At 40.1% G+C, this 72,089-nt stretch overlaps 1 protein-coding gene across 1 annotated transcript; it reads left to right on the top strand.

Annotated features, from left to right (window-relative positions):
* Positions 1-16,005: 16,005 nt before the first annotated feature.
* Positions 16,006-58,157, top strand: LOC307135652 (protein NLRC3-like; the record flags this gene model as incomplete). Its single annotated transcript, XM_079832225.1, is given in 12 exon segments — positions 16,006-16,103; positions 23,165-23,327; positions 23,423-23,545; positions 31,384-33,276; positions 41,231-41,404; positions 44,849-45,022; positions 52,762-52,935; positions 56,931-57,104; positions 57,194-57,240; positions 57,419-57,846; positions 57,849-57,962; positions 58,128-58,157. Coding segments are annotated over 11 exon segments (3,486 nt in total). The 5' UTR covers positions 16,006-16,103; positions 23,165-23,172.
* Between the last annotated feature and the right edge of the window lie 13,932 nt (positions 58,158-72,089).

The following is a 72,089-nucleotide window of genomic DNA, read 5'->3' as shown; positions in this document are numbered from 1 at the left end:
TCAAACCCGAAGACTTGAGACTGGTGAACTAATCAATTCTGTTTCCGGACACATGTATTACATGAGGCTGTCACGGCCCAGATCAGACATGATGACGGAACTAACGCCTCATACCCGAAGAGAGGTGAACTAAACTTTCCAGAGAACAGACGTGATTAAATGTGAAGTGACAAAGGAAAGCACGATTTTGGATGATTTCGGAGGTGAGGTGAACTAACAGACATAGACTGAAGCAATTTAAAGGTCCCATGGCATGAAATTTTCATTTTTTGAGGTTTTTCAACATTAATATGAGTTCCCCTAGCCTGAATATTGTCCCCAAGTGGATAGAAATGTTGATCGGTGTAAACCCGAGTTCTGGCTGTCTTTCTCTGCCTTTGAGAAAATGACAAGCCAGACGAGCCAATCCTGAAGTCTCCTGGTTTGACGTCCAAGCAGGAACGGTTACCTCCCTTTCCTCCGCCCAGAGAATCTGGCACGCCCATGCAAACGCTTGAGAGATCATGGGTTGTGAACGAGTGAATGCTGGCAGTTTCTCAGTGTTTGGATGTACAAATGAAAACAGAAGTCTTTTTTCAGTTCCTTTTGATCTGTGATCAGTGATTTCTGATGTGTAGCTAATTATTTATTATTCGTGCACACAATGCGGCTTCTCTCTCTCCAGACAGAACGGTGTTTTTGTGTTTTCTATCTTGTGAGTCAGTGTTTTTGTACGTCCTCGTCGCGTCTATCGGTTCTAAAATGAGCATACAGTCATGAGTTTCTGCTCAACATCGACCTCACACACGCCGAAGCTCGGGCTGCACTGGCCGGTGGCCTTCAACATCCCCGACCCCCAGTACTGCATCTGGCCCACAGCGGAGGCACCAAACGCGGCGCGAGATTAAGCAGAAGGGGGGTAAGCGTGAGCATATTCGGGCTAGCCAGCCTAGCCCCACAATAAACTGGATAACATTCGATTACTGCTGTTGTGTCTTTGTTTGCGCTGTGTACTCAACGCGCGTCACTGACGCTTTTATTTTATTTTAAAAATAATGCTATTATCAACACTTACTTTTAACTCGTTCATCTCGACAGCTGTAATGGCACTTTGCATGTGTTACAAAGTTGGTAATAATGATGAAGACGGACTCGGCGTGACTGGGACTCGTATTTATTCAGAACTCTCAGATACAAACACAATAAACTCGCGCTGACTGACAGCGCTCTCATTACTCAGTAGTTACTATAAATAAATTTGTTAGCAATCGCTGAGCTCCATCTCTGGCACATTAGTGATGTCCGGTTCGCGAACGATCTTTCTTTTGAACCAGTTCTTTTTAGTGAACCGAATCAGTTCACCAAATCGGACTGAATCGTTCTAAACGGTTCGCGTCTCCAGTCAGCGCTGATCCATAATTTACTAAAGTTACTAACTTTCTGACATGAGTGACAGTCCCTCCGACTAGAAATAGACTAATAACCTGAAGTATATGCTGTAACTACAACAGTTCAGACATGCTGAGAACTGATGTGAAGTGAACTCCGGTCCATCCGTCTCTCTGGCAGCAGCTCGTGCCTGCTCGTGCCTCGTAGACCAAGTTAAACCACGCCCCCTCCGCTCATTTAAAATGCAAAGATGTCAGCCAATCACAACAGTGGGCGTTTTTACTGAAGTCTCACAGCAGACACGCCTCTTGAAGCAGGGCATTCAGCCACAGGGCAAACAGCAGTATAGAAAAAATGCCTTTTATTTCTAAATTATGACATTTTATGATGTAAAAGTCATACTAACAATATAAGTACACCTCAGGAAACATTATAAAATAATAGAAAAATGCCATGCCATGGGACCTTTAAGCAATTCATTAATAATTTATTTCTCAAAGTTTGGCCATGGCTGCATTAGCTTATAGTTTATTTTTCATTTCAAAAGTACTAAATGTGTTGAAAAATGTAGCATGTAACGTTTTAAATAGATTCTGCTGAAATGAACGAAATGACTTGAAAAAAGATTCATTCATTTTGCTGAACGAGATTCAAAGATCCGAGTCAGTAAAATGATCCGAACTTCCCATCACTAGTGCTCAGTCCGTCTCTCTGGCAGGCTCGTAGACCTCTCTAAACCACGCCCCCTCCACCACAAGATCTAATACTCATTTGAAATGCAAAAATGTCAGCCAATCACAACAGTGGGCGTTTTCACTGAAGTCTCACAGCAGACACGCCCCTTGAAACAGGGCATTCAGCCACAGAAGGAAAAATGCCAGAGGGAAAATGCCTTTTATTTCTAAATTATGACATTTTATGATGAAAAAATCATACTAACAATATAAGTACACCTCAGAATACATTAAAAAATTAAATAAAAAAATCTGGCAAGTAATTAAAATAGTTTATCAAAATCTTGAAAAAATAAGCAGGATTATCTGCTCTCGGACGCTGGGGGCGTGTCCGCTGTCTGTGCAGAAACCCAAACAGTTTGACCTTTTAGACAAAGTCTATCAGTCTTTAGTAGTTTCCTAATATTTTCAGCACATCATTGGACAACATGTATTTAAATACGTATTTCACTAATACATGCAACTGTCATCTCTTTTATTATTTGTATATATTTAATAAAACTTACATTCTCTCATCCATGAACATGATTTCTGCCTGAGTTCATCTGATTCCTTTCCATCGGCTGTGGAGGTAAAGACAACACTCCCATGATTCCTGTTGCACCTGTCAGCTGCGGATGCCATTATATCCCAGCAGATGCAGCCTCGTCTCATTGTCACCAGAGACTCTGGCTATTTCTCAATGGCCCTGTCCCAAATGGCACCCTAAACCCTCATGGTCTTCCTCTGAGGCCACACTTTCACAACATAATGCCGCTTTGACTGCCGGGAAGAAGTCCGCAGTGTAACCCGCACCAGTGCGGGCGCGGCAGAAGTGCGCATCGAGGGCGCATATCGACCTCAAAGGGGGTGTTCATGAGCACCTTCTGAGACCTAAAAGGACAAATGGGACACCCTGTGGTCACGTGGACTTAATGAACATGCGCACGCAGCGGCGATTGTAAGTCCACAAGACCGAAAGAGCACATGAAGTGTGCCATTTGGGACAGGGCCATTATGCGTTCTGGTCTGTACTTGTGTTCTCTAGGACTTGTGAATCGTCATCAGTCGCTGCCCAAGAACTGTTCCAATTCAAAGTTCACATCAAGCCCAGTACAGTTCAAATCCCGGATGTGTTCTTGATCCGTCCCTTTTTTTCGCAACAGGGGGCGTGGCATCACGATGGTGGCGCTTCATTGTGATGTTGGTCAGCCACCAGATATCATCCATCGGCACAACCCTACTTGGATCACATACCTTTTGTAACACACTTGAAAGAGATGACAAGCGCGTGATTTGGTTGGGTTCGTTTATTCAGTCAGCACCATTTGCTACAGCTCCGTACCACACAGTACAATACAATACTATATACTGATCGTCTCGTAAAACCTCGCGTGAACAACAAAACTAACTCTTCTTCTTCTCTTTTAGGTCTACCCCGGGGTTCCACACCTGGCTACCGGCACCCATTGGACACCCTTCACATAGCTGTAAGTATACTACAAATTTACATGCATGTACTGAATAATTAACCAGCAATTATTAATAACAGAACGGAAATTATATAAACATCATAAAGATTAGGTGAGTCTAGCTTTCAATTCACAATTATATTAATCTATATATATATTCTAGATTTTCCCCACACTTTTATGCATTAGTTTACTCAGTTTCCAATCCATTATTTTTGTTGTATTTTGTTTATATAAATGTGTTAGTGCTGTAATGTGGCATGACTGGTGGAAGCTTAGTGCACAGAGGGCAGACCCGACTAATTGATGATGAGGATTGTTGTAGATTTTCATTATCAATTTTATTGACTAGTTACTGCAGCCCTACTATAGTGCTATAGTACATATTCTACCATTTGCAATTCTGGCACCTTCATCCTAATATATTGTATATTGTGACATTTACATCAGATATGAATGTAGTGTAGTTATTTGCAATAAGTTTTTTTTCCAACAGGAGCATTTCTGCATGTGTGTGAACATGTTCTTGTAACCTTGTGCCTCCACGACGCATGCGCGAGAATATGACGTAGATTCGGCGTTCGGACACATGACCCAGAAGCGATTTGTTTACGAGCAGAGGAAGAAGCTCGTGTCTAAGCTGTTGAATTCTACATTGATCGTGCTTTAGGTCTCGGCGTAGTGCTCAAAATGGGAGCAAGTTTGCATTTCATGGATTCCCGAACGTTGGCGCTACGTTATATTCTCGCGCATGCGTCGTGGAGGCACACACGGAAGACAAGAACAAGTTGGATAAAGGTGTTATTTAGATTTTTTTTTGCGCACAAAAACTATTGTCGTCGCATCGTAAAATTATTGTAGAGTCACTGTGGTGAGATGGACTTTGTAACAACGTTTTAAGTGCCTTTTATGCATCTTGGGAGTGTAAATGTACTGAATGCCAATGGAGGCCTTTCTCAGCCATCAGCTTTCAACAAAAATATCTTAATTTGTGTTCCGAATATGAACGGAGGTCTTACGGGTGTCGAACAACATGAGGGTGAGTAATTAATGACAGAATTTTCATTTGGGTGAACTAAATGCGTTTTTCTGAAATTTAAACTCGCGACTGACACCTGTGGCCAAAAAACAGAACTGCTCTTATTTTCTGCTCGCTCTCGCAGCGGTGGTGACGTCACATCCGCAGACAGCGCGGGAAAAATTCGACCCGACAGAAAATAGGAAAAATAGGATACAGGCTTATAGGTGCACCCACTGTGAGCGGACAAGGTGTCAGTATGCTCATCAGGAGATGTTTGAGTCATAAATGGTAAAATAAAAAGGCTATTGTTACGTTTATTTTGGGGAAAAAGTTGCATATAGCCCCTTTAACCATAAGATACGATTATATTATGTGCAGTAGTGCATAAAAGCTAATCCTCTGTTTAAAACAGAGGAATATCGAGTGCATTTGTTCAAATAACTAATATTCAGGTTTAAAACCTACTTTAAGCAGTTACAAGTGTTATTTTAATGTTTTTTGTCGTGTATTTGAGTTATGTGAAATGGCGGATGGTGACGCACATGTAATACGGGCAGACGAGGCCTAAGCGCGCCATTTGAAAAATGCTCTTAGCATGTGTATGCAATCTCAATGTGTTAATGTTAAAGGAACATGGAGTTAAATATGTTGAAATGTTGTTTATTCGCAGATTAGCTGCTGTGATGATGTACATCTTGAACGGAATTGTCTTGCTGTATTTTTGGCCTTGTCTTTGGCAAGGTTGGGGGGGGGGGGGGGTTCCCTTTGCTCCCCTTTGCTCCCCTTTTCCCGTTTCTTCTCTTCTATTCTTCTATTTTCCTTATCACTTCCTGAGTCGGATGCTGCACGTTTGATGGACACTGGACAAACTCTAACGAAGATTTTGAACCTGTATTGTCCCTGCTTCACTTCGAGAGTAATTCTTGCAAGCAGGAACTGGCGAGCCATGCCCTATGTAAGGATCAAGCTACGAGAACCAAGGAACTGAGTGGTATGATTGTGCACACGCTTTTCCTTGGCTTTTCTGACCTGAACTGTGTTGCTCAGAACTAAATTGCGGAAGAAGGATCTCATGTAAACAGCATCGAACGGGAGCTGAACTCCAGTGAAACCCTAATTCACATTGGGACTGTTATTGTGGGCAGTAAGATTGATTCATTGAGATTTTCTACTGATTTTCTATTTTCAATTCCACTGTTCTTTTGTTTCATTTATATATTTTGTTGCATTTTATTTTTTGTTGTTGTTTTTCTGAAGAGCTAGAGTGAAAGGGTATTTATTTCAAGCTAATTAGAAACATATTGAATAAATAGGTGAAAATAAGCCAGTTAATTTTATTATTAACTGAAAACTAAATAAAATTAACTAAAACTAAATAGAAATTTAAATATATAAGGATTATAAGAATACATTAATTCCTATATTTATTTTATTATCCATTACCCCTTTTTGGTCACTATTTCTCTTTTCTTTTCTCTTTTGTTTTTGATGTATTGAATCTTATGACTTTATCATTATTATTTTATTATTGCATTATTAACATTCTACTAATACAACTTACCTGTTTCTAATGCAGCCAGTGTTGTTGTCATTCCTTCTACCCTTGTTGCTGACACAGTCTCTTGAGCGAATCTGATTCTTCTGGTCGCTGGTCCAAATTTAGAAATAGTGTATTCCTTTTCCGCTCTTCTCTGTTATTCACTGTTTGGGAGGGAGGGTCGCACTTGCGCCGCGACGCGCGTTACAATAGCACTCCTGTTTTTTCACTGTACAATAGTTCCGGTATATCTGGAATATCCACAAAATTGTCATTTTTTTCATTACAGGGAGGAGACGGACATCACATTACCTGACATCCTATTGATCATAAAAGAGTCAGCCGGTTCAACATTTCAAAGGCTAATGTTTGGGATGGGGCAGGCAGAGGTTTCAAGTGTACAACATATTCTGAAACCTGTGACATGCTGGTCAAATTGACTGATAATACTACTGTTCTGGAAGAGGGAATTGACACTGGTGGTCCAAGACGAGAGTTTTTAACTCTACTAATGAAACACCTAAAAGGCCGGCCCATTTTTGATGGACCAGAAGGACATCGTTTCTTGGTCTACAATGCAAGCATGTGGTAAGCATATGGGTTAGATGTGTACTATAGGCTACTAATGGTTGGTTAATGATCATTGACCATATATATCACTTGACATATGCTTGTATATTACAGTATATAATGCATTGTTTGTTTTAATTTTGCATTATGAATTCATTCACAGCTGTTAGGGAGGATGAATACTACCTGGCAGGAAAGATGATTGCTGTGTCAGTTGTGCATGGAGGTCCAGGACCCCATTTCCTGTCGAAAGATATTGTACATTATCTTGCAGGCCAGCCTTCATTCAAAGCACCAATTAATGTAATAACTGATGAAGAAATAGGGAAAGCTTTGCAAGAGGTGAGAACAGTATAAGACTACGGTATGGTAGGGCTTTACATCGTTTCTGCAGTGTTTTGAGACAATGTTTACTTCCTACATTCAGTGCAGAATTTGTTTCATTAATTTATTAGTTGTTGATGGTGTAAGATTACACTATGCTGTGTATGTATCTCATATAAAAAAGGCAAAGAGATACAGTGCTTCCAGTTATTGACTGGGGTGTTTATGCCCCTTTTCATGTGTTTCAGATTGAGAATGCTGCTTCATTGGATGCTCTGCACGAATGTATGATGAGACACAGCACAATGTTACAGACAGCAGGTTGTCTGAGACATGTGGCTACTGTGGAAGAAAAAAAATTAATTGTTTCAGACTACCTCCAATGGTATATTATTGACCGCAACTCATCTGTAATTGACAGGTCAGATGATATTTGTAGTGATGAGATTTTCTTCTTTTTTTTAAATGTATTTATATAAGCATTTTTAATTTGAAATACCTCAGGGTCCCCATCTTTGGTTTATGTAAGCATGTATATCTGTTATCAATCTGTCACTGTGACAGAATTTGTAACTTAGTGTATTTCAACTGTGATGCCGCTTCATTCTGTGCCTTGTCAAACTACAGTGTCTTCATTAAGTCTACACACCTTATAGATTTAATTTAAAATAGATATTAATATTTTTCCTCATCAATCTAAACACAATACATCATAATTACAAAGCAAAAACAGAAATTAGATCTCAGGTTTCTCCTCCTGACTAACTCCTCCATAGATCATGGATCACTTTAAGGGGTAACTGGACTGATTTTCCTCTTGAACTAAAGAAAGTGATCCATCCACCTCTGCTGCACTTCTAGCAAGAGAGTGATGGTTTGAGGCTCACTTGATCCATCAAACCCTTGATGACTTGCTGCTGTTTATCCAACCACCTGCTCCATACTGTGCTAGTGTCATTTACATCTGAATCTATTCCTGCCCTGATTGGTGTGGTGGGAATTACAAGAATTGTTGGGTCTTTGTATATTATAGAGTGTGGTGTAGACCTACTCTGTCTGTAAAGTGTCTTGAGATGACTCTTTTTATGATTTGATACTATAAATAAAATTGTATTGAATTAAAGGTTTCTATAGGTTATTATATATAATATAAAAGCAGATATAATATAAAATCACATAAGAGTGTGCTGATGTTGATGGATGTGTAAAGCCTGGTTCAACAGCGTACTGAGAAAAGGGTTCATAAACGTATGCGAATGTGACATTTATTTTTTATTTTTTTATTAAATTTGCTACAATTTCAAAAAAAATTTTTAATACGGTTTTAAATTAAATCTATAACACAACAAAGTTTTGAAAAAGTGCATGGGGCGTGTAGACTTTCTGAAGGCACCGTATAAGTGCTCAAGCCACCCAGCCGTCTGTGTCATTCCAGTCTTCTGTTTCTTTGTGTAATACTTAGTTTGTAACAATTAACTTTTAATGTGCAATGCAAAAATAGGGTTCTATACACAACCCCCTCATTTTTCTCTTTGTAGAGAAAAGAATATTTAATAGTTTTCTTTAATTTAAATTCAATTGCCACTACACAGCAGTAAAACAATGTTTGCACTGCAGCAACACCCAACTTTGCTGGCCTGTGCCACTCTGAAAAGCAACTCACTGCTTTTGACCTTAAAGGGTTAGTTCACCCAAAAATGAAAATTCTGTCATTAATTACTTACCCTCATGTCGTTTGACACCCGTAAGATCTCCGTTCATCTTCGGAACACAAATGAAGATATTTTAGTTGAAATCTGATAGCTCTGAAAGGCCTCCATAGGCACAATGCACGGTACACTCTCAAGACCCTTAAAAGGTACTAAAGACGTCGTCAAAGTCCATCTCACTACAGTGGTTCTACAATAACTTTATGGAGTGACGAGAATAGTTTTTGTGCGCAAAAAAACCCTAAATAACGACTTATATAGTGATGACGATTTCCAAACACGGCATCATGAAGCCTCGAAGCGTTATGAATCAGTGAGTCGAATCATGATTCGGATCGCGTGTCAAACCGCCAAACTGCTGAAATCGCGTGACTTTGGCGATCCAAACTGCTGAAGCAGAGGCTGGGGGCTCAGAGGAGGACTCTTCCATCACCCAAGCTGAAGTCACCGAGGTGGTCAAGAAACTCCTCGGTGGCAAGGCACCGGGGGTGGATGAGATCCGCCCTAAGTACCTCAAGTGTCTGGATGTTGTGGGGCTATCTTGGCTGACACGCCTCTGCAACATTGCGTGGCGGTCGGGGACAGTGCCTCTGGGATGGCAGACCGGGGTGGTGGTCCCTCTTTTTAAGAAGGGGGACTGGAGGGTGTGTTCCAACTACAGGGGGATCACACTTCTCAGCCTCCCCGGGAATGTCTATGCCAGGGTACTGGAGAGGAGAATACGGCCGATAGTAGAACCTCGGATTCAGGAGGAACAGTCTGGTTTTCGTCCGGGCTGTGGTACACTGGACCAGCTCTATACCCTCTACAGGGTGCTGGAGGGTTCATGGGAGTTTGCCCAACCAGTCCACATGTGTTTTGTGGATTTGGAGAAGGCATTCGACTGTGTCCCTCGCGGCGTCCTGTGGAGGGTGCTCGGGGAGTATGGGGTCCGGGGTCCTTTGCTAAGGGCTGTCCGGTCCCTGTATGACCGAAGCAGGAGTTTGGTCCGCATTGCCGGCAGTAAGTCAGACTTGTTCCCGGTGCATGTTGGACTCCAGCAGGGCTGCCCTTTGTCGCCGGTTCTGTTCATAATTTTTATGGACAGAATTTCTAGGAGCAGCCAGGGGCCGGAGAGTGTCAGGTTTGGGGACCACGCGGTTCTCTGCTCTTTGCGGATGACGTTGTCGTGTTGGCCCCTTCTAACCAGGACCTTCAGCGTGCACTGGGACGGTTTGCAGCCGAGTGTGAAGCGGCTGGGATGAGGATCAGCACCTCCAAATCCGAGGCCATGGTCCTCAGTCGGAAAAGGGTGGTTTTCCCACTTCAGGTTGGTGGAGAGTTCCTGCCTCAAGTGGAGGAGTTCAAGTATCTAGGGGTCTTGTTCACGAGTGAGGGGAGGATGGAACGGGAGATTGACAGACGAATCGGTGCAGCTTCTGCAGTATTGCGGTCGATGTACCGGTCTGTCGTGGTGAAGAAAGAGCTAAGCCGTAAGGCGAAGCTCTCGATTTACCGGTCAATCTACGTTCCTACTCTCACCTATGGTCATGAGCTTTGGGTCATGACCGAAAGGACGAGATCCCGGATACAGGCGGGCGAAATGAGCTTTCTCCGCAGGGTGGCTGGGCGCTCCCTTAGAGATAGGGTGAGAAGCTCAGTCACTCGGGAGGAACTCAGAGTAGAGCCGCTGCTCCTCCACATCGAGAGGGGTCAGCTGAGGTGGCTCGGGCATCTGTTCCGGATGCCTCCTGAACGCCTTCCCGGGAAGGTGTTTCGGGCATGTCCAACCGGGAGGAGGCCTCGGGGAAGACCAAGGACACGCTGGAGGGACTATGTCTCCCGACTGGCCTGGGAACGCCTCGGTGTACCCCCGGAAGAGCTAGAGGAAGTGTCTAGGGAGAGGGAAGTCTGGGCATCTCTGCTTAGACTGCTGCCCCCGCGACCCGGCCCTGGATAAAGCGGAAGAAGATGGATGGATGGACCCTTTCATGGCTACCGAAATGGTAAAATTCAACTTCTTTTATAATTATTGATCTAGGGTAGTGGTTCCCAACCATGTTCCTGGAGGCCCACCAACAGTGCACATTTTGCATGTCTCCTCAATCAAACACAACACACCTGATTCAAGTCATCAGCTCATTAGTAGTGACTCCAAAATCTGATGTGGATGTGTCAGGCAAAGGAGACAATGCAAAATGTGCACTGTTGGTGGGCCTCCAGGAACGTGTTTGGGAATCACTGATCTAGAGAGTCCAGAGAATTGTACTGCACTGGTTTGGTTGCGATTGTGCCAAAAATCTAGGACTAGTTTGTGCAAGTAGGTTTTTAAGATAATAGTGAATTTTTGATGAACAGTTTGATTGACAACAGTAGTTCTTGAGGCAAAGTTTGTTCAGTATGAGGATATCTATCAAATGATATCCATCATGTGATTACAGAGCCGTAAAACTTATAATAAAAATCCAGCTCTTCGAGCTTGAACCCCTAATTATGTATCTGAATAGTTTTTATTTGCAGAAGGCCAGGCTGCTGTGTCTGTGGAAGATGTTTTGATGTTTGCTACTGGGCTGTCTGTCTTCACTTTCCCCCATCTGGGTTGGAACCTCTGCCACAAATAGAGTTCTTGGATGACTCTGCGTTCCCAATGGCAAATACATGTTCAAACTCCTTGAAATTACCACTCCTTGACTGATACACTTTGTTTAAGTCACAAATGGACTTTGGAATTCAAAATATTCCAGGATTTGGCTTTTTTTAAGCTAAATGATGGATGACCCCTAGAGTTAAAGGGATAGTTCACCCAAAAATGAAAATTCTATAATTTACTTACCCTCAAGTTGTTCCAAACCTGTATGAGTTTCTTTGATCTGCTGAACACAAAAGAAGATATTTTTGAAGAATGTTTTGTAACAAAGCAGATAGAGCAACCATTGACTACCATAGTAGGGGAAAAAATACTACAGTAGTCAATGGTTGCTCTATCTGCTTTGTTACACATATGGAATGTGGAATATTCCACATGTGGAATATTTCATATTATATTGTATTTATTCACAATTTTATTATAAACATATATAAAAAGTTATATTTTGATTTATTTTTTAATTAATTTGTTATTTGAAAATCTATAATTTTTAATCTGTTTGGTCTATTTCCCTTCAGAAAGTTTCTGTGGATTCCACTAGGTGTCAGATGCATGATCTATAAAAGCATCTACATGTCTATAGAAAGCTGAGATACTCAGCTTTTTTGACGTATGACACAATACATCATCACAAATCGCGGCTAACAAAGACGATCAAAACTAAGGATAATAAGAGTTTTTGTCTGTATCACATGTTTTGATCTGGACATCGGTGACATATTACATATATCATATTGTCATTTGGCCATGCATGCTCACAGACGTGAAAATGGTATAATTTTGAAGAAAACAACCTAAGGAACGAGCTGATATAGTGTTTGATACTATTAGCTCCACAACACGTTATTGATCCGAACAGAAATATTACTTATGAGATGAGATATGAGAAATATGGCTTGTTCAAATGAGTCATTTCCATCTTTGTGATTATTTTGATAATAACGTTTATGTAATGTGTTGGATCGGTGAAATAAAGTGACTGCAAAATGATATTCTTGATGTTAAGAGCTTTAATTTGATATATGACGTCTATTTTTGGTGAGATTGTGTGATATAAATATGAAATTTAATATTATTCATATGATTTCTCAAGGGGGGGACGTGTGTGTGTGTGTGTGTGTGGGGGGGGGGGGGGTCAAATTCAGACCTTATTATCTTTTTCTATGTAACATAAATGCAAAAGTGGTTGGGTTATCAAGAAAGCTGAGGTTCTAATCTTTCAAACAATACCATATATGTCTAGTTTTGTGCTGTACAACTTATAGATTTTTTCAAATGATTATGATGATGCAATATTGGACCCACGGGTGGGTTGTGAGCATGTTTTTTCTCACAGTTAACATTTTGAAAATGTTTTAGATCCGTGAGTCTGAAACTTGGATCCCTTTGTGAATCACTGTTTTAGATAAAGAAACAAGTAGTTCAAGAAGTTTTGTTTTCTGTACTACAAAAATGTAAAAAATACGTATTACTATTTTTGATTAATTTACTTCACACTTAAAAACAATTAAGCTGATTCATAAACATTGTGTTATAACAGACAGTAGTATTTCACCACTACAAAAAAAACTCCCTTTTTGATCATTTCATAGCTGAGCCATTTCTTTTAGTTTCATGTACAGTTCTGATGCAGACTCCCAGTTCTCTGGCTTCTGTAACTGATTGTGTTCCATGGCAAAGTCCAAGTACTCCTGCATGTTTGGAGGAGTCCCACAAGGAGTCATTGACAGGCAGGGCCGTGCAGAGAGTTCTTCAGGGGCAGGGGCTCAAATGTAAAAAAGGGGCAATATATATATATATATATATATATATATATATATATATATATATATATATATATATATATATATATATATATATATATATATATATATATATATATATATATATATATATATCCTTATGTTCATCAAGCCTGCATTTATTTAATCAAAAATACAGAAAAAACAGTAGCCTAATATTGTGTAATATTATTACATTTTGTTCTTTTTAACTTTTTATTAATCCAACAATCTTGAAAAGAGTATCACAGTTTCCATCATTGACATTAAATCCTTATATTAGAATGATTTCTGAATGATCATGTGACACTGAAGAGTGGAGCAATGATGCTGAAAATCCAGCTGTGATCACATAAATTATATTAAAATAGAAAACCATTATTTTAATAAAAATTTCACAATATTGCTGTTTTTTATCAAATAAATGCAGGCTTGATGAACATAAGAGACTTCTTTCATAATGCTGCATAATATTCAAAAATGGTAACGTTAATATAATAAAGTCCTTTAATGTATAACCATTTCGCCAGCCTACACTTCACATATAGGCCTGTAGGTGCCGGTGGCACTTGGGTTTTGTTAACTTTGATAGTTTCATGAAATAGTAACGGTGTATCAATATACATAAATACAAGTGAATTTAACACTACTTACCATTAATGCGACTTTTGCTGCTGCATGGTTTTGTACAGTGATTTGTTTGTTGTCAGTTAAAATCCATTTTGTCAGTGATGCAATTTATAAAATGAGACAAACCGCAGGAAATCGTTCCACAAACGTTAGTTCGTCTGTCCATGTAATTTTCAACCGATTTATGAATAAGAACAGAAAATTACCTCCACTTCACATCGCCCAATGGAATTTAAACTTGTTTTGCCAGATCACGATTGGTTGGTGTATTTACATGACAAACGGGCATTGGTGAACTGTGTAATACTTTAAAATATATAATATATAGATTTGTAATTAAATCAACAGCTCTGATTATGGATGAAAAAAAAATATCGGTTTACTTTTTTCCCGTAAGGCCACACACTCTCTGAAAGGACCATATTTGGCTCGAGACTGTTTCCGAACAGTGGAAAATCAGCAGTCAATCAAAACGCACGTGACCCATAGCAACGCGTTATGGCAACGCCTCAACAGAAATTGTCCGACTTTTGAGCCGTCCGTTACTATTGTATACATTGTCATGTTATAATAATCACATTTATTTATTTTTATTGACCACGATATTATCATTGATATTTGTCTAAGAGGGGCACTTTTGATTCATTTTGAAAAAGGGCAGGGGCTCGAGCACCCAAAGCCAATTTCATCACATCATCTCTCTTCACTCGAAAATGGTACTTTTGTTTAAGTACCTGCCACATCGTGCGGTAGCCAAATAGTTGTCCAGGTCCACGAAGTTCCAATCTGATGCCGTTATTCACAGAGTTTGGAGAGGAATATCCTTTCTGCGGTACAACCCGGCTTAGTTCAGTTTACTTTTAAGAGTCCTCAAGCTGATGTTTACACCATGTAGACTTGACATCATGTCCAAGATTACAGCGTAGGAGTGGCCCTCGTTAAAATATTGCACACATTGATGCAGTATGTCTGGTGTTTCCGTCTGGTCCGTGTCCTTTAGAAACTCCAAACACCGACCACACGTAACGCAAAACCGCGTTAAGCTGTTCATGTGTTTGCCACAAAATGGGCAAAACATCCCTCGGCCGCAGTCCATGTTCGATCACCATAGACTTTATTTACGCCATTTACTCCACAACTACAACATATATTGACCGTGCTCACCAACAACAACGCCTTTCACCGCGTCACTTCCGGTGTGTGGTACATTCCCTTTCCATCAAAAATCTGTCGTAAATTTTTTTGGGACTGGTAAAAGTGTTTTGCATCTTGTTGATTTGTTTTCTAAAATGTAAATTTGTTTTGTCCTTGGTAAAAGTGTTTTGCCGATGTAATTGTGTTTTATGATAGGTAAAAATGTTTTCCAAAATGTAAATTTGTCTCGAGCTTCGTAAAAGTGTTGCACACTTTGTAATGTTGTTTTGCACTTCCCGGCCACCGTAGATATTTGCTCATATCAGCGCGTAGACTCACAGCACACTCAAACAGAGCCAAAATAAATGGAGAGAAATAAAAAATAATTAATTAAATGCAAAACCGAATCGTGGCATCCCTAGTAAAGTTAAAGTATAATCCCTATCTTTCATGTCTGTCAACTCTTCTACTTCAAACCAATCAGCGCCAAGCACCGCCCACTGCCTGTTGATTGGCATTTGTGAAATGTCCTCTATTATTATGAAAATAATCTTTGGGAAAATCATGCTTTGGAAATGCATGATTCGTCAAATAGGCGTCATTCATAAATGCAGCATATTATTGTGAAAAACAGCTTTTTTAAAAAGCACATTTAATAATTAAAAAAATATTATTTTTAAACATAACAATAGGCTTGTGTGTGGTAGAGGTAATTGTGAAATATATTAAACACTAAATGGTGTTTTCATGTAATTTTACAAAGTAAATAGATACATTTATTTATTTAATTATTAATAATTAATTAAAATAATTAGTTAATTGAGAAATTAATTATTTATTTCATTATTTAAGAATAAACTGGTACATTTAATAGTTGTTTTATTGAATTAATTATTTATTGAATTGTTTAATTTTGAGTAATTTGGTCCTCCATAGTCTTGAATGGGTGTCCCTTATTTTGCCACACTAAAGGTGGCAACCCCCTAATCTCTACCTTTTCCACAACACAGCAATGAAACACAACTCTCCCTAAAACCCGGAGATTATACTGCAACTTCCATACATGAATAACAAACCAGTTCTGAGTGATTGCGTGTTTTGACATGTCTGACTGTCATTTATCCAATTCTCATGTCTACCTAAAAGCAGTGAAAGAAATTTTAGAGCTGCACGGCAGTTTGGAGAAGGAAATAGAAATATCTAGAAATATTATTTGAGGTGAGTGTTTCATTTTTTATAATTGTTTTCATGTATATGCGTTGTTTTATGATGTGTCGTTGGTAACATTTTGAAACTTTTTTGCTGTTTTTTATTTTATTTTATTGAAACCTCTGTATGTCGTGATGAAAGAGATGATCAGGTGTGTCTTTGTAAGTCAATCACAGAAGGCTGCGCATTCTGATATTTTTGTCACATGCTGTGTAATTACTGCTTGTTTCATTACTGTGTTAATTAGTGAGTGCAATTTTATCATTATCATTAAAGGTAAGCTAAAGGTAGTTTTATGTATACTAAGGATTTACATTTACATGACACATAATGAGTCAGATCATTATTATAGTTGTAACAACTCAGCTACATATATGTTAATAAATTAAATTAGCTCAATAGGGAATTATGGGTATTTAGATTTAATTATTTATAAATAACCGTAACGTGTTATGATGAAATTATAAATCTCTAAATCACCCGAAAAGGGAAATACTTAGCCTAAGTATTTGTACAATATATATATTAGTATATATATATATATAATTAGTTAATAACAATGGATTGCAATTAACAATAGAATATCAGATTGTCCTCCAAAAAAAACCTGACTCTATAGGTCGTTTTTCAAGCACCTTATTACGACCTTTATTTACGTTTTAAAGTCATGCGCCTTCTAGCTGGTGTAAAAATAAGGACAGTGTCGTGTTACATCTGTCGTCACCAAATGTGACAAAATGCCACAATCAAAATGTGTGTTCATTTAAATGTAATGTGTGGACTTTTTTACCACCATTTGTCATATTTCCATTTAGCAAAAATATATATTTTTTATTAACTACTCCCACCCCACCCTGAACCTAATAAACCTAATAAACCTACCCAGTGATTTATAGTGCATATACACTTTATGTTCATGCGTTCCCTGGGATCGAACCCACGATTACATGATCACATGATTACATTACATTTTATTTTGCAATGCTCTATCAATTGAGCAACGCAAAACCCAAAATATGACGCAAATAAAAGGAAACAAAGCATTAAAATGAAAGTGTCCTGTTGTCGATAGGGGCACAACTTTAGTAAACGCTCCTATGGGTCGTATTTCATGAATTAAAATGAACGTGTCCTGTAGTTGATAGGGGTGCAACTTTAGTAAACAGTGATAACTTTCATTTTGGAAACTATTTTTCAACCATGACAGGATGTGTCGGAGGGATGCCTTTTCAACGGTCATTAAACGTCCAAATGTTTGCTGGGATATATAACTATTATGCATACAATAAGGTGAGCCACATAACTTCTGTCACGGAACACAAGGGAAATCAAACACGGCAGGCAGATATGAGGATATCCAAAAGCAGGGGAATTTAATGTAGATGACAAAAATATAAACAATCAAAAACTTAAACAGAATAACACTGAGAAAAAACACGGGGAACAGAGAACAGCCAACGCCTGCATGACATGAAATAACGAACCAACAAAGAACAACTGAAGTACTGGGGATATATATACACAAGCGAAACAAGGTTAACAAGATAACAAGTGGAGTGGTAAATGGAAAACACCTGGGAAGACTAATCGACATGAAAAACTACAAAGAACTACAAAACTCAACAGGAACAGGACACAGAAAAGAACACAGAACCTAGACACAAATAAACTTCAACATAAAAATTCCACACGTGCAAGACACAGAACAGATGTGACAACTTCTCCCCCGCTTTCCCTAATATAACGACATATGCATAACCCTACCTTTCAGAATCGCGTGTCGGGCTTTAAAATCATTAGCCATCACCAGCAGTAAAAGTAGTCATCTTTTGTATTCATGTACAGAATTTTTTTTTCATTATATTTTTGGATGTATATCAGGGAGTTTTTCATCTAGACCGATGGCGCTCTATGTAGGGCGGGATGGGGTGGGTGTGGTAGGCTACTAGAATGAAGGAAAGTAATTTAGATTTAGAATAACTAATGGAGTGATAACTTGATGATGGAAGTGGAAAAACGAATGATAAAATTTAAATGGGGAAAAAAAATCTCTTTCATTCTTACCGTTCTGACTGTGCTGCCACCCTAGGCGGGTCTGCCTAGTTCGCCTATAAGCACGCACAGACCCTGCAAGTGGTAGTGTTCATCTTTTTTTTCTCCCATATAATCGATTTTGTTCCAAACAGTCGGAAGGGGACTTCATCAGAGAAAATAAGTTTGCATCAGTTTTTTGCTGTCCAATCCTTGTACTTCCTGCAGAATTTTAGTCTGTCCTTGGTGTTTTTTGGGAGAGTCTTATTTGTTTATTTGCACTTTGATGCAAAGCAATTATGGCAGCACATCTTTCTTTGAGGGTAACCAACATAATGATTGGAAGCACTTCTTCCCTACCCTGGCTCCGCCATCCTACGTACTTCCGCTCAATTTTAATTTTCCTTCAGTACTCCGTCTGGGATTGGGGAATATTCTCTGGTTTTCTCCAGTCACAATTTTTTTTTTCTTTATTTGTTGTGCGCTAGTTTGAGATGACATACGTCACAACCAAACATTAGCGATTGGTTATGGGAGATCTAGAGTGGCTCTGGGCAGATCCAATAGTTTTAAACTTCAACAGAGTATCCGCCTTCAAGGAAGTAAACGCTTATCAATGGAAAGTGGCCAGACTCTCTGTACAAATGAAATGTTTAAGAGTCTGGTAGGACCAGGCTACTTCTTTCCTCCATTTATAGCAATTTGTCTGCTCTTATAATCCAATCGGAATTATAGAGTGATTTCACCTGACTAGTGCTCGTTTTAGGGTGACCAGATGTCCCATTTTCCCTGGGACAGTACTGTGTTTTAGCTCAATTTTTAGTGTCTTGACGTATTATGAAAAAAAAATCATGTTTTGTCCTGTATTTCTTCTTTCCTAAATTGTCTTTTTTAGGTGATAATAAAAGCAAGTAGTAGTCTTTGGTGACGCAAGAATACGGGGGTGCCCATCCCATCCCATATTTCACCATGAGAAATCTGGTCACCCTTACTTGTTTATAATTTCCCATTTGCTTATTATATGATTAGTGCAATGATATTTATCTGTTCATTTGTTTTTGGCCAATGAAGCTTTTTGCTATTTTTTGTATGTATCTGACCACCCACACAATAATCTAGAAACAATGTGAATTAACACCACAACAACCATTTACATTTCTCTTGAAATATGTGGGGAAAGAATATTTCTTCTGGAAAATAAAAAAGTAATTTGTTTAATTTACTCCCTACAAGTGACAGTCCTCAAAGAATTTCATATTTGACTGCATTATGAAAGAAAGCATGAAAAGAAGTACAGACAGTAAACCGGGCAAACACGAATTGTCAACATGATCTAACATGTTACAAAAGGCAGGACATACCGTTGAAGATATACTGTATGCATTCCATTAAACTCCATTCACTGAGAAAACAATCACCATGTTGTGGATAATGTCATGACATGCTAGAAGTTGTTTTCTGTTCTCCACCAAGTTATGCAAATCTCTTTATGGGTAAATTTTAATTAGATTTCATATATAATAATATTATTATTAATAATAATAATACTACTAATAATAATCCTTTTGGACAGTACATTAAAGCTACATTATGTAACTTTTCCATCCACTAGAGGTCGCCTGTTCAAAACAAAGGCGTAGTTTGATGATGTCGCGTTTGAGCGCAGAATCTTGGGACATGTGGTTTTCACCTCAGCCGGTGGAAAAGAGTCAGGATAGGACTCGGGCAGAAACCATGTTCATGGATGCGATTATTAACATTACTGTAGTATGAAGCAGAGCAGGATCGAGTGTTGTGGAGCTGAGCAAGGCTGCAGGAGCGATTGAAGAGCGGGACTGTTATTATGGCATAGTCGCCGGCGGTACTTTTATTATGACACGGTCGCCGGCGCCACTACCTCTTTTCCAGTCATGAGTATGGGTAACGCAACTCTGTTTATCGTATTAGATATATCTGAGTGTGTTGAAAAGGAAGTTATGACATTCGCTCGGCGGCTGCTATGACACTTGTTCACACTGCAGTGAGAGTACAGCGTTTCTGCTAAATAAAACCGGAAACCGAGGGTAAGGCAGATATGATGCAATCGACAGGCGACTCCCTCAAACGCATAGCTCACACGTCCCGGTTCCTTGGTTGAAATAGCAATTTCTCACGATTTACAAATAGTTGGAAACATATGGGATATTCTAAGTCCTCAATTGAACAAAATATATAACACTGGCCTAGTGGTTTTTGGATATTTTACTGCAAAAATCTTACATAGTTCACCTTTAAGTACTGATAAGTATTGATGGTTGTTTTCTAATTTGGAAAGGAAGTAGGGCTCCCTATATAGAACTACATGAATTGTACATATGCTGTTTTTGAACTCTAGACTGGACTAGTTAGGGACAGGTGTGGTGGTATGGGTGATTTTAAGGGTAAAGTTAGGAACAGGTGTGGTGGTGTGGGTTAGTTTAACAAACATGAGACATATGTCTAAAAAACATTGAAATGTCAGGTTTTAAATAATGTAAATTAAATCGAAAAACTATTCTTTGTTTATGTAATCTGTTTGAAAACAGTGAGATGTCAGTCGTTCACAAGTATCTCATTAGCCGCTAATGCGCCACGCCCACGGAGCGCGTTCTTTAGAGATTCAAATATTGAGGCGATTCAGAGTCGACACCCACATCAACTCAAATAAAAAACATCAAGTGTAGTGCTATACTTCAGCTACATCATTTTGAGATGCGTTGAGGAGTAATCCTGGAATAATTTACCTCATGAAAAGCTGTTAATTTCTTAGAGCAACGGATGCAGCCACTGATTGTAAGGTAGACAATTTATTCTGTTAGCATCTGTGAATATTAAATGCAAAAAGACAATTTAAATATGAATCCTGCTGCAACATAAAATGTCATAGACGCAAGACTGTTAGACAAGATTTATTTGGCCTGTTTTCTACAGATTATAACGTGTTTATTGTAAAATAGCCTAGTGTCACGTCAATAAAGCTTTTATTCACAAATGTCTGTTCAGATGCTATAAATACAGTAACAGTCAAACATATTTTGCTTCATATTGATGTTTAAATATTATAGCCGAATGTTATTTGTTATTATATGTTGATTGTGAAAAGTGAACAGCCAAAATAATAAAGGACGCATCATTTGATGCATAATATATCAGAAGACATGGAGTTTGTCAGAAAAATGACCAGTTCATCAATGAGTTTCATTAAGTTTTGTTTTGTAGAAAGCCTTTCTTTAAAGTGAATTTCGTTTTGTATAAATGGTATCTTAATTTGAATCAACGTTTTTAATATATTTGTTATAATATAATAATAACTAGGGTTGGGAACCGAGAACCGGTTCTTATTCAGAACCGAAACTGATTTTTGAAAAATACCAGAACCGCGCGAAATTCCTAAGTTTCGGTTCCGAAAACGGTTCTGGTGCAATGTGTGTGCGAAGCGCTGGAAGCGTATCCTTTCATAGCGAGTGACAGCCAGTGTTGCCAAGTCCGTGGTTTTCCCGCTTTCCCGTTTTCCACTGTTGCCGCGGGCTGTGTTTCATGTCCGCGGGTTGAAGCGATTGTGCAATTGTGCGGGTTTTGTTGTGAAAACCTGGCAACCCTGGCTCACCTCCTCATGAATATTAATTACGTTGCCTGCCGCTTCCAGGAGTGCAGCAGTTCAGCCTGAAAGCCCTCGCGCTACACATTTACGGTTTTGCGTCAGATATTTTCTCGTTGACCACCAGCATGGCGAAGAGAAAGTCACAAGTATGGATTCATTTCCAAAGAATGAATGATAATGAAGCAAAATGTGAAAAGTTAATAACATGCAAAGGAGGCTGCACTAGCAATTTGACAAAACATTTGCTACAACACAGAGTGCCTCAGGGCTTATACCAGATTTATAGTGTAAGGCCTATATATATATATATATATATATATATATATATATATATATATATATATATATATATATATATATATATATATATATATATGTATATATGTATGTCAACCGTTGAGTCACCATGGTTTAGGTAAGCGTTTAGGCACAATTACCTTTGTAATGCTGAATTGCAATTTATTATTTACAAGTTCACTGAATAACTGAATTACTATTAAATTAATATACAACTAATTAATAAATATAACTAATAAATATAATTTATAACTTGGTTTTATTCAGAGACAGAGAGATAAAATGTAATAAGACAATTTCAGAGGTGTTCATTTGAAAAACAATGTGTTGCAAGAATGGCTTAATTAATACTGTAATATATGTACAGTTCAGGACTTTTTTGACATTGCCAACCTGTAAATTAATTTTAGAGCAAGTAATACACACAAAATGGATTGTTTGAGTTGCGTATTGTGCCTTTTTTCCTTTACCACCATTTGTGTAATAATTTTAATGGAACCGGAACCGGAATCGTTAGGCGGAACCGAAACCGGAACCGGAACCGGAAAATTTCTCACGATTCCCAACCCTAATAATAACAATTTTATTTAAATGTATTTGTTATAATAATATTATACTTCATTATAAGATACTTCTACAGCTGGACTCCCCATATTTGAAGGGGAAATTAAACACAAAGTAAAACACAAACACAGACTTTACGTAATATTCATACATATACCTGTAAAAGACATTAATCAGCGTGACATGCAACAACAACAACCAACCCAGTTCTATACAGTCAGTGGGGGCGCAACAAATTTTACACATACTGAATAAACCACAAACCATTTCAAAATAACTAACAAAAATAATTAGTAAAAACAAACACATTCAATCACAATACAGATAGAACAAGCAAAGACAAACCATTCCATGAAAAAAAGAAACATCCAAACAACAAACTAACTTGTGATGGCTAGGTGGATAACTGCAGTATTATTACTTTGTTACATTATAGCACTGCTACCAATTACTTTACACATTCTAAAACATCTGGATGGATTGTAGATGAATGGAACAAAACGGTCTGCTTTTGAGACGCGTTTATAAAAGTTTACATTTTATATCTCCAAATGCACAGACTCTGAAATGAATCTCTATGGGGAGGGAGAGGAAAAGGATGTTGTTTACAACCAGAACCAGAGAGCAGCATCTCCAGAGCCCAGCTGTGTGTCTATGAAGAGTGATAAATCCATACATCGGCCTCCTAATCTATGTGATGGAACAGTGACCTCTAGCCCCAGGTGAGACAATAACCAGAACTGAAGGCAAGACTTAAAGACAAGACTTTAACATCAGTGATAAAGAGAGGTAATCTGAATTTTTGGTGTTTTCTCAGTATCAGACGAAAGGAAAGTCAGTCTGCATCATGTCCAGCTGGATCCAGCTGTGTGTCTATGAGGAGTGATGGACCAAAACATCTCCCTAAAATCAGTGATGGAGCAGTGATCTTTGAATCTTTGTGAGTACAAGCATGTTGATGAATGATCTGCATCAGTAAAACAAGGGTTAGACATTAGACACGCGCCCTGTGCGGCCCAGAGATGGAGGAAACTGCTCTTTTATTGAAAATGTGTTTACCATGGAACAGAAAGCAGAAAAAACAAGGATTCTCCACCTGGCCCTCCTCCTGAGTGACGGACTGCGTCGCCTTCCAGCGGGAGGCTCGATGGGGCAGCCGGGGTGTTGTTTCCAGTCGCGCTGGAACAGGTGTAGACGCTGCAGATGGATGTGCTCAGAGGGAGAGGTGTCACGCCGGGGAAGGCTGTGGTTGTTTCATGTAATCTGCTTCTGGACTGCTACAAACTATGTGGCGAAGTCGACAGTGTCGCAGAAGAGGCTACCTTGCGAATTGGGGCATTAAGAAAGCATAATTTGCTAGCAACCTACATCTCAGCAAGGTCTAGCCAGAGATTACATTCTTGGACCACCAGAGTGGATGTCATTTGGCTATGACATTCTGTCTGCTTTGGCCTGATGTACTTGCAGGATGGCCATCGCATGCAGGGCGGAGGCCGTCATCTCGCATCTCCCTTGGACGGGAGATGCGGCGCATGTCTTTCATTGCATGGTGACTGGAAGAGTGTAACCACTTGACTCAGACGCAAAAATCTGAATGAGTGGATATGAGCTGCCATCTTATATACCTGTATATTCGGTGGAGTGGCATGCAAATTCCACTCGCCAATTCCATTGGCCATTTTTCTAAAACTCCCGAAACTCCCAAGTGAGATCCCATTTGTCAGTCCCTACTGACAAATGGGGAATGTGTGTAATCCAACAATGTGCACTCTACTGTTTATTTACTGTAATGCTTCATGTTACAGTACTCCACTTGCATTTTACAGTTTACAATAAATATACTGAGACAAGTCTCCCGAGCTCTCGTCAGCGTCGCCCTGGAAACAAACACGGATCACCTGCAGCCACTCAGCACGGCCCGGATCTTCACAGCTGCAGGCGATCACCACACCACTTAAAACACAGCACCATGGGACTCCAGTTTGAGCACTAACTCCATGCAAAGACGCGCTAACACTTCTCTCTCTCTCTCAGACAGCAGCTTGTGACACTCCGGCCACACCATCTCACTGACGTCACCGCGAGCCACCCTGCACCAGAGGAGAAAGGAAGCACCGCGCACCAGCACTTCACCATCACCATGTTTGTTCACCTTTGTGCAATAAACCCACCCTCCGGGGGCTTTTCACTAATTCTGTGTTGTGTGATTCTTCACCCTGCCACAGTGGTGGAGAATGCGGGCAAGAGCGTGAAGAATCACCAACCATCCCCGATCTTTTACATAGTTTTTTTTCCCTTCCCCCACAGTCAACTCACGAGAACCCGGAAAAAGGGCGGCGCTCCTCCCCGTCATGGAAGACCTGCTCAAATGCCTGACTGAAGTGAGTGCGTGCCAACAACAGATCGCCGAACACCTAGCGGCTCGTCAGGCAAAGGTGGAAGAAGAATTCGCCACCCTCCGCCGTTCAGCACGTTCCGCTTCCTGACCCCCGCATCCGAGTAACCCTGCTACTGCCGAAGCTAACCTCTCAAGATGACGTTGGACTGTTTCTACGGATGTTCGAGAATAAGGCGGTACGGGAGAACTGGGATTGCGAAGAGTGGGCGCGGCTGCTGGGTCCCCTATTGACCGGTGAGGCTCAACGAGCATATTTTTCCCTTCCCGCTGAGAGCGCTGATAATTATGATGAGTTAAAGAAAGAAATCCTCGGACGCCTCAGGCTATCCGCCATCTCGGCCGCCCAGTTATTCCACGAGTGGGAGTTCAAGCCACGACGCCCAGCCCGCGCCCAAGCCGCCGAGCTCTCGCGGCTTGCTCGTCACTGGTTGCTCGAGGGAACCCCCACCGCGAGTCAGGTTGCGGAACGGGTGACGATCGACTGGATGCTCCGAGCTCTTCCACCGCACGCGCAACGAGCGGTGGGAATGACGAACCCAACCACCATCGCCGAGCTCGTCGAGGCCATCGAGCTGGCGGAGGCGGCGATGCACCGCGAGCCCGGGGAGCGAGCGCCGTCCTTCCCTCGGAGGGTGGTCCAGGAGCGACGCACGCCGGAAGGTACCCCGCGACCAGTACACAGGCCAGCGGCTCCCGGCCCCGTCGACGAACCGATGCCCACAGAGGAACCTGCCCCGCCAGTACGCACGTGGTTGGGTGGCTGCAGTCTACATCAAGACCCGCCCTGCGGAGCTCCGTGGGCGGAGGTTAAAGTCAATGGACGATCAGTACTGGCCCTCCTGGATTCCGGAAGCTCGGTCAGTCTCGTCCAGGCCACCATCCTACCGCCGCAGAAGACCTCCAAAGCCCAGCTGCCTATCACCTGCGTGCACGGCGACACTCGTCACGTCCCGGCACGCCGAGTGACGATTTCTGCTGGCCCCGGCGCCTGGCCGGTTGAAGTGGGCGTTGTGAAGGATCTGCCTCTTCCCGTGCTCCTTGGACGGGACTGGCCGGGGTTCGAAGAGCTTCTTCGGGCCACCACGCAGCCAGCCAGCCGGGCCGGGAGCCGCCATCAAAGTCCCCGCAGCCGACGGAGAACCGCCCTGCTGGCGTCGGACAGCGGGAGAGATGGTGAGTCCCCCTCCCAGGCTTCTAATGTGTTTCTTGATGTCTTTCAACAGGTCCAGGGACGGGGCTCCTTCGCGAAGGCCCAGCTCGAGGACGACCGACTTAAGAATTGTTAGTCGCAGGTCCGTACGGTAGATGGCCAAGACCACCAGCCAGCACCCCATCCTCTCCCGCACTTCATTGTGAAGAGTGGCCTGTTGTACTGTGTCGCCCAGCGGAGGGGGGAGGTAAAAGAGCTGCTTGTGGTTCCCAAGCCAAAAGTGGAGATGGTCATGGAGCTGGCCCACAGCCATCCGATGGGCGGCCATCTGGGGACCGGCAACACCATCCAGCGCATCCAGGGACCGTTTCCACTGGCCAGGCTTGGATGGAGACGTGAAGCGGTTCTGCCAAGCCTGTCCCACCTGCCAACGAACCGCGCCACGAGCCCCTCCCCCCAGTCCACTCATTCCGCTTCCCATCATCGGGGTACCTTTCGAGCGGATTGGAATGGACCTGGTGGGGCCGTTGCCTAAGTCTGCCCGAGGACATGAACACATCCTGGTGATTGTCGACTACGCCACCCGGTATCCAGAGGCAATACCCCTAAGAAAGGTAACGGCAAAGAACATCGCCAAGGAACTTTTCCTCCTCTGCACCCGAGTCGGCATCCCAGCGGAGATACTGACGGACCAAGGGACCCCCTTCATGTCACGGCTAATGGCTGACCTCTGTCGGCTGCTGCAGGTAAAACAGCTCCGGACCACCGTCTACCATCCCCAGACGGACGGCCTTGTGGAGCGGTTTAACCAAACCCTGAAGCAGATGCTCCGGCGGGTGGCAGCCGAAGACAGAAAGGACTGGGACCTGATGCTCCCCTACGTCCTGTTCCGAGTCCGAGAGGTGCCCCAAGCCTCTACCGGTTTCACCCCATTCGAGCTGCTCTTCGGTCGTCAGCCAAGGGGCCTCCTGGACATGGCCCGGGAAGCCTGGGAGCAGCAGCAGCCGACCCCTCTCCGCTCTGCCATCGAGCATGTGAGGGAAATGCATGAGCGGATTGAGAGGGTCATGCCATTAGTCCGGGAACACCTCACGAAGGCGCAGCGGTTCAACAGCAACACTACAACCGGGCGGCCCAGCCACGTGAGTTCCAACCGGGCGACAGAGTCATGGTGCTGGTCCCCACCTCAGCGTGCAAGTTCCTCGCGACCTGGCAAGGTCCATTCACTGTCATTGAGCGAGTTGGTCCTGTCAACTACCGGTTGCGCCAGCCGGGTAGGCGGCGTGAAAGACAGTTGTACCATATCAACCTGCTGAAGAGGTGGGTGGGGACCCAGGACCAGCTCACGGCTCTGGCCTCGGTCGAACCCCTGGTGGTGGACGTGGGAGAACAGCTGTCCGCCACCCAGAAGACCAAGCTGAACCATCTGGTCCGTCAGTTCTCTGATGTGTTCTCCACATGTCCCGGACAGACCAACGTTATCCAGCACGACATTCGCACACCACCCGGACTCGTCGTAAGGCAGCGACCCTATCGGGTCCCCGAGGCTCGGAGACATGCCATTGAGGATGAGATTTGTGAGATGCTCAAGTTAGGGGTAATCGAACCATCTCGCAGCGCCTGGTCCAGCCCCATCGTCATGGTACCGAAGCCGGACGGCACCCTCCGCTTCTGCAATGACTTCCGCCGACTCAACGAGGTCTCGGAGTTCGATGGCTACCCGATGCCCCGTGTAGACGAGCTGTTGTAACGCTTGGGGAGGGCCCGGTACATCTCGACGCTTGACCTCACCAAGGGGTACTGGCAAGTCGACGCCATCCTGTCAACACCTCGCCCGGAAACCAAGACCCAGGTACGAGCCTTTTTGGGGTTGGCGGGTTATTATCGCTGCTTTATACCTAACTTCTCCACCCTAGCATCTCCCCTGACAGACCTGACCAGGAAGGGGCAGCCGGAGAAGGTAAAATGGGACAGCGACTTGGACAGGACCTACCGGGATATCAAGACCGCCCTGACCACGGAACCGGTCTTGAGGGCACCCGACTTCAACTGCCCCTTCCTGCTGCAGACGGACACCTCCGACACGGGCCTGGGGGCGGTCCTTTCCCAGGTCCAGGAGGGAGAGGAGCATCCCGTCACATACATCAGCCGTAAGTTGACCCCAGCCGAAACCAGGTATGCAGCGGTGGAGAAGGAAGCCCTGGCCATCAAGTGGGCAGTCCTGGAGCTCCGCTACTACCTGCTGGGACGCCGCTTCACTCTGATGACGGATCACGCCCCGCTTCAGTGGATGGCCCGTCGGGCCGGGACGGCCAACTCCAACGCCGACGTACTCTCCAGGCTGTGGTCAGCTAACGCAGGTCTGTCAGGGCGCACTCCCCACCCACCCCTATGTTCCCCAGTGTATATGTGTAACTCTCGTTACAGGAGCAGTGCGACGCTTGGGGGGGGGGGGCAGCGTCAGCGTCGCCCTGGAAACAAACACGGATCACCTGCAGCCACTCAGCACGGCCCGGATCTTCACAGCTGCAGGCGATCACCACACCACTTAAAACACAGCACCATGGGACTCCAGTTTGAGCACTAACTCCATGCAAAGACACGCTAACACTTCTCTCTCAGACAGCAGCTTGTGACACTCCGGCCACACCGTCTCACTGAAGTCACCGCGAGCCCCCTGCACCAGAGGAGAAAGGAAGCACCGCGCACCAGCACTTCACCATCACCACGTTTGTTCACCTTTGTGCAATAAACCCACCCTCCGGGGGCTTTTCACTAATTCTGTGTTGTGTGATTCTTCACCCTGCCACAATACATTATACAGATACATACCGTAATTCCTCAAATAAAAACTGGGGCCTTTGTTTACCTGAACTGCAGAAGGTAACAGGCTTTTATTTGAAGCAGGCTTTTGTTAGGGGCAGGCCTGTATATCTAATTCCATCTGTTTTAAAAATAATTGTTTTAAATAAACCGTTTTAAATTAAACGCGGTTGCGTTCCAGTGGACAGATATCATTCATTTTTTAAGAAACATTTGCAAAAATATAACCATTTACAACAACAGACAGAAGGGCGACAAAGCAATTTGGGTCAGAATTACGGTAGCCTAATCGGTAACCACCATTGTGTCAATTTGAAAAATGTCAAACGTTTATTCCGCGCTTAGTTTCTATATTGTTTGCACACGAGGGGAAAAAAAGCTTTTTTCCACAAGAAGAGTTGTGCACTTTTAAGCATTTTTTTTTAAATATATTTCTTTACATAAATATTAATTTCTACAAAAAAAAAAAAAAACGATAATTTCGTTATTTTACTAACCCAACTAATGACGCATCCGCACTTTCTATATTCCACGTGAGGGGGGAAACGTAGCTTTCTTCCACTTAAGAATAGTTGTGCACTTTTAAGCACTTTTTATTTTAATACATCTCTTTACATAATTTTTTTTATACTTAAAAACTATAATTTTGTTATTTTTCTAACCAAACTAATGACTCATCCGCACTTTCCAAAAGGTTGCGCGCACTTTTCTCAATCCGTTACGGAGCTATTCAATTTAGATTTTGCATATTGTTTTTTAAACGATCGTTCGTGTAGTTCATATGACCACTTTACAATATTTCAATAACACAATTTATTTTGAAGCATGCTGTTTTCTTGTACAAAATAAAATATTTTAAGTTAAATGCAGAGTATAAGACGTAAAAAAGACAAGAGGCTAACATTGTCAAGATCATTTTAACCAGCAGCCATATCACCCTGTAGCCCAAGACTGGTTTCCCACTGAAGCTAAGCAGGGCTGAGCCTGGTTAGTACCTGAATGGGAGACCAACTGGGAAAACTAGGTAGCTGCTGGTAGAGGTGTTAGTGAGGCAAGCAGGGGGTGCTCACACTTTGGTCTGTGTGGGTCCTAACACCCCAGTATAGTAATGGGGACACTATACTGTAACAAGCACCGTCCTTCGGATGAGACGTTAAACCGAGGTCCTGACTCTCTGTGGTCATTAAAAATCCCAGGATGTCCTTCGATAAAGAGTAGGGGTGCAACCCCGGCATCCTGGCCAAAATTTGCCCATTGGCACCTGTCCATCATGGCCTCCTAATCATCCCCATATACGATTGGTATCATCCCTCAGTCTCCTCTCCACCAATCAGCGGGTGTGTGGTGGGCGTACTGGCGCAATATGGCTGCCGTCGCATCATCCAGGTGGTGCTGCACATTGGTGGTGGTTGAGGAGATTCCCCCCTTCTATGTAAAGCGCTTTGAGTGCCTAGAAAAGCGCTATATAAATGTAACAAATTATTAATAATTATTATTATTTGTGTAGCCTGCCTGACACTGTATTTTCACAGACTAACACACGTCACATTTCTACAGTCTTTAAAATAGCATACAGTATATGCATCAGTTATATTCTCAATTTAATTTACAGAGCAATCCCTGCTAAATTTTTAGGTTAACTATAGAAGAGACTAGGATTAGTGTGCGTCACACTCGCAAGACTCACAATGCCAAGGTTACGCTCCATCGTGATGTCGGTTCAGCCATCACGAATCGTCCATCGACACAACCCTACTGTACATTACGATGAACTTGAATGCACATTAAATGAAGGGCATTTAGGAGATTATCCACACTAATTTTTCCCCAGCTTTAATTTAAGACCGGCCTTTATTTGTTCGTGCTGACCACGCCCCCGGTGTTTAATTGATTACTGGCTTGTTTTTGAGGAATTACGGTAGGTGAATATGATTTCACCAAGTAAGGCATGTTCCTGGATCAACATCATTCCAGTCAACCACTCAGATTTGAGGGACAAGTTTATAGTTTATGGCAAGAAAATATAATACAGTTTCCTAACAGATTCTGGCCTCAACTCTTTTCTTTGTAACCTCTGTAACAGTTACATTCTATTTATTTAACAAGAGAGAGGACATTTTTAGAGAGGAATAGTATCCATTTTTATAGATAAACAATGTTTTACAGTTTTAACAAACATGGGGAAATTCACATCTGTAATGTTAATAATTCTTGCTATAAATACATAAATCTTGCTTTAGCTCAATATTGGATGTTTGGCATAAAATTGTCTGGGTCTGTTTTAAAGCTGTTTATTATGCCTCAACCTGTTTTGAGGCTAATACATGTGGATCGTTACATTAAAATATCTGGCAGCTCATGCTTTCATTAATTTGTTGTGTTGTTCTTGTTTCTGCTGTGTGGATAGACATGATCAACCTGGAGATCTGCAGCAGAATTCTCACCAACCAGTAGATGATAAACTACAGAGAGTCAAAGACCAACACAAAACCAGTATGAAGAACAGGTATGAGAGCTTATTTGAGGGAATCAAAGTGCAAGAGAATCAAACCCTCCTGAACAGGATCTACACAGAGCTGTACATCATAGAAGGAGAAAGTGAAGGGGTGAATGAAGAACATGAGATTTTACAGATAGAGAAAACACCAAGAACACAACGTTCACAAGACACTGCAATCAACTGCAATGACATATTTAAACCTCTATCTGAACCAGGATGTGAAGAGAAAGACAAAATAAAGGTTGTTCTTACTAAAGGCATTGCTGGAATTGGAAAAACCGTCTCTGTGCAGAAGTTTGTTCTGGACTGGGCAGAGGGAAATGCCAACCAGCATGTAGATTTCATGTTTGTGCTTCCATTTCGAGAGCTAAACTTGATTCAAGATCATCAGTACAGTCTTCACAGTCTTTTGCTGGACTTTCATCCTGAACTTCAAGATCTGGACTCAAAGATTTATGAGGACTGTAAAGTTGTGTTTATCTTTGATGGTCTGGATGAAAGCAGAATGAAACTGATGTTTTCAGACCGTGAGAAAGTTTCTGATTTGACTGAGACTTCATCAGTGGATGTGTTGATGTCAAAGCTCATGAGAGGAGAGCTGCTTCCCTCTGCTCTCATCTGGATCACCTCCAGACCAGCTGCAAGCAATCAGATCCACTCTAAATACATCAACCGTCTGACAGAGATTCAGGGATTTGATGAACCTCAGAAGGAGGAATATTTCAAAAAGAGGATTAGTGACAAGCATCAAGCCAGCAGAATCATCTCACACATCAGAAGAGCAAGAAGCCTCCACATGATGTGCCACATACCTGTCTTCTGCTGGATCTCATCCACTGTGCTTCAAAAGCTCCTAAAAGAAGATCTGAGTGCAGAAATCCCTCAAACTCTGACTGAAATGTACATTTACTTTCTGCTGACTCAGATCAACGTGAGGAATGAGAAGTATGAAGATAGAGATCCAGAGAAACTCCTGCAGTCCAACAGAGAAGTGATTGTTAGACTTGCTGAAGTGGCTTTCAAACAGCTGATGAAGGGCAATGTGATGTTCTATGAGGAGGACCTGATTGAGAGTGGCACAGATGTCACTGACGCCTCAGTGTATTGTGGGATTTGCACTGAGATTTTTAAAGAGGAATCTGTGATTCATCAGAGGAAAGTCTACAGCTTCATACATCTGAGCTTCCAGGAGTTTCTAGCTGCATTCTATGTATTTTACTCCCATGTAGTTAAGAATAAGGAGTTACTGCAGTTTCTGGGTGAAAAATATGATCATGGCTCTGAATATTACCCTGACTGTGGTTATAATAAGCACTCATCTTATGAAGTTTCTCTGTATGCGTTGCTAACATCCGCCGTTGATAAAACTCTTCAGAATGAAAATGGACACCTGGATCTTTTTCTACGGTTCTTGCTGGGCATTTCGCTTGAGTCAAATCAGAGACTCTTACTTGATCTTCTGGCACACACAGAGAACAGCTCAGAGACCATAAGAGAAACTACACAGTACATTAAAGATGAAATAAAGACAAATGAAAATCTTTCAGCAGACAGATCCATCAATCTGTTCCTCTGTCTGCTGGAAGTGAATGATCAGACTCTGTACAGGGAGATTCAGGAGTTTGTTAAATCAGACAAACACTCAGAGGAGAAACTCTCTCCTGCTCACTGCTCAACAATTGCCTACATGCTTCAGATGTCAGAGGAGGTGCTGGATGAGTTTGATCTCATGAGATACAACACATCAGATGAAGGAAGACAAAGACTGATACCAGCTGTGATGAACTGCAGAAAAGCTGTGTGAGTATTCATGCATCTCAGCTAAAAAATGTTGGTTACTAGAACAGACTAGTTGGTTAGCTATGAAAGTTTTCTTTACATAAATAGAATGCTCCCAGTACGTTCCAAGAACATTTCCCTAACCTCTTTAATCTTATATAATTCACCCTGCTGTATGTCTTTTGTTCTTTGATTAACCTTTAATGACACAGATGGCTGCAGGTTTATGAGAAAAACACCCCATTTTCTTCCAACTCTTTCCAGTCATTTAAGACTACTTAACTAATTTAAAACTGAGCTTTTCCATTTTGTTTCTTTATGTCTATTCAAGTGCACAAGGGAACTCAAATTGGTACTGGAAACTGTCCGTGAAGGTGCTCTCTGTGCGGGTGTGTCACAGATAGCCGCTTTACAGACAGCGCACCAGTGCTGAAAGATTCCAGGAAAAATACGGATACTTTGTTAATTACATTAAATATTTTTAGCGGATTAAACAAAATAATTGCAAAATGAAAATGTTAATTATGACAGCCTTAAAAGAAACCCATCTGATAACAGGAGTAGTGGCATGCAGTGTAAGGATAGTGGATAACATGGTATCCAATGTGATTGCCCAAAATATTCTCCTATCCAGGGGAATCCCCAAGGGAATAGCCATTATCCCATAATTCTTTTTACCAAGCTCATACCCTGACTAGAGTTAAGGGCACTCTCCAGTGACCCGTCATAGCTAATGATTTCTAGCACAATGCAAAGGACACAAACCCCAACAATAGTTGGGGAGGGAGGTAAATGGAATAGAGAGATGCTTTGCAGACCAATCCAAATAATTGGAGAGGGCAGTAAAGAAGAGCATGGAATGCATGCCGGTCTGCCCATCACAGCTCTTATGCTGCGTTCACACCAAACGTGAATAGATCGTCAAAATCAGGTCTACCGCTCCCTCCCCAACCTCTAGTTGGACGCTTAAACATTTTGAATCCATTCGCGTGTCCACAGTAAACCGGGCGTTTGAAGCGAAATAGACGCGCGTACAATGCGCTCCAGGAGAAATATGTCATAAAACACCACTCTGCCTCTTCATTTTCATAAAATAAATATATATTAAACATTAATAGCCACACAAATGTGGTTCAGGCAAGGCACAGCCTATATTATCTTCACTGCACGTAAATTTAAATATCCTAAAAAATAAAGTAATGAAACTTCTCTTTGCCCTCAGTCAAAACGATTTGGCAGACAACAAATTATAGATTAATGAGACCAAAGATCGCCTGTTAGAACTACACAAGAGCAATTATATCTCACGTTTAACCACTACAGAGACATTCGAGCCAGCGGCAAACGTCAGAAGGACTGGCCGAGGTAAGGCTGCTCTTGCAGGGGTTAATGAGCGCTGAGCGCCCGGTGATCGACTGGATCTCACAACTTCAAAAACGCAAGATAGATTTTTGAAGTAGGCGCTCTCTTTATAAATAAACCACAGATTTGAGCTTTAACCCTCTCAAGTCGGCCGTCGTGCCGGCGTGATTGGCTTGCTTTTTTTCTTATCAGTGCCAAAGAGATTCAAATAAGATCGTTTTTTATCATTTAGGCAAGTGTTATACATCATTATAATCTGTTAAGTTTCTTTTTTTTGTGTACAGTGACAATAAAAACAAATTGTTGTGCTTTTTGCAAAATAAAGAAATCAAACATGATGCGTGATCTGCAGCCTCTCTGTCAAAGACGTTCATTCAGATAGTCTTCAGAAAATGACCTCTAGATACTTGTATCACAAACATGAGACATATGTCTAAAGAAACGCTGAAATGTCAGGTTTTAAACACTGTAAACCAAATCAGAAACAAATATTCTGTGTTTATGTAATCTGGTTGAAAGCAGAAAGATGTTAGTCATTCCTGAGCGGCTCATTATACACTAATGCGACCACGCCCACGAAGCGCGCGCTCTATTGAGATTCAAATACTGAGGGTCCGGAGACGACACCCACACACATCATCTCAAGGTGGACGAGGACGCACTGAAGCTTTCTTTGTTTAAATCAGCTCAAAATTACTGTCAGATGTAAGTAATTACCTTGACAAACTATACATCATTTAAAAGATCTAAGACTCAAGCTTCCATTTTTGACCTCTGTTTTATTCTCAAAGTCATATAGTGACCGTAATTTGTTAATATGTGTCAGGAGTTATGAATATGAAAACCGCGTCGGTACCTTTGATTGTAATATGAGCGTCAGCTGATCTCATTCATAAAAAACTCCTCTATTTTCCTAAAAAGGGCTTTTTTAAAAGCCTCAGGGCTTTTAGTTCAAAAGTATGCAGATGAAGAGAAATATTAATAGATTCTCATATGTCTGTGTCAAATTTCTATACAGAGAAGTGTTATTTCAATCTTTGTGTTTTCAGTTCATACTGGCAGCCGGAGGGTGCTCCGTGCACATGTAGTCCATATATAGCATGCATGAAGAAGATACCATGTGACATTCTCTCTGACATAAGCAGCTTCCAGAAATCGCTGTAACATGCAGATAGACACGTTTGAAGATAATAAACACTCAATCGCGACAATATATGGCTTATCTGTGTTATTTATACCATGTTGGCTTGGCTATTTATAACATTTGACTTGTGATATAAAGTAAGTTTGGAGTAAAACATGGTTTTAATCTCATTAATTGTTGTGTTTTAATAAATTGGTGTAATAAATCATAAATTATTGTTTAATAAATCATAAATTGTTGTGGCAGATAATACAGATAGGCTAATATGTTTTAAGTTATCTGGTCTACCTTTATGAAGCAACTCTGCACTGTGCCCAAGCAGAATTTCCCCTTGGGGACAATAAAGTTAACTAACTAACTAAGCAAAAACTCACTTCATTACAAATAAAATAAACTACAAAATAATATATATAATATCCTGTGCTCTGTTGCTCTCTGTCACGTTGGCCTACCTGAAGCTCATTCATTATGCAGCTCATTAATTCGGGCTATTATGTCCTTTGTTATCTCATCAGTATTCATTAGATATCACGCCTCCTCGCATATTGGCTTTGTGAAGAGAAACTGTCTTACAAATTTTAAATCAGTGTATTGTGTTATGTGAATGAGTAGGCTCAATCATTCTCACATCAGTATAAAGAAAAAACGAGTCAAGAATCAAGTCTTGTGAACACATATCTATTGTGTGTTTTGAGGCCTTAATTTTAAAACAAAGTTTTTAGTTTTTTCAAAAACCGTGCATAAACATTTTTCTCTCAAAAATACAAGCATGAACATACATGTTGCTCACATATTATGGGAGCCCAGTTTGTGCAGAATACAGTGTAATTACACTTTTGCCATTAATGTGTTTATAAGCAACTGAAAAAAACACAAATGTCAGAGCATGTCAAAACATCTAAAGGGCCCCAAAAGAGCTCAGACTCCAGAGGGTTAAACAACTACATTCTCGACTGAAGTCTTAAAACTACATTTTGTGACAATAACAGTAGTATTTTTAAATTATGCAGGGTTTCTCAATTTGCATCAAATTCGCGTCATTCACGTGAATGAGGCAAAATCGTGTCCACTGCGCCTCGCTAAACGCGACTAACGTGCCCCAGGACCTCCAGACGCACGTCAACGCGCCTTTCCATTGACTTAACATGAAAATAATTTGCTCCAGGCGCTTTATTCGCGTTCGGTGTGAACGCAGCATTATTAACAAGCAACCCATCCAAAGGGTTATATATATATCCAAGTATATATATCCAAACTTATATTCAGTATATATATCCAAACTTATATTCAATAATTCCATTCTCCCTGCACCAACCCTGAGGAGTTATTGTCTAGAGCAGTGTTTCTCAACTGGTGGGTTGCGCCCGAAAAGTGCGTCACAAGTCCAATTTGAGTGGGTTGCGGAGTGTGCAGTCAAAGAAACAACAACAAACATAAACCTGTTTTTCTGATGCAAGATTTATATTTTGAAAGACGTGTGTGAAAGCTGTTGACACTTCTGTCAGACAACCCCGTCAAGTCGGCTGTCGCACCCGCGTGATCGACTTTCTTTTTTTCTTATCAGTGCCAAAGAGACTCAAATAACTCTGTCGATTTTTATCATTCAGGCAAGTGTTACACATCATTATAATCTGTTAAATTTCTATTTTTATTTGTGTACACTCATAATAAAAACAAAATGTTAGGCTTTTTGCTAAATAAAAAACAAACAAACATGATGCGTGATCTGCAGCCCCCTGTAAAAGATGTCTGATCTGATTCTCTTCAGAAATTGACCTGTATCTCAGTAAAAACTTATCACACAAACATGAGACATATGTCTAAAAAACGTTGAAATGTCAGGTGTTAAATAAAGTAAATCAAAATGAAAACAAATATTCTCTGTTTACGTAATCTGTTTGTAATCCGTCATTCTTCAATATCCGCTAATGCGGCTACGCCCACGGAGCACGAGTTCCTTTGAGATTCAAATCTGACACGATCCATGAGAGCAGAGTCAACACCTCAACTCAAACACACCAACACTTAAATTGCTTTGAGACGTGGTGAGAAGGAATAATCGGAATAATTTCTAAGAGTAAATGCCATCTGATTGTAAGTTTAAGTTAAGTTTATTTTGTTAGTTTCTGTGAATTTTAAACGCAAAAAGACTGCTGCAACCTAAGATGTCATAGAGGTAAGACTGTTTAGACAAGATTTCTTTGGCCTGTTTTGGACAGATCAGAAGACATGGAGTTTGTCAGAAATTATTTTGACCACTTCATTAAGTTCCATTTTGTAGAAAGCCTTTCTGTAAAGTGAATTTCGTTTTGTATAAATTGTATTTAAATTTTGAGCAATGTTTTTAATATATTTGCTTCTTATTTAATAAATACTAAACAAATATAGTAGACAATAGTGCTGGCGCAATTATGCATTGTACGCATGTCTCATAAATGAACCAAAACAATAAATGATATTTGAGTATTGTGTGTATAGTTTACAAAATCAAATGATTCAGAACATTTTTGTAATTGAAATGACTGGGAAAAAGTACCAACCTGAATTCACCATATATTCTTTGAAATCATAATTGCATTGCATTATGTTGTTTTAAATCCCAAATATTTTACTTATAAAATTCATATTACCAATTATTCAGTTATTTGTATTTATTGAATACTGAATTGGGTTCAGTGTCACAATATTACAGTTTTTTTTAGCATGAGACTTATTTCAAAAACATAAAAAATATTACAACTTTTGATCATTTAAAATATAGTAGGCCTTTGTAATGTGCCTTTGTTAACTATATTCTAAATAAACTACAACAAATATATTTCCTTTGTCCTGTTGCTCCCTCTCAGTCTCATACCTGAAGCTCATTCATTATGCAGGTCATTATGGGTTCTTTTGTTATCTCAGGTGTGATACCCAGCAATATTTACGATCGTGCACGCCTCCTCGCATATGGCCTTTGTAAAGAAAAAGTGTCTTACAAAGTGTCAATTAATATATTGTTTATGTGAATGAGTAGGCACAATGATTCTCACATCAGTTTGAAGCAAAAACTCCAGGCAACAACACCCGTTAGTCAAAAGTCTTGTGGACACATATCTATTGTGTGTTTTGAGACCTTAATTCTGAGACTTGCATTTTTAGTTTTTTCAAAGACCACGCATAAACATTATTCTCTCAAAAATACAAGCATGTACATACATGTTGCTCTCATATTATGGTAGCCCAGTTTGTGCTGAACACAGTGTAATGACACTTTTGAAACTGAAAAAAAGCACAAATGTCAGAGCATGTCAAAACTTCTAAAGGGCCCCAAAAGAGCTCAGACTTCTAGGGGTTATGTAAAAAGTGACTGAGAAACATTTGTTGTTCTGATTCAGTATCTGTGGTCAGTTGAGATGTTGTCAGGCTATATGTCAGTGTAATTATTCAAATGTTATTTTCATAACTTGCTACGAAATAAAAAGTCTCTCACCTCAGAAATAATGATTTTTTTCTGCCCTGCCAGCTGTTATATTGTGCTTGTAGCACTCACTCTTAACTCTTGGGGGCTTGGGGGCAGGCGTGGCCTAATGGTTAGATAGTCGGACTTGTATCCTGAAGGTTGCAGGTTCGAGTCTCAGGTCCGGCAGGAATTGTCGGTGGGGTGAGTGAATAACCAGTGCTCTCCTCCACCCTCAATACCATGACTGAGGTGAGACCCTTGAGCAAGGCACTGAACCCCCAACTGCTCCCCGGGCACCGCAAAAATATGGCTGCCCACTGCTCCGGGTGTGTGTTCACTACTGTGTGTGTACACATGGATGGGTTAAATGCAGAGCACAAATTCCATGTATGGGTCACCATACTTGGCGACACGTCACAACCAGAGCAATGAAAGTGCTGTAGCCTATATCACTTCATTATAAATAAAGTGCAAAAGATAAGTGTAATTAAACTGGTATGTCAAACATTTTTGACAGCTCAGCTTGGTATGCCTGCATCACTGCCATCACATGCAGGACACCACCAGCCTGACCCACTGCCTTATATGCCTTGCTTATGGGCTGTGAGGTGGTCTGGCATGGCTTTTGATGGCAAGACTGGAGCCTTCAATGAAGATATCTCACTTTGTGAGAAATATCCAGGGGCATACTCACATAATTCCTCTACATTTAATTAATTTGAATGCCGGAAGGGGATAAATTGTGTGTGGAATACAGGTTCCTCCAGGACCTCTCCACCTCGGTGGGAAGGTCCTGGAGGAACGAAAAGCTCACAGGGGGATCAAGGCCCCCCAGGAAAAGCTTGTCCCTCAACCACAAGTGACTCATTTCTCATGCTTCCAACTCAAATTTAGCCTGTCCGTGGCGTAGGCCATTGGCTGACAGAAAGAGTAGACTCAGTAATTCGATTTTCTACCTCCTCTGATATGAACGCTGCTAACAGAGACTGGAGGTGGCGATTGCAAGTGATGTCACTGGAAAAGGAAACATGGGTGGCTGAGGGTGCAAGTCAGGGAGCCTGGAGTTAATACTTGGGCCGCTCGCTCAACCCATCAAAGTTACGAATGAAGAAGGAGACCTAGGCCTAATTGAGAGGGAGCAACAAATTTCTTGTTCATACTTTGTTTTGGGGTAAAAAAGAACTTTGAAATACCTTTGCAGCATTATACTGTTAATGAACATCCCAACATGTCCATGCTGCTGAGAGCGAGGTTTTATATGAATACGTGCTGCACACTTTTCCCTTAAAAAACACACAACAAATTTGACAGTTGTAGGAATTGTGGGCGCAGACACAATGAATCTTCCAGATGATTCATTCAAACATAATTCCAACTTTGATTGAAATTAAGATATGATTTATACAAAACAAAACTTAATTAAGTGGTCAAAATCATGTCTTTGTTTCCCGAAATATGGTGCATTTTATGATGTAGCCATTTTCTAGTCTTACTAATGCTGTTCACTTTTCATAACTAACATATGATTATTTAAAAAAAATATAAACTTAAATCCCATTTTTGATTGAAGATGCACAGTTCACCTAGCTCAGCTAATTATAATTAATGTGATCCCTCCCACCCACAGACCACTCTATTCATAGGTAATGTGCTGAGGCCCTCTCTGCAAAATGGTAACGCCCCCAACAAAGCCTTTAAAAGCATCAACAAAGTCTATAGTACAGTACATACATTTGAGCAAACATCGGTTTACCGGTGAGTGTGAGCGGTTCATGAGTGGAGCGTTCACTTGGGCTGTGAGCGACTGAGTGGAGGACGCTGGCATAGAGCGGAATATTGAGCTGAGCGTAACACCGCTCCGCTTTGCTCACATGCTCTGATTCAGACTCCACCTCATGTTCTTTTGTTTTTGGACAGCTGATGCATCAATAATGATCTATGTTCAGAAACCTTCATATCACATTGGATATAAGATACGTGTCATGCACAGAATACTGAAAAATTCTAAATGTCATCCTCTCTTATAGACTTGCTGGATGTGGTCTCTCTCGTCTGCACTGTGAAAGTTTGTCTTCAGCTCTCCAACCATCAAGTTCCCGTCTGACAGAGCTGGACCTGAGTAACAATGATCTGCAGCATTCAGGAGTAAAGTTGTTATCTGTTGGACTAAAGAGCTCACGCTGTGAACTCCACATACTGAGGTTTGACTTTCACATTCACTCATTCACTGTCCCCAAATATGTGTCATAGCCAGGGGGCGCTTGCCGCCACTCTTGTTTCTATACCACTCTGAGGAGCAAACCGTATCCCCACAAAGAAGTCAGAACTCAATAGATAGCTTCAAAACAATTATTTTTATTAAATTATTAAAAGTCTTAAAGGTGGGAATTATTCCCAGGAGGACTCAGCCATGGTAGGCTAGTCGATGCCAGCCCAGCAGTTAATTCAATCCAGCAGGAGGCTGGAGCAATAGGAGGACAGTTGATAGCAGGGCAGACACTACAGGTTTCCTCCAGCAGGGGGGGGGGGGGGGGGGTGTTTGAACAGTAGAAGGCTAGCTAGTGTCAGCACAGCAGTTTCTCATTCTCTCCCAGCAGGGGGGCATGAACATTGAAGGCTAGCTAGCGTCAGTGCAGCAAGTTCTTCTTCTCTCCAGCAGGGGCTCTGACAACAGAAAGCTAGTTAACATCATCACAACAAGTTCTCGTTCTCTCCAGAAGGGGCTCTGGCAATGGGAAGCTAGTTAGCATCAGCGCTGCAAGTTCTCGTTCTCTCCAGCAGGGGTTCTGGTAATGGAAAGCTAGTTAGCATCAGAGCATCAAGTATCTGTTCTCTCCAGCAGGTGCTTGGGCAGTGGACGGCTAGTTAGCATCAACGCAGCAGTTTCTCGTTCTCTCCAGCAGGGGCTCTGGGGCAGTGGATGGCTAATTAGCATCTGCGCAGCAAGCTCTCATTCTCTCCAATAGGGGCCTCTGATAGTGGAAAGCTAGTTAACATCAATACAACAAGTTCTCGTTCTTTCCAGCAGAGGCTCTGGTAGAGCAAAGCTAGTTAACATCAACACAACAAGTTCTCGTTCTCTCCAGCAGGGGCTCTGGTAGTGGATGACTAGTTAGCATCAACACAACAAATTCTCATTCTCTCCATTAGGGGCTCTGGCAGTGAATGGTAGTTAGCATCAGCACAACAAGTTCTCGTTCTCTCCAGTAGAGGCTCTGGTAGTGGGAAGCTAGTTAGCATCAGCGCAGCAAGTACCTGTTCTCTCCAGCAGGGGCTTGGGGCAGTGGACGGCTAGTTAGCATCAGCACAGCAAGTTCTCATTCTCTCCAGCAGGGGCTCTGGTAATGGAGAGCTAGTTAGCATCAACACAGCAAGTTCTCGTTCTCTTTTCAGAATTCTGGGATTACGTAAACTATAGCAGGGTTCTATAACTATAACTTCTGTAGAGGTATATGGGAGACCGCAGCAAGTATAACTTTTGCATTAACTCCAACAATGAAAGAAAAAAAAAATCCACTATTTCCTTTCCATGATTTTTCAACAGAGAACAGAGAGATGGATTAGGACAGACTGGATTATAGAGACTAGATTTAGTTAACCTTGGTATAAGTCTAAGCGTGCAAGACTGATATAAGCATAGGTGTCATTCCCCTTTTAATGTAACAAAATACATTGGGTGTTTTGCTAAGTGTTTTTGTTTGGAGTCAACCTAATTAATGCAGTATAACAATTTGTTAAGGGATTTGAGTTGGAGAAATAAGGTAGTGCATTATGTGAATGCTTGGTTAAATACAATGGTCTTTGAACTATATTTAAATTGACATTGTGTGTTTGCCTTCCCGAAGAACGTTAGCAAAGACTGTTCCAGAGTTTAGATGTAGTTTGAAAGGCCGAAAGCATCGATCATGTACTGAACAGCACACTGAACATTACATTCCAGGGCCCAATTTTATGTCAGGGCCCCCTCTCTGAATGCAACAGAGGGGAAAGATTTGCTACATTTTGATTGTATCTGGGTGGACTAACATAAACAAGTGTCCAATACCATCAGATAAGTAAGCTGGACATCTGGCAAGACACCTCAAGTGCGGAAAGGACCAGGACTTCTCATTGGTCCACAGGCAGCTTCTGCCCTGCACCCATCTAATCCCTAAAGTTTACACCTGAACCGCCATAAAAATACCGTAGTAACTTTTTGATGCAGAAGCGGTGACTGATGAAAAGAGAGGCCAAAAGAAGCAATGTTTGGAATCCTTAAAGGGTTAGTTCACCCAAAAATGAAAATTCTGTCATGAATTGCTCACCCTCATGTCGTTCGACACCCATAAGACCTCCGTTCATCTTCGGAACACAAATGAAGATATTTTTGTTGAAAGCTGATGGCTGAGAAAGGCTTCAGAGAGGCCTCCATTGGCATTCAGTACATTTACACTCCCAAGACCCATAAAAGGCACTTAAAACGTTGTTACAAAGTCCATCTCACCACAGTGGCTCTACAATAATTTTACGAAGCGACGACAATAGTTTTTGTGCGCAAAAAAAAAATCAAAATAATGACTTTATTCAACCTCTTCTTGTCTTCCGTGTGTGCCTCCACGACGCATGCGCGAGAATATGACGTAGCGCCGGGGTTCGGGAATCCATGAAATGCACACTTTAATCCCATTTTGAGCACTACGCCGAGACCTAAAGCACGATCAATGTAGAATTTAACAGCTTAGATATGCGCGTCTTCCTCTGCTTGTAAAAAAATCGCTTCTGGGTCATGTGTCCGAACGCCGGATCTGCATCATATTCTTGCGCATGCGTCGTGGAGGCACACATGGAAGACAAGAACAAGTTGGATAAAGGTGTTATTTAGATTTTTTTTGGCGCACAAAAACTATTGTCGTCGCATCGTAAAATTATTGTAGAGTCACTGTGGTGAGATGGACTTTGTAACAACGTTTTAAGTGCCTTTTATGGGTCTTGGGAGTGTAAATGTACTGAATGCCAATGGAGGCCTATCTGAAGCCTTTCTCAGCCATCAGCTTTCAACAAAAATATCTTAATTTATGTTCCGAAGATGAACGGAGGTCTTACGGGTGTCGAACGACATGAGGGTGAGTAATTAATTACATAATTTTCATTTTCGGGTGAACTAACCCTTTAAAAATGTACACTACAAACACAACCATTTCAGGCTTTTTAGGACCACTTTTGGTGCTCCAAGAGATCAGCATCCCACAGAACTTCATGTTCAAGGCTGTTAAAATGGATTCTGGCTCCTTTGCCCATTTGTACACATTTTATATATATATATATATATATATATATATATATATATATATATATATATATATATATATATATATATATATATATATATATATATATACATATATATATAATGTGTGTACAAACGTTTTTGCAAATGAAGAGGTTTAATATTGATGTTTTGCTGCAAATAGTTTGTTTGAATTCACCATTATGGCAAAGTGTTCTCTTTAGTTGAGTACTTGTTCATTAACTTTATTGCAGTTGTTGAAAGAAAAATTTATATAACTATTTTTTGCAGATAACATTTGTGCATTCATATGTGATCAAGAAAAGACTATTTCATTGTCATGCACAGAATACATAAAACATGTTATCATCTGTTATAGACTTGCTGGATGTGGTCTCTCTGATTTGCACTGTGAAAGTTTGTCTTCAGCTCTACAGTCATCAAACTCCCGTCTGACAGAGCTAGACCTGAGTAACAATGATATACAGGATTCAGGGGTGAAGATGCTCTCTGTTGGACTGAAGAGTTCACAATGTCAACTTAACCAACTGAGGTATGACTTTCATATTCATTAGTGCTGGGTGGTATGATCAAAAATGTATATCACTGTATTTTTCTAAATTATATCGGTTTCACGGTACATGATGGTATTTTTTTCCCCTATGCATGACAGGGTGTTAACACATTTTCTACTGATTGAGAGAGGAAATACTGCAGTAGATTGACTAGAATGCCCTATTTTACTGTCATGACAAGTGAATATTGTAGAGAAACTTAGAAAGTTAACTTAGAAAGAGAAAGTTAATACAGTTTTGCAAAGCCCCACAAAATGATGCTATGGAGAGACAACCGATAAAACACAGAAATTCTCTTCTTATTTAGTTGAAATTTTACTTATCTAGTAAATGCATCTTGATTTAAGAATGTTTAAATATTTAGACTAGAAACAAGACAAAAAATTTCTAAGAGCATTTTTAAAAAAACATTTTTGTACTATTTTTTGTTTTTGAAAGTAGTCTCATGTTAAAAAAATAAATAATAAATAATTACAATTAAGATACAATTTATACAAAATTAAATTCACTTTAAAGAAAGCAATTCATTTTCTACAAAACAAAAAAAATAATTTTCTACAAAACCAAACTCCAGAATCATTTATTTAGAATGTAGTCAACAAAGGCCTATTATATTTTAAATTATCAAAAGATTTGACTACATTTTTAAAAATGCTCTTCTTATTTAGTTGAAAATTGTACTTATCTAGTAAATGCATCTTGATTTAAGAATGTTTAAATATTTAGACTAGAAACAATACAAAAATGACTAAGAAAAGCATTTTTTCTACATTTTTTTAAACTATTTTTTATGTTTTTAAAAGTAGTCTCATGCTAAACATTTTTAATAATAAATAATTAAAATTAAGATACAATTTATACAAAACAAAATTCACTTTAAAGAAAGCAATTCTCTTTCTACAAAACAAAAAATCACTTTCTACAAAACAAAACTCCAGAATCATTTCTGACAAACTTTGATATTAAATAAAAAAAATACCATTAGGCTATAATATTTAAACATCAGTATGAAGCAAAATACGTACTGTACCGTCAGTCACCCGCGTGCCACTTCATTATCCACTAATGCGACCACGCCCACGGATTGCGCGTTCTATTGAGATTCAAATACTGATGATCCAGAGTTGACGCCCACACATCAACTCATACAAACACATCTAGTGAAGCCGTTGTAACGTTACTTCAGCTATATCGTTTTGGTATAAATCCTGGATTTATTCTAATCCTGAAAAGCTGTTCATTTCTAAGAGCAAAGGATTCCGCTGCTGATTGTAAGGTCAATTTATTCTGTTAGCATCTGTGAATATTAAATGCAAAAAGGCCGTTTAAATATGAATCCTGTTGCAACATTAAATGTCATACACACAAGATTGTTTAGACAAGATTTATTTTGCCTGTTTTGGACAGATTATAATGTGTTTATTGTAAAAGAGCCTAGTGTCAATAAAGCTTTTATTCGCAAATGTCTGCTCAGATGCCATAAATATAGAAGTCCGACGTACGTCGAACATGACCGTTTGAAAGGGAACGTCTCAGTTACGTATGGTAACCCTCGTTCCCAGAAGGAGGGAAGTTGCATGGCCGAGTCACTAGTTTGGCTCCTCAGTGAAAAACAATAGTGCACTGCTCTCGCTTCCTGTTTATACCCGCGGCACGGGGCGGAGCGCGAGATGCAAATCTCGCACGCTAATGGCCCATTGGCCTGTTCTCTATATCTCGAAGCTTATAGGGGCTCTCTGAAGTGATCCCAATTCGTTGGTGACGTCCAACATACGTCTCCGTTCCCTCCTTCAGGGAACGAGGGTTACCATACGTAACCGAGACGTTTGTGCCAATCCTGAGTTTTAGGTACCATTACAGTGGTTTGGCTTTTAGCCGTGTTCCTCTCCATAGTAAATTACTCCAAGGCTAACCTGCTCCAGGGCAGGTTATGTTCTGGATAAGACATCTCAAACTGAAATTGGACCAATCAGCTGTGAGCACACCTCTGATGCAATAAAGTCACTTCCCCTGTTTCTACTCCAAATTAAAGGTCACTACATAGAAAATGGTTTTTAAAGACTAAAGTGTAAGGGTCCATCCGTTAGCCCAAAAACGGATTCTAATGGCTTGGTCAAAAGGAATTTTGCGTGTAAGCCTTTTTAGCATTTTGGTGAAGTTCTCTTAATTTATTGATATCTCATTTCAAATCTGACTCCATGAATAATTTAATCTGATTCATATTATATGTGATTTCATTAAACTAGTAACAGTTGCTGATTATATGATTAGTTGTGATTTTAATTTAGATCGTTGATTTTCTTAGTATCTCTTAATTTTCAAATTCGTTCATCAAGAGACCTGATATCGCACAGAACAGATGCGTCCGGTTCGCACGTTCATGAGCACAAAATGATTACTTCTGATATTAGTCAGAGGATGCAGAGTGAATATTTTACCTTTAAGTGGTTGCACATGCTCATTCAACAAAAAGTGTAATTTTAGTAATACCCCCGAAAACATATTGCTGTAACTGGCTAATACAGGGATAGTCAGAAATCAGATTATCGTGCATTCTGCACTCCATGCTTCAGTAGTGCCGTCCTTGGTATGATCTATCATAACACTAGATTTTGCGGTAATAAAGGAGTCTACATTGATCCATACTAGATTAATGATTTCAGTATAGTACAAGATAAATCAAGATTAACATTTATTTTGGCCAGACAGGAAAAGTAAATAAGTAAACAAGAATACATGGTACACAACTAATCAGTGTAAAACATAAAACACAATTGCAAAGTAATATGAAAATAATTTCAAAGAATCATCTTGTCTGGCACAATAGGCTACATGCAGTGTGTGTGAGTGTCTCAAAGACACTGACACAGACTCCATGGGCGTTCTGGCTGTAGAATGTTTCCCAAATGGCAGCTCTGTTACCCTTCCTTATATACTCCAACTAGAACAAAAGGGTTGAAAATATTTGCAACACAAACACCTGGTTTTGGGGGAGAGGATCAGATATCTTTGAAGAGACTACTCAAAAGGGAGAACATAATTCTCATTAGTTTTCAACCTTTCTAATACTTCTAGTGACTGCAGCGAAACTGAGACCATTTTAGAATTCGTACTGAGACATTTGAAAGGACACCAAACATGAAAGGGATAAAACACTAGATTCACAAGATAAATCCTCGTATATCTGAATTATGTGACTTGAAACAGGGCAACGAGAGGGCAAAATGGGGAGGGGAGGGGGGGAAAGGTTTGATTAGGGTGATGTTTCTGTGAGATCTTCTCTCAAGATTAGTGACTTTTATTGTTCTATTGCTGGGGTTTGGATTTCAGCTTTTGTCTTAGCAGCAAAACCAATCCTTACAAAAGCCTCTGGCTTTTAACGATGCTTATTTATGATAATAATAATTTTGAATGATTTAGATATCATTTATGTAATTATTATACCCTTTATCAATTACACATGTATCATTTTAGTTAATTAATCATTACTAGGCACTTTGTTAAAATGAATATAAATAGCATATATAAAGGTCATACAAATAAGCTTTAAACAGACTATAGAGCTGCCGTCTTAATTATTTTAAAATTCATTTAGAGCTTTTTGGATTCGACCCTCTTAATTTTTTCTAATTTGTTTGAGATAAAATTATTTTACATATTGTAGCCTAGGCTATTTATAAAATTATTTTATTAACAAGTGTTGTTTGTATTTTTATTTGTCAAGTAGCCAGATCCTGCCCATGAAATCAGATTTTAATTATTCAGATACAGACGTAACATGTTGTTTATTTTAACTTTTGTTTTTGTCAGTATTGGAAATTCCAATATCCTTCCTTTGTTTGACAGACGCTCCATTTTTATTTTTGACGAGCTGCCGAGATCAAGGCGCAATATTTTCCTCATCCATTTTGAAACAAAACTTGGTAACACTTTACAATAAGGTTCCATTAGTTAACATTAGTTAATGTATTAACTAACATGAACTAACCATGAGCAGTACATTTGTTACTGTATTAGTTCATCTTTGTTAATGTTAGTTAATAGAAATGCAGCTGTTCATGGTTTGTTCATGTTAGTTCACAGTGTATTAACTAATGTTCACAAGATTTTAATAAAGCATTAATAAATGTTGAAATTAACATTAAAAAAGTTAAATAAATGCTTTATAAGTGCAGTTCATTATTAGTTCATGCTAAAGAAAGTAGTTAACTAATGTTAACTAATGAACCTTATTGTAAAGTGTTACCCAAAACTTTATTATATATTATTAAATTGTAGGCCCTAAATATAAAATTATTTTTAATAACAAGTGTCATGTTCTTTTTTTTACTTCGTTATAAAGACTATTTAGATCAAGCAATATTCAGAAACTACTGCCCTCATTTTTCTGTTGAACCTTTATTGGATTGTAAAAACCACTTAAGTCTATTTTTATTATGGTTTTTAAACATCAAAAACAGACAACAAGACCCTTCATGCAACATAAATCTGTGCAATATGGAAAATAAAACAAAAATAATACAAAAAAGGGTGACAATATACAAAGCCAACCTCTGCTACGAAGTATAAATCACAATAATTGGGGAAAGTGATTGTTACAGATCTGAAATAACTAAATAAACAGTCCTTCTGGCTCGAGAAAAAAGTAAAAACTGGTTCCCACATTTTGTCAAACTTTGCAGAATTCACGGAAATGGAGTATCTAATTCTTTCCAGATGTAATGTAGAAGTTAGTCCATTTAGCCAGTCTCTTTGCATCAGTCAGAAAAGAGGATCCTAGTGTTTTTCTTCCACAAAAGCAAGATAGTTTTCTTAGCTACAATCATACCATATTAAACCGGTAACCGTACCTTTAGACTGAGACTCCAATGAGTCTGACCAATCAAGAATTGCTATCATTGGGTCAGGAAGTAAAACAGTTATATACCTTGGCAAAAACTCAGAATTTGTGCACAGAACCAAAAAAGATGTGCCAGGGTACCCTCGGCAGCTTTACACTTATCACATTAAGGGGAGACCGAAGAATAGAATTTGCTAAGCTTTATTTTAGAATAGTGAAGTCTGTAATACATTGTACTGAATTATGTACTGAAGTTGATGTCTTGAATTTATAGAAAAAGTGTAAAAACAGATAAAAGGCATTTGTCCCAATCAGTCTCAGAAACCTGAAAAGAAAAAAAAGAAAAAACTTTTTCCCAAGCAAAAAAAAACACTTTAATAATATGAATATAATAGATTTAATGCGCCTTTGTACTACAGAGAAACAGTTCTTTAACGGGAGCAAAAAGTGTTTCCAAATGAGTTTTTCACGACATTTGAAGTATCGACATAGATTTTATATGCTAAAGTTAAACAGGAAAAAAATGTGTCAACATTTGCAAAAAAATTTCTTTGAAATAAGGGTTCTATGGCTGAGTAAATTGTTCCATGACAACCTTGTAAATCATATGTAAAACATAAGCAGGGGCCTTGCATAGCCCACCTAAAACTCTTCATGGCGCCCCTGCATGTAGGCTAGTGTCACAGACACGTCAGGTTCCACCCTCCACCAATCACAGCGCACTCCTTCCCCAGAGTACTGATCACCATCACCTGCACCTCATCACCACACTCATCACCAGCACTATAAGACTCACAACCACACAGCACTCCACGTCCGGTCTCGTTCGCATATACTACTGGCTATGCTTACCTCAAGGACTCCTCTACAGATACCTACCTGTCTCCAGTGTGTCTCCCTCCTTCCGTGTTCCTAGTCTGCTGTGTAGGTGTGTTCCTGTCCGTCCTTCAGTTCTCCAGTGACCTCCAGGCTCCAGTGTCCGTTCATCTACAAAACAAAAGACAGTAACTCTCTCTCTCGTATCACCTTCAAATCTACCAACAACCGGTTAACTCACCTGTTCCACAACATCTGCTCTCTACTGTGGTCTAATAAACACTCTTACCTGTTTACATCTGTGTCTGCCTCCTGTCTACTTGTAACAGCTAGGTCAGTGATTCTCAAACCTGTCCTGGAGTACCACCAGCCCTGCACATTTCTCCCTATATCTGACACTTTGGCTTTATACACACACACACACACACACACACACACACAAGAATGCGCCATTGAATGTAACACTTTAGGATGGAAGACCTTGGATATATTTATGTTATTAGTGATACATGATCCTTCATCCATGTCCTTCTGCGTTCATGCTCTGAAGCATGCTTTGCGGTGGCAAACACGGTGGTAATAGGCATTCTGGTTGACTACCAAATGTTTATTAGCTACTACAGATAAGGCACTCGCAAACATAATGTTACTGCATAGATTTCTGCTTTATCCGCATACTGTCAAAATGCTACAGCTTAGCTTACAGAAATATAATATATAAAACTGACATTTGGATATTTGACTTGCCAGTTACAAATTGTTTACTGCACACGTAGGCATACTGAGTGTCGGGATCCCACAATTTACCCAAAATGGGTACAGGCACTTTTGTATCTCCTTAAAGGCTGGCTTTTACGGTTCGCTTGTAAAATGTAATTCTGGGTTGTTTAGCTTGTTTGCTTTACACCCTGTCACACAAGCAGCTTTAGGCATTGTTCTGTCGTTTGTTAGAAGCAAGAAATGACAAGGAGGCAGCTTCCCGCAATAAAAAGTCAATGGAGAGGGTTGGAGTAGGTGGACTCTGGTTTTGTGATCCTCCATCTGACTGATGATAAAAGGGATCCACAGTATAAAAAAAAGACCCAGTCAACAAAAACAGTCAAATAAAAAAAAGAAAACAAACTCAATCAGGAAACTGAACCAAAATATGTGTTAAACCCACCCAAAACAAACAAGAACAGATCGCCCATGACAGTATAATGGTTAAACTGATAATCAATTATTTTGCTCATAATTATAATCTTGATTACTGTGCATGATTGCTGTCATTTGAGGAATTTCTTATTGCACTTTCACCTATAAGCACAAATCAAAAGAATGTCAATGCATATGCATGTTTTATATGACTCAATAGCCCATTGAGTTTCTTAATTTCTTATATTGTTATAAATAAACATACTTCCTACATTATGCAGAGAGTAACTCAAAAGTTTATCTTGAAAGCTAAAACAATGAAATTCCAAATAGTATTTCCAATAATTCTAACTTATGTTAATGATTTCCTATTCCTTAATTGTAATGTTTTTCTATTTGATGAAGACAAAAATTCCTCTTTTCTGCACACACACACACACACACACACACACACACACACACACACACACACACACACACACACACACACACACACACACACACACACACACACACACACACACACACAGGTGTTGTTGGTGTTTCTGACCATTAATAAAGGACAACATTTTTACAACTACTGAAATACTGATTGCTCAATCATGTAATTTTGTGATCTGATATATGTATTGAAAATGACCTCAGAGGACTTCATTGTTAATATTACTGTAATACCGATATAGTGTTAATTTTGTTTGCTGTGGTGTTTTAGCAAAAGCCTTAAAATAATATACAAGTAAATAAAATAATGTCTTATCAAATTTGTTTATTTGGCAAGTAGCCATCTAATAAGGATAATGTACATTAAGATGGTGTGATGACAATAACTCAGTTTCTTCAGAACCCCACAAATAAGTATGTCAGTCAGAATGTGTCCAAGTCATTTAATGGGTCTTAGTAATTACTCTCTGCTTTGTTTTTTTTTAGACTGGTCATCTGTAATTTAACTGGTCAGTGCTGTGGAAGTTTGTCTTCAGCTTTACAATCATCAAACTCTTGTCTGAAAGAGCTGGACCTGAGTAACAATGACCTGCGGGATTCAGGAGTGAAGTTGCTCTCCGATGGACTGAAGCGTTCACATTGTCAACTGAACATACTGAGGTAATTAAGACCACAGATTTGAGTTAAGGTCTTTGCACATTTTGGACATCTGAATTGTCAAAACCCCTCTCAAAATGCTTACTACCGATGCGAAAAATGCAGAAAATCAAACCTGGTCCCATTTTTCTCATGACGGACAAAAGTTTTGGAGGCAGTGTGTAAACGTGATTGACACAACGTGAGGTCGTATTCATTTTTTAGCCCGCAAAATTTCGGACTCATTGTGCAAGGCCCATTACTCTGATCATTATTTTCTCTAGTCCAGGAGTGCAGAGCACAGTTCCTGGAGGGCCACATCCTGCAGAGTTTAGCTTCAAAACTAATTAAAAGTACCTGATCTAGCTAATCAAGTCCTTCAGAATTTTTTGCACATTGCATTATTTGCAAACTACAGGAATGTGTATTGGGTTGGAACTAAACTCTGTAGGATTGTGGCCCTACAGAGTCCTCACTAGAGTAGACATATACAAAATAGTAAATTCCATGAAAAATCAAAATTAATTCAGTCCTGCTGATTCGGACAGTGTTTTGCCTAGAGCGGCAGTTAAGCTTGTGGCGGCCCTGCACCTACTCTAGTTTCACTGAAAGCATGTGTTTGGGCTTTTAACTGTTTAACCAAGGCACATATTTTTGATTTCGGCAAGATTTGCCGCTTGTAGATAAAAAACAGAGATGTGAAGTCAGACACTTTTTTGCTTCCCATAATGATGCTTGCATGGTTTGCGTGCTTTATCACAGATGAAGTGGATTACTTGAATGTATGTCAAATGCACAGGTGTTTTCATGAAGCAACACAAACACTTTTCATTCAGAACTTTATGTACTGCTTAACTCTTTCTCCTGTATTGATGAAAATTTCTGTAATTTATGAAAAACGCTTCCCTGCCATTGATGGAAATTTACGGCTTTCCATGTTATACAATAGGGGGCCCTATTATGCATCTTCTGAAACATTACTGAATCTCCTGATCAAAACAGGAGAAGAAGAAGCAGAAACAAGTAAGCAGATGCATATGTAAAATAACCTGATCATCAACATTAACCTTTTGAACAGTAATGCCGAATGCAGACTGCACGATTTTCAAACTCGTCGGATCACTGCTCTTTTCACATTGCATGACTATCTGGGCCAGCATTCAGTTGCTGTTGTGTTCACACTGACCGATGGATCGGCGACAGGAGATTTCACACTGCATGACTATACAAGAGGAAGAATCACAGACAGCTCTGTCCCGTCCACAAACTACGTTTCACAACAAAATACAGGTGAGAAGTGAGAAGGAAACAACGCAAGATCACACGAGCGTCAGACTGGAGTTCTCGCGCAAGACTGGGATTGTTATTAAAAATATAGACTGCAGTGCAAAAACTTGCTATCCAAATGGTCTGCACGCTGATTTACAAAAACATTATGGTGGAGGAAATGGTTGGGGAGACACAGGGAGCAAGGATTGTCTTCTGCAAAGAGAGTTTGCGGTAAATAAATAATTTTGCAATGTGCTGCTGTTGCGGCTGGTCAAGCAAATGTTTGTGCTTTGTTTATGTTTTATGTAATTTTAAATATATTAAAATACTGATATTCTGGCCTTTAACTATAACTTAATCCCCGAACCTCCTGCTGCCCTGTATCTTGCTCTCTCATTGGCTGTCGGTCATCGCCAATGTCATTTTCAGTCAGAACACATTTCACACAGCAGTTTGAATCGTCGACAGGTCCAGATATTTAGCATGTCAAATATCTTGCGGGCGTTGGCGACTCATCTGCGATTCTTTATAAAATTATAAACGCAATACTTTTGTTTTTTTGCCCCCATTTTTCATTTGCCTCACGCAGTGCAACACATCTCCTTCTCATAGAGTTGATTAGGTTGTTGATTGTGGCCTGTGGAATGTTGATCCACTCCTCTTCAACGGCTGTGCGAAGTTGCTGGATATTGGCAGGAAATGGAACACGCTGTTGTATACGCCGATCCAGAGCATCCCAAACATGCTCAATGGGTGACATGTTAAGTGAGTATGCTGGCCATGCAAGAACTGGGATGTTTTCAGCTTCCAGGAATTGTGTACAGATCCTTGCAACATAGGGCCGTGCATTATCATGCTGCAACATGAGGTCCTGGGCTAGTGTGGTTACACGTGGTCTGCAGTTGTGAGGCCAGTTAGATGTACTGCCAAATTCTCTGAAACGCCTTTTATTGTGGCCAGCCTAAGGCACATCTGTACAATAATCATGCTGTCGAGTCAGCATTTTGATATGTATGCCACACCTGTGAGGTCGATGAATTATCTCAGCAAAAGAGTTCTCGCTAACACAGATTTAGACAGATTTGTGAACAATATTTGAGAGAAATAGACCTTTTGTGTACATAGAAAAAGTCTTAGATCTTTGAGTTCAGCTCATGAAAAATGGGGCAAAAACAAAAGTGTTGCGTTTATAATTTTGTTCAGTGTATTTAGGGAAAAATTGATGATTTCACATGCTGTAAATCCAATTGACAGGACTCTCTGAACTGCGGCGTAAAGAAACATAGCGGCGCCCATCTCACATTAGATCAAGATCCTTTATAAAGGTTTTTAAATGACAAAACACACTCACTTAAACGTATTTGAGAATTGGAATATCAGATGTCTTACCTGTTGACACGGTAAGAAAGTTTGTGAATATTTTGAATAAAAAAGGAAAAACAAAATAAAAGCGATACATCTGTCATACAGAGCTATTTTGACTGCAGCGAGTCACGTGATAAGCATAACATGTGCATGAAGCTAGAATAAAAAAAAAATTTAAAGCAAAAGTGTCAGGAATTAGAGACAGATTCAAATGCGAGTGAAGTAATAGGAATGTTTATTCAAAACACAAACAGCAGTAGTAAAGGAGGTGGTCAGAGTCGATATCAGGCGGTTAACTGAGCCTCTAGGCCAGGGGTGTCCAATCCTGCTCCTGGAGGGACACTGTCCTGCAGAGTTTAGTTCCAATCCCAATTAAACACACCTGTACCAGCTAATCAAGGTCTTATTAGGCATATTAGAAACTTCCAGATAGGTGTTGAGGCAAGTAAGAGCTAAACTCTGCAGGACAGTGGACCTCCAGGACCGACTTTGGACAGCCCTGCTCTAGGCAGTGCAGGGACGCAATGGGCAAACCAGGTCCACAATGGAACGTGAGATGAATGAACCAGGAAAATGAAGACAAAATCCAGCAGGATTGGAGAATTGTCAGCGAACCAGAGCGGGAGACAGGACAAGGCCACGGAAGACAACCAAACGATCTGACAAACACAGAACGGAAACACAGACATTAAATATACCTTCTGATGATCAGCCACAATCAGTAGACACACCCACACCCACACCCAGATACACACACATGAATAAGTCAATGAATCCATTAACCGTGGGAATTTCACTGTGCATCTGTTTGTGAGGTGTGCTGGTGGTATTCTTCACCACTCGAGTCTAAACTGTACCACAAACACAAATTCATAAATACACATGGCAATCCTAAAATACAGGTGAGCATTTGTGGATTTGTTGCATGCATGTCAATGTTCACATCTACAAATGCAGACATCAAACAAAAAAATTGTACTTTTCAAAATCAGTGTCCTCCACCTCATAATAAGCTTCTCACAAAGTCATTGCTGGGATAACAGCAAGATTGTCATTTTGATGAACATGCTCTTCTTAAAACATTTCAATGCTAAAAAACAAACAAAAAAAACTGTTCATGTAAGGCAAGGCAAGTTTATTTATATAGCACATTTCATACACAATGACAATTCAAAGTGCTTTACAGCACTTAGGTTGCATGCAGGTTTTTCTTCTCCAGAAGATATTTTACAAAGACTAATAATCTAAGTAATGCTTAATGTACCTGTTTCAAGTTGGGTAGAAACTTGACGGATGTGCCTTTGTAAACCTGTCATCAACAGCTTTTGCTGTGATCATCGCTTCATCATCTGTCGACATTAACATGTTTTCCTGTGTGTTTGTAGATTGTCTGGCTGTATGGTGACAGAGAAAGGCTGTGGTTATGTGTCTTCAGCTATGAGTTCAAATACCTCGCACCTGAGAGAGCTGGATCTGAGCTACAATCACCCAGGGGATTCAGGAGTCAGGCTGCTCTCTGAGAAATTGTCGGATCCCAACTGCAAACTAGACAAACTCAAGTATGTTGAACAGGAAGAGTCACTCTGCTTCATGTGAGCATACTGATTATACCAGATGTGCAGTATATGACAATGTGTGTGTTTTATAGTATTAATCATGGAGGAGAGTTCAGGACTACAGTGGGACTATGCAAATGTATGTCCACACACACACACACACACACACACACACACACACACACACACACACACACACACACACACACACACACACACACACACACACACACACACACACACACACACACACACACACACACATTTAGTGCTTGTTGTTGATTTGTGTTATAACTGTTCTCTCTTTTTGTGTTTAGATGTCTGTGGTCTAACACTAGATCCAAACACAGCAAACACACGTCTTGTTCTGTCTGAGGAGAACAGAAAGGTGACATATGTGAGAGAGAAACAATCATATCCTGACTGTCCAGAGAGATTTGATGAGTGTCATCAGGTGTTGTGTAAAGAGAATCTTACTGGACGCTGTTACTGGGAGGCTGAGTGGAGTGGACATGATGTTGATATGTCAGTCACATATAAAGGAATCAGCAGGAAAGGAGGGAGTGATGCCTGTTGGTTTGGATCCAATAAAAATTCTTGGAGTCTGATCTGCTCTAATTTTGGCTTTACTGTTCGTCACAATAATAAGTTCACTGTTATACGTGTCCCTTCACACTCCTTTAGGAGAGTAGGAGTGTATGTGGACGTGTCGGCCGGCACTCTGTCCTTCTACAGCATCTCTGACACACACACACACTCACACACTTACACACATTCACATCCACATTCACTCAGTCTCTCTGTGCTGGATTTACGGTTTTTGATGGTTCCTCAGTGTTTCTGTGCCCAATTGAAAAACCTGTGAGAAACAACAGAGACGTCACACACACACAACAGACTGAAATAAATACTTTCACTTAATATATGTTGTACTGCTTTTGTGGTCTTACATAAAGCATTAAAACACCAAATTATTCCCAAAAAAATCTGTGAGAAACAGTTTTTATCCTCTCATGTTTATGGCAGTTTGACTGCTTCAGCTTGAACAATATGTGAACAATTTTATAATTATATATTTTTTTATATAATTGTCTGTCCTATCACAAAACGCTCACTCTGACAAGATGTGCTTCAATTCACAGTAAGGACACTTTCCTGTAAGACATGCAGTGTTTACATGACAGGTGAAATTAGGATAATGGCAACAATCTAGCTCATTGTTGAGTTCAGAAGTGCAGTGCTTTTTATATACTATATGTTGCCTTTATTATATCTTTATTATATCTATTCTGTATTTTGCCTGTGTACAGTCAATAAAGCTCATTCTGTTTAAAATGTTGGTGTCATCGGATGGACTGGCATTAACTTGGCATTAAGGTTCTTTAAATCTGAAACTCTTTCAAAATTGATCACATGTAAACAGCTTTTCTCCAGTGTGAATATTCATGTGTTTCCTAAGGCTTACTTTCCGTGTGAAGCCATTCCCACACAGAGTGCAGGTGTGAGGCTTCTCTCTGGTGTGAACTCTCATGTGACCGTCAAGGCTTCCTTTATCAGTGAAACTTTTTCCACACTGTTGGCAGGTATAAGGCATCTCTCCAGTGTGAATTCTCATGTGGACTTTAAGGTTTCCTTTTTGAGTGAAAGTCTTTCCACACTGTTGGCAGGTAGAAGACGTCTCTCCAGTGTGAATTCTCTTGTGGACTTCAAGGTTTCCTTTTTCACTGAAACTTTTTCCACACTGAGGGTAGGTGAAATGCTTCTCTCCACTATGAACTCTCATGTGGACTTTAAGGCTTCCTTCATGTCTGAAACTCTTTCAACACTGTTGGCACGTGTAAGGCTTCTCTCCAGTGTGAATTCTCGCATGGACGTTAAGGCTTCCTTTATTTCTGTAACTCTTTCCATACTGTTGGCAGGTGAAATAACTTTTAGTTCCTGTCTTCTGAACTCTTTTTTGCGAGGAAGTCTTTTTAGCCTGTGTCGATCTTTCTCCAGTCATGAAATCATGATGAAACGCCCTAGTTTGCATGTGAGGGGAAAAACAGCTTTCTTGTTGTGCACTTATAAGCAATTTTTATTTTACTCTATCTCTTTAAATAAATATTATTTTCTAATTTAAAACTATAATTTCGCTATTTTACTAAACCAACTAATTAGTGGCTTTCCAATAAGTTACACGCACTTTTCGCAATCTGTTACAGATCAATTCAATTTTGATTTTGCATATTTTTTTAAACGTTAATTTGTGTAGTTTATATAACCACCTTACAATATTTCAATAACATTTATTTTGTAGCCTATGCTATGCTTTGCACGTGTTACGAGCCTTAAATAGTCTCCTTAGAAAAGGGGGAATGCAACATAAAAGGACACACAAGACAAGGAAGCATTTTTTAACTATTTATTCACGTCTCGCACTATCACCATGGACAGCTGGGAGGACGAAATAAATTAACAAAAACACAAACTAACAAAAACATCAAAATAAACACAGAGAGAAAAACACAGCTACCAGCTGGACGGGTCGCACATCAATCTCAGTTAAATGCAGCTCGTCCTCAACGTAAGCTGGGCAACATAAGACATCAGAAGTTTCAAGGGTGCCCAACACTTCTTCAAACTCAGTGACTAAAATAGTCGGGCGGCTGGAATAATATGGAAGCAGCACAATCAGCCAGACAGCCACGGTTACTCTCCCTCCATCCTATATTCAATTCTCAGCGTCATTACCAAATAGGCAGCAGGCGTTCAGGGGTGGAGCTTACCCTCGGAAGAAAGGAAAATAAACCAAAATCAATATACAAACACAAAATGAATACCAAGCATAATACTCATGATAACACTACAACTAATAATACCAACAATAATAATAATAGAGCCTGGATCGTAACACTTCCCCACCTAAAGACAGAAACCATTCAATGTTTCACTCATCTCCTTTTTGGGAAAATGAGGGAAAGAAAAACTGTTTCTGAAAACAATGCCAGTTCAACCCTGTGACAAAGCGTCAGCAACTACATTTTCAGATCTTGTTTTATGGCGGCTCTCTAAATTGTATGGTTGCACCATTAATGCCCATCTCATCAAACGTTGATTATGATTGTACATAGCGGATTATGGTCCGTATAAATCACCACCGGAACTCTACTGGCCCCCACATAAATATTAAAATGTTGCAATGCCAGTGTGAGGGACCAAGCAGTCAAGGGCAAAGAACACAGGATTTCCAACCAAAAAAGAATTTATTAAATGCCAAACAAAGTTACAAATTAAATAACTTGGAAAAACTGAATGAAAAAAAAAGTCAGGTCTGGGCCCATAAAAAAAGGTAAACTATAGAGAATCAAAACTGAACAATAATCAAAAAAACAAACCAGACAAAGAAAACATGGCCTCCCAAATGCCACACATGGGAAAACTTACATACACAAAGGACTAGTCCATTATGCACACCGGGAACGACAAACACCATTTAAACCCAGTTAGAATGAATACCGTAATTCATTCACACAAAATAAAGAAATGGGTCATAAACAAATTAGTTAAATACACAAACAATTATAATAAACAAAAACAAACAAATAAACAAATAACCCTACATCCCCCAAGCTAATCTGCAACATGGGCTCAACCACTGGAACAAAATGGCGGCCACTGGCGCCAGCCGGTCCTTTATTAGATGGGACCTCCACTGAAGAGCAGCGCTGGGTGACTGGTTCGTTGATGGAAGGAAGTAGAGTAGTATCCGGAAGTGATTCGGAGATGGAAGATGAAGCTGACGGCGCGGAAGGTAGAGGTGGGAGGAATTTGAATTGGTCGGTGGTAGAAAAAAGGAAAAGGAAGAAGAAAAAGAGTTGGAGTGAGATTTCGGGAACAGATAGTGATAAGGAGCAGCGTTCAACAAAAACAAGGGAGGAAGAATATAAGGTACTGTTGAAGTTTGTGTCTGATGATGTTGGTATAATCAATCCATTGAAAATTACCAAAGCTATTAGGGAAACGATTGGACAGATTGACAGTGCGAAAAATCTGAGGGATGGTAAATTACTGATAATATGTAAGGATAGTTGCCAACAAAAGGCAGCGCTTGGACTAAAAACACTTGCTTGGTCAGAAGGTCGTATGCACAGTGGTAGAAAGACAGAATTGGGTCAGAGGAGTAATATATGGCATTTCAACTGATATATCGGTCGAAAAAAATCCAAAAAGGTATAAAAGGAGCTGTGGTGAAGGAGGTGAGACGATTAAAGTGTGTAAAGGCTGTCAAAGAAAGGGTTGATAGCTTTTCGGTAATGTTGCAATTTGAGAAAGATAAACTGCCCGAAAGAGTTTATATTGGATTCATGAGTTATGCAGTTAGACCATATGTTCCTCCACCACTGAGGTGCTAAAAATGTCAGAAGTATGGACACGTTGCTTCTGTATGTAGAGGGAAACAACGGTGTGCCAGGTGTGGAGGGAATCATGAGTATGGTAAATGTGAACAAGATGTGAAGCCAAAGTGTTGTAATTGTGGTGGGGAGCACAGTGCAGGGTATGGGGGCTGCCAGTACAGGAAAGAAGCTGTGAAAGTTCAGAATGTGAGAGCGACAGAAGGTCTGACTTATGTTGATGCTCTCAAAAAGGTTCAAATGTCAAAACCTAAGAGAGATAATAGAATTGAACTGAGTCCTCCAGTTAATGAGTCAGTCCACAGCAGAGTAAATGTGAATGAAAAACTAATGGTAATTGACAAGATTGCATTTGTTTCATTTTTGGCTGAGGTAGTTAACTGTTCAGCGCAAACAGAGAGTAGAACAGAAAGGATTAAAATTATTATTAGAGCAGCAGAAAAGTATCTGGATGTTGAGGGGTTATCAGTAGAACAGATTAATGATAAATTAAAGATGCAAATGGCAAGTTCGCAGGAACCATGTGGTGGATCTTAACGGTGATATTGATTTTGCAGTGGAATGCAAGGAGCTTAATTGCGAACGGTCAAGAATTATTTTTTTTTATTGATGAACAGAATTACAAGCCACAAGTAATTTTTATTCAGGAAACATGGCTTAAGCCTCATTTGGATTTTAAAGTGCAGGGTTATAATAATGTGCGTAGTTAGGGTGACCACCTGTCCCGCTTTGCGTTGTACCGCACAGCATTTTCACCCCTTGTCCCGCATGTCGCATATTGAGAAAATGTCCCGCATTTTCACCAGTTTGTTGATTTTTAATGATCATATTGAGAAAACATGCATGCGTTCTTTTGCCTTTTTAAGAAAGCATTTATATTATTTTCGCGGCATCGTTTTTCACCTATATTTAACAGCGCTTCGTCAGAAGTAACATCCCGCCTTACACAAATATACAAAAGCCGTTTTTTAAACCATATCCAATGGTTGAAAAGAAAGGAGTAAACGCGGTCACTAGTAGGTTGTGACGGCTGTCAATCAAAATGTGGAGCGGTGATTCGTTCCATGTGTTCCCTGTCAGAAAACGAATGGATAGTTCTGTATATAAATGAATATATAAATAAAATACAGTTCTGTATATAAATGTATATATATATATATATATATAAAATAAAAACTACAATCCCCCCCCCCAAAAAGATATATCTTATAAAATATATATATAAGATTAACTAATTTAATGTTGTTTTATTTGTTTCATTATTTATTTAGTTGGATTTTAGTTGCACTTGGTCAGAATTGTTTCAAAAGTAGTTATCTGCATGATGCCTGTTGCCTTTGGGCTCAGTTATGTTGAATTTAAGATTATAAAACAGTTTCAGGTTATGTTTTAGTGTCGTAACATGTCCCACATTGTCCCACACAAACTTAGAAATCGTCCCACATTTGGTTTGTTTGATGGTGGTCACCCTATGCGTAGTGATAGGGTTATTGGAGTAGAAGGGGGAATGGCTACGTTTATAATGGAAGGAGTCAAATTTAGAAAGGTAGAAGTAAGAAATGAATGTGAAGTTGTAGAAGTAGTGGTGTGGGTTGGGGAACAGAATTTAAGAATTATAAACTACTATAACCCATGTGGAAAGTTAAGCAGAGCAATTCTGGAGGAAATTAGAGGAGTAAATTATCATAGTCTGGTTTGGTGTGGAGATTTGAATGGGCATCGTACGCTATGGGGAGTGGAAAAAATTATTTTAATGGAAGTGTCATCGAAGATATGTTAGATGGGTGTGATTTAGTGTGTTTAAATGATGGAAGGGCAACAAGAGTTGATTTAGCAAAAGGGAGGTTTTCTGCAATAGATTTAACCATTGTTACTGGAAACCTGGCAAGGAGGTTTGTGTGGGATACATTGGATCAACATTTAATAGGTAGTGATCATTTTCCAATTCACGAGTTCACACTTACAAATAAGTCAGATAGAATGAATGGTATGCGTATTTGGCGTGCTGTCCGAGGAGAGGGCTCCGAGCTAGGTATTTGGCCCGAACCCAGAGTACTCCCCCCGTATGTCTGGTTTAGGAAGTAACCAGGTGAGTGTGAGGAAGATGGGGTGGTGGAGGGATGCTGCAAAACTTGTCGAGAAACATTGGTGAGTTGACTGGGTATTTATATGATCCTCCACTTGTGCTGACTGGGTAGACATGTTGATTACTGATTGCTGACAGCTGATTGGAATGACATGATGATTAGATAGATCATTTGAACGTGCTCCTCCCGAACTTTGTTACTGAAACATCCTTTCACGAGTTCACACTTACAAATAAGTCAGATAGAATGAATGGTATGCGTATTTGGCGTGCTGTCCGAGGAGAGGGCTCCGAGCTTGGTATTTGGCCCGAACCCAGAGTACTCCCCCAAAAATTGCAACTAACATGGGATCGCAGCCGGTAAATGATGTTGATACCCCCCAAAAGTTGCAGAGCATGAAACTGATGCTGTGCCAATCGAAGGGAGAGGGTAAGTCACTGGATCGGGAGGTCTTGTTTGTCATCGTCTGAGGTTTTGATGGTCGTGGTATCAGAAAAGTGAACCTCGTTGGTAGTCAGTTGGGGATGGAGATAGCACTGCTGCGGCAGTGGCAACAAACTCCTTCCTTTCCAACTTGTTTTCAAACTGTCTAATGAGCCGGTTGTATGGAGAATTGAGCTCCTGCCAGAGCGGAAGAGATGACTCTTCTGTGGCAGTGGAGCGAGTTTGAATGGAGTAACCGAGCTCCTGTGGGAGCGGAGTTGACGATACTGCTGCGGCAGTGGAGACCAGCCATTTTTCACTTGCTTTCCAACAGTTCAATGAGCCAGTTGTATGGAGAATTGAGCTCCTGCGGGAGCGGAAAAGATGACACTTCTGTGGCAGTGGAGCGAGTTTGGAATGGAGTAACAGAGCTCCTGCGGGAGCGGAGTTGATGACACTGCTGCGGCAGTGGAGACGAGCCGTTTCAAAACTTGCTTTCCAACTATCCAGTGAGCCAGTTGTACAGGGAATTGGGCTCCTGCGGGTGCGGAAAAGATGACACTTCTGTGGCAGTGGAGCGAGTTTGGAATGGAGTAACAGAGCTCCTGCGGGAGCGGAGTTGATGACACTGCTGCGGCAGTGGAGATGAGCCGTTTCAAAACTTGCTTTCCAACTATCCAGTGAGCCAGTGTAGAAGATTATTTATTTAGAAATTAGCAGTTTAAGGCTAATTCAAAGACACTATTATGTTTAACTGTGTGCTGAGTGTGTGTATTGACTTTGAGAAGGTCCTGTTGAATGACAAGCATAGGATTTGTGTCCTCCAGAAAAATAACTTGGAATGAAGTGATTTGTGAGCCAGGGTGTTACCATAATAGGAAGACAACTATGGTATATATGTGACAGAAAGTCCAAAGAGGGGAGCGTTCCTTGCAAGCACCCTCAGGCTTTGTTGTGTGGTTGGTGTGAATAAAGCCTTTTCTGAAATCCTTGATCCTTTGCGAAGTAATTTTTATGGAAAGAGAATTCTTCAACATATTTGGCACCCCAGATGGGACTGGCTCAGGAGCTGATAAAGAACCGCGGCAGGGTGTTCCTGGACGAATCAGCACAAACAAGTGGCCACGGTAAGCAGTTTTTGCTTAAAGTTTGTGTTATTCGCCAGAAATTTACCTGTTGTGGTGAGACAGCTTCTCCAAATTTAAAGAACTGAAAAGGATTTTTGATTTCAGAATAAATGCATGCTGTATAATTTCTAACAAAAAAGGCCTTGGGGATATTAAGGAAATATGTAGAAGCGTAAATTAGGTTATGTGTATTCTTGTCAAGCCAGATAGTTTTGATAAAAAGGTTAATTGTGCTTTATCGTGTTGAGGAAGTGTATCGATAAATTTGATAAAAAGGTTTTAATTGTGCTTTATCGTGTTGAGGAAGTGTATCGATAAATTTGATAAAAAGGTTTTAATTGTGCTTTATCGTGTTGAGGAAGTGTATCGATAAGGTTTTAATTGTGTTTTATCGTGTTGAGGAAGTGTATCGATAAATTTGATAAAAAGGTTTTAATTGTGTTTTATCGTGTTGGGGAAGTGTATCGATAAATTGGACAAAAAGAGTTTTAATGGTAAGTTATTGAGTTGAGGAAGTGTATCAATAGACTTGACAATAAGAATTAGTGCATTGATTTGATTAAATTAAAAAATAAGAAATATAAATCGTGTTGGGGAAGTGTATCGATAAATTGGACAAAGAGTTTTAATTGTAAGTTATTGAGTTGAGGAAGTGTATCAATAGACTTGACAATAAGAATTAGTGCATTGATTTGATTAAATTAAAAAATAAGAAATATAAATCGTGTTGGGGAAGTGTATCGATAAATTGGACAGAGTTTTAATTGTAAGTTATTGAGTTGAGGAAGTGTATCAATAGACTTGACAATAAAAATTAGTGCATTGATTTGATTAAATTAAAATAAATAAAAATAAGAAATATAAATCGTGTTGAGGAAGTGTATCGATTTGATTAAGTTAAATAAATAAGGAAAAAATTAAGAATAAAACAATAATTATTTTCTTAAAAGTATAGAATAGAGTGTGTTTGCTGGACTGCCTGTGGCTAAGAATAGTGTGTATGTATCAGGTCTAGAAATTGTTTATTAAAATAGTTATTGATTAAAGGACAATTATGGCCACTCCGGATGAAATGTTAGGTTCAAAATACCCACTGTGTAAAGAATTAATAGATAAGATGTCAAATAAATGGCAAAAAAGAACTCAGGATATGATAACCAAATGGCCAAAGGAAGGGACATTTGATGTAACATTATGCGAAGAAATGGAAACCTTGATAAAAAATTACAAAATCAAGAACAGTTTAAAGAAAAAGAAGAGAGAAATTAAAACAGAAAAGGAAAAAGCAGTGCTGGCATTGTTTAGAAAAGAAGGAAAAGAATTATTAAAAAATATAAAACAGGCAAGGAAAATTTTAAAAGAAGTAGACAAGGAAACAAAGAAAAAAGAAAACATGTTTTCTAACACTGTCAAATGTAACTCCAGAAGGGCAATTCCCAGTTCTAAAAGGGTTGGTCGAGGTCATAGGTGAAATGCAAATGGAAGGACAGGTGGAGTTAGAAAACGAAAAACAAACAAGACAAGATGTGAGACAAAAGGAGAAAAGTAAAACATTTGAGAAAAATGTACCGTTAGATTGTTATGAACAAGCCCGAGAAGCATTAGAGCAACTAAAAACTAAGTATGGGGATAAACAGGCAGAAAGAAAAGAAGTTGAAACAGAAACACAAATAGAAGACTTAGATAAAAGCATCAAAGAAACAGAAGAACTCATAAAACGTACAGATAGGAGGGCGAGTGATAGAAAGAGACTATTAGATAGTTTAAATATAGAAGACGAAGAGGAAAATGCGGAAAGGTGGTCACAGGGGAGAGAGACAGGGAAGTTAAGAACCCTGGCAAAACAATTACCTATTTTAATTCGGGGGGCTCAAGTTTCTTACATACCTTGGAAATCGCAGGACTTAATGGGCCTTGTCACATGCCTACCTGACATTCATGAGGGGGCTGGAAAGTGGATTAGAGTGTTTGAGGAAGAAACAATGGGGAAGTTGTTATCTGTGGGGGACATTAAAGCACTTCTGGTGAAAATTCTAGGTGGATCAAAAATGGAATAAATTCTTCAAGCTGCTGACCTAGACAGAGCTGTGAACTCTTGCTATGTGGATGGGACTGTGTTTGATGCATATCGTCCAGCAATATGGCAGGCTTTGCGAAATGAGTATCCTACTCGGGTAGATCCTAAATCGCTAAAAGGGGAACAGCTGGGGGACACAGAAAGTCCAATCATATATGTGCAAAGACAATTAAAAAAATGGAAGCAGGAGACTGAGGGGAATCCAGAAGGAGACCCATTGATGACTACATTGTTTAGAAATGCTGTGGTCGATGCTATGCCACAAGCCAGTAAAAAGCAAGCTTGAAGATGTGGTCGGTTTAAACTCCAAAACGCACAAGGAGTTCTGTGATCATGTGACTCATGCTGTGGAACAATACAGAAAAAATGAACAAAAACTGCAAAATCAAGAAAAAGAGCTTCAGAGAAAGTTTACTCAGTTGCAGATTGAACATTTAATAAACAGCCATAAGAAAAAGACTCAAGCTACACTAAAAAGAGAAGAGTCAGAGCAGATGACTGTCATGACTCCGGCAAATGCTTCTGTGAATACCTCTGTAAATAACCCACTGACTATGCAGCTTCCCCCACCTACAGCAATTCCTCCAAATGTACAACAGGTTCCTGCACCCATGGTCAATGTCTATGTTCAGCAACAAGGGCCAGCAGGATGGAAAAGAAATCCAATAGAAGGAGGACAAAGAGGAAAAGACTCTCTTTCTCTGTGCTGGGGGTGTGGACAACCTGGACATAACAAAACCAGGTGCCCAAACAATCCATAGCAACAGTCACTCAGGGATGGAAGGTGAGGGGGGTGGCAACAGCCCTATCAAGGTCCATGTCGAGGCCCAGTCTAAATTCGAATTATGCCTCACCTCCCCTTATCTGGAAAATTTGCAAAGACAATAGGTTTCTCGGGACAAAAACAGTTAATTCCTATGACAGCTCCAGTTTGCTTACAGACTAAAAATAAAAGTGTGACCTTACCAGTTCTTGTATCAAATCAAACTCCTGTAAATTTGTTAGGAAGAGATGCATTATGCAAATTAGGACTTCAAATTTGGTGTTCTCCAGAAGGAGTGTATATAGACTTACAAGGAATAAAAACTCAAATGATGATTTCTGAGCCAAAAGCAAATGTATACTGGATAGGACAAATAGAAAATGATGTAAGACAAATCATTAATAAATGGGGAAAGTTTATTGAAGTGCAGATTTCTGAAGCGCAGTTACCAAAGTCAGGATTTCACTGTACTATGATATATGACGATGAGAGAGATGAAAAAATAGAAAAGAAATGGCAAAAAGAAACGGACAGTCAAAAAATTGAGATTACCTCAAAATACATCATAATAGGTAAACAGGGAGCAGCAATGAATATAACTGAAAATGAATTTACAAAAAGTTGGTTTAATGTACCAAATTCTGTTCCACATGTATCTTTATACGCAGGAAAGAATTGGGAAGCCAAAGACTTAGGGCCAATGATGAAAAAAGCTGAACAATGCCAGTGGAATTCAACAATAAATCCATTAATTTTTCACTCTGTTGACAAAAATTTCATAAAAGTTTTGTGTGAAACAAAATTAATGGGGATTCCTCAAGAAATAGTTATAAATCAAAAAGTAAAAAACAAATGATAGCAAAATCACAATCAACAAAGTCTGTTGAGAGTGAGCTATTTAAGGAAATGGAGCAACAAGTGCCGATTGATTTATGGTCTCAACATGACACAGATGTAGGATTGGTCAAATCAGCTAGCCCAATAAGAATACAGCTTAAGCCAGGTGCACGACTTCCATGAAAATCACAATACCCATTAAAAAGAGAAGCAGAAGCAGGCATAAAAACCACAATTGAAGGATTAGAAAAAGTAGGAGTGTTAATAGAAACAAACAGTTACTGTAACACTCCAATTTTGCCTGTAATAAAAGCAAATAAATCAAAATGGCGCCTTGTGCATGATTTACGAGCAATTAATGAGATCGCAGAAGATTGGCCAGCTGATGTTCCAAACCCGCACACATTATTGACAAATATCCCCCCAGATGCTAAATATTTCACGGTGATAGATTTATGTAATGCCTTTTTCAGCATTCCTGTAGATGAAGAAAGTAGGTACTTATTTGCATTCACATATACAAATAAACAATATACTTATACTCGAATGCCGCAGGGATTTAAACATTCTCATTTCAGATGCGCAGGGATTTGATCACTGCGCGAGGGGGGAAGTAAAGAAAATTATGTCAAAGTACTAAATTAAACTGGGTTGATGCACTACCACTTGCACTGATGAGTTGTCGCATGCAAACTAACAGGCATTTAACACCGCATGAAATGCTTACGGATCGACCCATCCCTGTACCATATTGCAGAGGTCCCTACAAAGGACCCCCGTTAGAACAATTGCAAATGGAATTAACCTCTTAACAAGCGCCCCATTTTTGAGAATTCTTTGAAAACGATATACCCAAATGAAAATGTCTGCAGCTCTTAAACCCTATGGTCTATATTCATAAACCTGGTCTTATTTTAAACTAGACACTTGAAATATTGCTACCCAAGAGTCATAATAACTCAAAGTAATATGGGAACAGAGTAATATACATGTAAATATACATGTAAGTGACTCACGTTTTTTGTTTTCACTTAGGGAAAAAAATATTATAATTTAATGTTAAGAGCCTGAAAATAACTTAAATATAAAACTGGATGTCTAATCATGTCATGATTCAAATATGAGGATGATTCTCTCAGTAATGTGGCTTCTGTGAGCTTTTATGTCAAGAAAAGTCTAGGCGTCCTTTCAAAAAGGCCATTTATTTCAGAACATTTGCTATTGTAAAGAGTAGTTTTTCATTCAAATAAATCTGCAATAAACTGCAATATACTACTAATTATAATGGATAAACAGTTACTGAAAAACTAAAGCAACTATTTACAGAGATTACAAAGTGTAAAAAACTCATTTAGCTGATGGGAAGCGTCAGTGAGAGACTGCGCGCTCCACTGCAGTTGCGCCATTGAGAACGCGCAGCCAGCGCACAAACAGTATTCACCAAAGCCTACTTACGCAAACTGCGCAAGATAATGCCTTTTGATTGGTTACTAAGTCCATCAATCAAACCTTTGTTGGAAAGGCATTGGCTGGGCACCGAGTGCCTTTATCCAACGAAAACCATGGGCGCAATGATTGACAGCTCACCAAGCCTGTAAGGCACTTCCTCTATATGATGCATCCCAGAAGAGTCTCTGATTGAAGGAGAGAGACGAGGGAGGGTTTAAAATACGTGGGAGAAACTATTCTAGCAGGGGGAGTTTGCCAGACATGGAATAGAATCGATATTTCATTGAAAATGGACATGATTGATCACGCTAACTCAAAACTCTCTTGCAAACAACGGAGGATTTTTAGTTTTTTCCCTATTTTTTCGTTGTTTTGGATTAAAAAGTGGGATGCATTTTGAAGAGTGGACTCTTACACAGAGATGTATGCGGGTGTTTATTGGATTCGTCCGATCTGATCTGAACGACAGGAGATGAAAGATGAGTAACGCTGATATTATGCTAATGTTTACATGGACGGTCCTTTAGCATTTCATTTAACCCTTTCCTCTCTGGTGTATTTATTGCAAAAACAAGTTCAGAACATGAATCTTGAGTGTTTTAGCTTTCAAATGATGCATAGTTTGTGATAGTTGATTGAATATTTTGTATAAAACAAAAGTAAATAAAAGTACACACCCCCCCACCTCCATCAACCCCCCCGCCCACGAACCGGTGCGGGTTAAGAAGTTAAGATCTTATATGAGGAAACTAACTGCAATACATAAAGCTATATATTTGCAGGAAAAAAGAAAGCAGCCCAGTGAGGAAACATCTTGTCCAGTTGTCCCAGGTGACCAGGTGTATCTGAGGGTATTCAGGAGAAAGTGGAATCAACCCAGAAGAACGGGACCTCATAAGGTGGTGACAGCTACTCCAACTGCACTCCAAGTGGAAGGAAGTACTACCTGGTATCATTTGAACCACTGCACAAGAGTTCCCAGAGAAAGGCAGCAAAAAGAAAGCAAGGAAGCAAGTCCAGAAACGGATGAAAGGGTGCAAAATGTTGAAACCAGAGAAAATCAACAGACTGAGTCCAATGATGTGTCTGATGATCGCATATCTGCTGCATCTGACACTACCAGCTCAAGCCATAAGCATCAGCACCCAATCCTCCGTCCAGGATCAAACTGTTGTCAAGAGCACCCAGACTTCCTTACAATTGACTTAAAAGACCTCGGTTAGTCCTGTTAGTCCTAATAATAGCCCAACAATGACACCTGACGAACAAAAATTGATTGAAGTACAAAAAATAATACAACGTAGAGATGCGAAGGATGAGGAAAGTGAGAAAAATAGCGAAGATGACTTATGGGAAACAGCGTAAAATAATGATTGGTATAAATGGGCATCATTTACAGCAAAAGAAACAGGTTTGAGCAATTGCTTAATGTGCTCTAAATCACCTTTAAATAAGGTAATAGTTGTTCCAAATACGCATGATTACGTAAAATGTGCTGAATTTAAAAGTCACTTTTGCCACACAAATGACTTTTTTAGACCTTACTGCTCAACAGAATGTTTAGGTTCCCATTCAGTCGGTCACGTTCGACGTACCGACGAATTGGGATCACTTCTGGGAGCCCCTATCAGCTTCAAGCTATCTAGAACCGGCCAATGAACAATTGGCGTGCGAGATTTGCATCTCGCGCTCCGCCCCGCGCCGCGGGTATAAACAGGAAGCGAGAGCGAATGCACGCTGTCATTCACTTCGGAGCCACACGGCAGATGAAGACGTCTCAAATTGAGTTTGCTGCTATCAGCAAGACATTAAAGAGTTTGAAAGAACCGGA

This window comes from Gobio gobio (assembly GCF_949357685.1).
Source record: "Gobio gobio genome assembly, chromosome: 1".
Lineage (NCBI taxonomy): Eukaryota > Metazoa > Chordata > Actinopteri > Cypriniformes > Gobionidae > Gobio > Gobio gobio.
This window is presented reverse-complemented; position numbering and strand designations above follow the sequence as displayed.